General features: G+C 42.5%; 1 protein-coding gene across 3 annotated transcripts; it reads left to right on the forward strand.

Moving 5' to 3' along the window:
* The first annotated feature begins 5,989 nt into the window (after nucleotides 1-5,989).
* On the forward strand, nucleotides 5,990-40,392 carry MDM1 (Mdm1 nuclear protein). Of its 3 annotated transcripts, XM_062203274.1 has the most exons (15): nucleotides 5,990-6,121; nucleotides 6,984-7,098; nucleotides 12,975-13,339; nucleotides 14,371-14,505; nucleotides 16,684-16,851; nucleotides 18,010-18,113; nucleotides 18,201-18,300; nucleotides 22,522-22,551; nucleotides 22,884-23,059; nucleotides 24,075-24,410; nucleotides 25,587-25,702; nucleotides 25,791-25,897; nucleotides 33,667-33,919; nucleotides 36,946-37,005; nucleotides 38,228-40,386. In XM_062203274.1, the coding sequence occupies exons 1-15, from the start codon at nucleotides 6,104-6,106 to the stop codon at nucleotides 38,338-38,340; spliced, it is 2,196 nt and encodes a 731-aa protein (XP_062059258.1). In that variant the 5' UTR covers nucleotides 5,990-6,103; the 3' UTR covers nucleotides 38,341-40,386. The 3 variants fall into 3 exon arrangements, with proteins under 3 accessions (XP_062059258.1, XP_062059259.1, XP_062059260.1); XM_062203275.1 differs by lacking the exon at nucleotides 22,522-22,551 and having other exon boundaries at nucleotides 38,228-40,387; XM_062203276.1 differs by lacking the exons at nucleotides 5,990-6,121; nucleotides 6,984-7,098; nucleotides 12,975-13,339; nucleotides 14,371-14,505 and having other exon boundaries at nucleotides 16,769-16,851; nucleotides 18,041-18,113; nucleotides 38,228-40,392.
* The last annotated feature ends 31,536 nt before the right edge of the window (nucleotides 40,393-71,928 follow it).

Consider the following 71,928-nt stretch of genomic DNA (forward strand, 5'->3'; position numbering starts at 1 on the left):
CGCGGCGCCGGCCTCCCCTTATTAATTCTTGATATAACATATTACTAACAGAAAAAACAGTGATTTCAGAAGGAATCATAATGACAATTGGTATCGACCTGTAGTTATCAAAGCACATGTACATGAACTAGAAAAGAATAAAACACAGATTTCAAAATGTATTTTGTTGTAAGTCTAGAGATTTACAAGGTTCTCAAGAATCCCTTGGATAGCATCTTCTGATTTGGTCTTAGACACAGTGTCTGATGTTACATGGTCAGAGAATTAAGGCTTCCAAATCTGTAGTTAGCAATTCTGGACAAATGTGCAACCCTGTGGGTGCTTTGCAAAAAGATGGTAATTGAAGACAATGAGCAATCAGTGGAGGAAAGGGAAGGCAATTCTTAGAATCACCGACAGCCAAAGCCTTTAAATGAAAGGAATCTTGTGGCCCCCAGTTTTGGTCTCTGTGTCTTGTTCAGCCAGGGTGTAACATTGTTATTATGGTATGTGAGGCTTGCAGTGGTTTATGCCTTCTTGAGAATTACTTTACTCAGCTGTGGCCTTGTATGGCAAGGAGTCCCTCAGACTCACCACCAAAAAAAAAAAAAAAAAAAAAAAAAAAAAAAAAAAAAAAAAGGTCCTTGTTGTCAGGAGAACCTGGAGTCTCTCCAAAAAGGTGCCCCACTGATTCAAAAGCCAGACACTCCCTTGTCAGCAGAGGCATCCCCTGGCTTAGAGTCTGGAGGACAGATTGCACTTGGCTCCTTGGAAAGCATTAATCCTAGACCTGTTTATTTGATTCTTACTGACATTCATCAGCAATTTTGCTTCTGCGACTGAATCCATTGACTTAATTTTGTCTTTTTTTTTTCTAGTTGTGCAATCAGAGATTCATTCATATGAGGAACAATCCGTTAATACCTTTTGAAAGAGGGATACGAAAGCGGTCATCAGACTGACTGCTTTTTGGCAAAGTTGAGCTCAAGATTCAGCAATGAAAGCCCACAGGGTTAAGAGCGTCGCTCAGCCTGGACCAGTGGAATTTTAGTTCCCTTGCAAGGTATTTCAGAGAAAATGACATATTTGCAAACACCAGGCTGTTGTATCACTGTGTTGATAAAACAGCAGCCTCTGTTTTACTTCGATTTTTGAAACAAGATGAGAGAGAGAGAGAGAGACAGACAGACAGACAGACACAACAGATAGCAAGTGATTTACCATTTAAGGGATCTGATCTGGAGAAGATGTTAGATCTTCCCAAGGAATGGCTGGCCAGAATTCAGCTACCAAGGGCATAACAGAGGAGAGTGAACCAGATCAGGTGTTTCTCAGGATGGAATGTAAAGGCAGCTCCTCCCTCCTGCCTGCTCTCTAGTCCCCATCTTGGCACTAGATTTAAAAGCATCTTTGGAGTGTGCAGGTGTTCACATTTAGCCCCTGCCTTGCTTCCTTTGTTCCTTTCCTTTCCTGTGTTCTTCGTGTCCATGTCAGTCCTCCTATTAGATTGTTACTGTCTTCGAAAGCAGGGGCCATGTCTTCCTCATCTTTCTGTCTTCCTTCTTCAACCCTTGTCTGATTATGTTTTGCACACATAGAATACTTTTTTGTTAAATGACATTAAATATTGTTAGAGACTAATGAAAATTCTCAATGCTTTCAACAGCTACCAAGAAAATGCAGCCTATTAGTTTCTGTAGTGAACAAATTCCTTATTTTAAAAAATATTTATTTATTTATTTGTTTGAAGAGCAGAGAGAACCCAACAGAGAGATCTCTTGTATACTGGTTCATACCCCAAATGCCAGCAAACAGCCGGGGCTGGGCCAGATTGAAGCAGGGAGCTGGGAACTCAATCCAGGTTTTGCAGGTGTGTGGTAGTGATCACTGTTGCCTTGGGTACACATTAGCAGGAAGCTAGAATCAGAATTAGAACAAGAACTTGAACTCAAACACTGATATGGGATATGGGTCCCTGTCTTAACCACTACACCAAATGCCCGCTTTCATCAGCTTCTTACTTTCTGTAGAATGAATAGTATGTGAGTATATTTATATTTATATATTTCAAGTGCACTTATTATTTCAAATCAATAAGAGTTGACTTAAAGGATATGTTTTTGCCTTTAAAAAACCTTATTGTGATGCATGTAAGTCAGGATGAATCTAGAAAGGGCTACTGGAAGGGGTTATTTTGTGTGAGGAGCATAACTACCAATATAATTGCATTTCCGTTTATTTATAAGTAAGCTGAATACAGTGTTCTTTGTCCTTACAGTTGTCGCTGATGGAGTTAGACTCATGACTGAAGGGGAAGGCACCTGTGAATGACACCTCTATACTCATTTGCTATCGCATGACATTTGTTTTGGTTCATTTTTCCTTCTTCCGTCTCACTGGGTGGGATAGGAGTACTCTATGCACACTCTAGTTCTTGCCTTGTTCTTTGAGACTCTTCCATGTTAACTCACAAGGGATTCTCTTTCTTTTTAAGATTTATTTATTTTTTTATTTTTTCATTCATTCATTCATAAGGAAGAGTGACAGAGAAAGAGGGAGAAATAGAGGGAGGGAGAGAGAGATAAATCTTCCAAAAGCTGGCTCACACCCCAAATAGTTACAATGACTGGGGCTGGACCAGGCCAAAGCCAGAAGCCTAGAACTGCATCCTGGTCTTCCGTATGGGTAGCAGGGGCCCAAGTACTTGGGCCATCTTGCACTGCCTTCTCGGGTGCAGCAGTAGGAAGCTGGGAGGGAAGTGCAGTGGCTGGCATTTGTGCTCCCATGTGGGACGTTGGCATTCCCAGTGGCAGCTTCACCCGCTGTGCCGCATCGCTGGCCCTTATGCCTGCTCCTTCTAAGGGTTGTGTGCATGTGTGCAGGTGAATGAGCTGCTCCTATCAGTTCCAGTCTTGCCCTTCAGACTCTGCATACCACATGGCAGCTCCTGTCAGGTGTGCTAAGCGAGGACACTAGAGGGTCGGCAATGTCCTCTCTCGCTCACTGTTCCTGTCAGCAACACCTCAATGGTGATCCTTTGTCCCACAAAGCTGGTAGCTGATTGCAGTCTCCTGGTTTCCTGGCATTCCCAGAGGCCTCCTCACTCTGTCTCCCAGAGGCACCCACGCTGGCTGGGCGTGAGCCTTTCTGAGCAATCTCCCTTCAGGCCCCTCCTGCAGACCTCTTCACTCTAGTGACCTCAGGGTCTGCATCCTCTCGTTCTCAGGATCTGAGCTCCTTGCTGGAGTGAATATCCTCTCTTCTAAACATGCTCCGCTAACTTAAGTTCTTTTGGTTGAACTGCCCATTGCAGTTTCTGTTTCCTGGCTGGATCCTAACAGATGCAGTACTTGATACCTATAGGGGCATGACTCACCTGGGACCGCTGGGGGAGAAGGTTCAAAGGGACAGAACAGTCTCCCTGCCCTCCGCGCACCTGCCAGGGTAACCTTCTCTTGCTCTGAGCCTCAGGGGAACCACAATGTATTGAAACAGTTCCTTTCTACAGGGGTGGAATGGTCCAGCCCGTGGGCCATGTAAGGCCTATGGAATCATTGGGTCTGGCCCTGCCAAGGCAACTGCAGGCAGGACTCGAAATTCAGTAACTCTATAGCAGGCCAATTTGTAAGTCAATAAATGTGTATGGCCTACAAGTGTTGCAATAAATATCCAAATGGCCCTTGGCAGGAAAAAACTTTCCCACCCTGCAAGGATAATCGGTTTGTTCATCAGAGAACCTTAAGTGAATATGTTTTCACATACATGTGGATGATGGATTTCACATATCTATGTAAGATGGATTTATAGGCGAGAAATTCCTGGGTCCAAAGGAATGACAAATTGCCTTTCAAAGGAGTTGTACTCCTTTAGTCTCTCACAGGCAACAGAGAAATCTACTAAGGCAAGTGGGGCCTTCACTAGTGGGAGACAGAAGCATTGCATGAGAGCTGTCAGGGGAGGCACTGCTGGCCCAGACTCCATGCATTTCTCTTCGAGCCCTTTGGAGATAAGGAAGACTGCTGTGCCCAGCGGAGACTCTGTACCAAGCTACCCAGGTGGCTGTCAGCAAGAGTGACACCTGGGGCACATGACTATTGGAACACAGGACAGTGCTGCTGGGCACAGGGGAGGTGGCAGCTGTAAGAACATGTGAGACACCGCCTAGGGGCTTTCAGAACACTTGGGTGGGACTTTGTAGGGTCTTGGGTCTATTTCCTGCAGTAGCTGAGAAGCAAGGAGCTGGCAAACCACAGGCTGCAAAACTCAGCTACTGAGGTATCGGTTTCTTCATTTCTACATCTTGCCTGGTAAATGAGGGTGGGCTTTTGTTTAACCATAACAAAGTAGGTTGTCCTTCCTCGAGTCCTCATAATACATATGTAGTAAATGTGACCAAGTTTACCATCGGTTGTTTGGTTTTCCTGGTATGAATTTCCCTGCTCTTCAGAGCTCTTCCACAGTTATCATTGCCTTTGTTTAGCCGACACATTCTGCACGCTTGCTTTTGCTGATTTCACCCTAGCGTTACGTGGCAACAAAGCTTTGTCGAGAAGCAGAGTTGTGTCTTTCCTACGCTTTAAGACCTGGCTGCCTTCCTAGAGAGGACTTTTGTTGTCTGTTCCCCTGTCTTGTTTGTGCCTTTCTTAATTGACACCACAGAGATGCTGTCATCACCAATTAACACGAATCAAGGGCCCCTGGCTGCACGGCTGCACGGGGACTAATTCAATATTCCCTTTGTTTCAGATATCGAGTGGCTCCTTCAAATGCATTTTTAAGTATCTCGGTGAGGATGACGAAGAACAGCAACATCAGTTAGGATCGGGAAGACAAGCCTTCGCAGAACACGCTGAAAGCAGAGCAACCAGGATTGATGTTGATATTTGAAAGTGTGAAAAAGGTGGCTTTTACACCATCCATGAATCACAAAATAAAAAGCACTGTGTTCGTTGTTCCTGGAAAGAGCCTGGCAGCATCCTCTTCAGCTGCCTGCCCTTTGATCATCCCAGCCTCCTCTCTGCTTACTGCAGACTTCAAGGCCCAGCCCGCGTGTTTCCTCCTGAGCCTTTGTCTAGTCATCTCTGCCCTCGGCAGTGACTCCCACACCTCTCATCTGGACAGTGTGCACCTGTTGCTTTTTACTGCTCCTGAATAAACAGATGCACTTCCTTTCCAAGTGCATCCACCGACTGTCTGGAAAATTTATTTCCTTCCCAGTGCTCAGAGTCAGCACAGTGTTCTGTCAAGAAATATTTACTGACGATGCTAGTCATGGTCTATTAAAATCAGATGGAATTTTGTTTTTCAAAAAAGGGCGAGCGGAGGAACAAGGCTGAAGGTTTGGAAGTTGAGATGCACAAGGATGATTAATCAATATTTTCTAAAATAAGTGCTCTGTGTACACCTTTTTGGGGGTGGGTGGGGGGAAGATGGAGGTTGAAGGAGGAAGAACAATTTGTCTTTCGAGTTTCAATAAAATGTTTTTCAATTTACCTAAGCTGTATTTGTTTTCTGGCCTACCCCTTTCGATGCGACCATCAATAGCACAAAGTGGCGGGCTGCCGGTTCCAGGAACAGGTTTTCCGCGGGACAGACCTGCACACTTTGCAGAAAAATAAGCATTCTGTTCTGTCACATGTTCTTGCTTTATGATGTCAAGATCCGGGGCTTAGCGAGGCCGGTAGCGTTCGAATCCCACCAGCACACAAACCCATTGTTGCACCAGCAGCCGGCGGCCCAGGACCCATCAATCCCTCCTAGGATGAAGCTCCCGCGGAGCCCCGCCCATCCCAGTTCCGGGAGCCTCATTGGCTAGACTTCCGCCCGCCATCTCTATGAGCACTCTGGATTGGGCACTGGAGGTGGGCGGTCCCCGACCGAGCATTGATTGGTCGAGTTATAATGACGGCAAGGGGCTCTGCGAGACTGTATTGGTTCTTACGCTTCAAGGTGGGCGGGGAAAAGCCGAGCGACAGGGCTCAAGGCGAGAAGTGGGGAGTGCGCCGGCGCGTAGTCGGGGACGCCAGGCTGAGGCTTTTCCTAGGGAACTGTGTTGTCGCCCCGCCCCCCCGGGCTTTTCGTCCCGTTAACTGTCGGAGTGGCGGGGGCTCCAGCGCCGGGCGACATGCCGGTGCGCTTCAAGGTGAGGCCGGGATCGCCGGGCCGGAAGGCAGCCGGGGGGAGCCGCGGCGGGGCGGGGACGGGGCAGGGACCGCGCTGGCTCTGTGCGCTGCGCGCCTCAACCCGCAGGGGCTGTTGGCCCCGGCCTGCGTGTGGCGGCCCTGCCGGGAGCCGCGAGGCCCCGCGTTCCTGGCTCCCTTCCCGCTCACACACCTCCGAGTGGCGGGTCGCGGCGAGCCAGGTGGTGTGGAGGGACTCAGCAGCGGAGAAGGGAGGAGGGCGCTGTATCCTACGGGAGGAACTGACCCCTCTCACAGGGTAGCGTCTGGCCCTCCTTCCCTTTGATACTTTAAAGTGTGTGTTTTAAAGACTAGTTACGGGTCCTCAGTAAAGAGGGAATACGAGCAATACACATTTTTCCCGGTGGTGTAGTTTCAAGGTTCGTTAAAGTTCTGAGTCTCTGGGAGCTGGCCGCGACAGGCGCCCCTCAAAGAACAGGTGACCATGAGTCCTGGCCCCTACTCTTTCATCTTAAGGGCTCTTATCCAGAAAGGGAAGGGAGTTTTTCTTTGACTTTACCAAACCCCCCCAAGGAACGCGGCATAATACGGAGTGTGTCCTGGGTGGGGGAGCTTGTGAGCCTTGGAGCCCTGCTGGCACCTGCCTCAAGTCGCTGTGGGGATTAAAGGGTATAATACACGTGAACTGCTTAGCACGGAGCTGGGTAAATATTAGCCATCATTAAGGAGCCCATCTGTGTTGAATTAGCAAGCTGGAAGCTTCCAACTGTCTTGGGCGGTTCAGAACTTATTTATTTTTTTCTGATGTCTGCCTTAAAGAAATGTTCATACTACACCGTGCTCACATTGTTCATTGCGTTACAGGGGCTGAGTGAATACCAGAGGAACTTTCTGTGGAAAAAGTCCTACTTGTCAGAGTCCTGTAATTCCTCAGGTGGGCAGAGGCACCCATGGGCTGGACTTAGGTCAGATCAATTAGGTAAGTCGGGCAAACTGAGAGCCATTATCACTTGAGTCCACCTTGGGCTAAGCTTATAAAATGATTTATTCAAAATTCAGCTGGCCTGATTGACTGATTCATTTGTTTAATGGGTACTTGTTGAGGGTTTACTGTTGTCCAGGGGTATTTCCAGCTGCTAGGGATGTAGCCCTGACCAGAGTCTCAGACCTGTGGTGAGACAGTTGACACCTAACTCAGTAAGTAAGTGAAGGGATTTCGAGTTGTGTACAAAATCACAGGGAAGTGTGATAGAGGCAGAGTTGCATTGGATGGAATACACTTTAGATTTTTTTTAAAGATTTATTTATTTGAAAGTCAGAGTTACATAGAAAGAGAAGAGGCAGAGAGAGAAGCAGCAGAGACAGAGGTCTTCCATCTGCTGGTTCACTCCCCATATGGCCACAACAGCCAGAGCTGGGCTGATCCAAAGCCAGGAGCCAGGAGCTTCTTCCTGGTATCCCACGCAGGTACAGGGCCATCTTCTACTGCTTTCCCAGGCCATAGCAGAGAGCTGGATCGGAAGTGGAGCAGCCGGGTCCTGAACCAGCGCCCATATGGGATGCCAGCACTGCATGTTGCGGCTTTTCCTGCTATGCCATAGTGCTGGTCCCTACACTTTAGATTTGATAGTCAGGAAAGGCCTACACTTTAGATTTGATAGTCAGGAAAGGTTTTTCTAGGGAGGTGGCATCTGCGCTGGACCCTAAAGCTGTCAAGGGGCAGAGGTGGGGAAGAATACCCCATGATCTTGAGGAATGTAAGCACAGATGGATTGAACAACTTGCCCCAGGGTCGAAGCCAGTGAGTGGCAGAACCATGATTTGAAATCAAGTCTGCTTTAAGTCCATGAGTTCACAGGTCACATTTTTATCATTACACGTTTCCTCCTTGTATCCCAGAGAAGTCAACCATGAGCCAAGGTTTCCCAGAGTGGGACTGACTTTATGTACCTACTTATTTAATTTCTCCTTTGCTAGGATATAAGATAGCTGAGAACAGGGCTCTGTCTTATGCATTACCTTGTACCCTCCAGTAACTAACATAGAGCCTTAGGCCACTTTGCTGCTTTATAAAATGAATTTTTGAATGAATAACACTGAGTTTGAATCAACACTGGCTGTGTGACACTGGACAAATTGAACCTCGTAGGGAGCTCACTGCGTAGGATTGCTGAGAAATGACGTGTTGCCTGATAAGTCCTGGCGCGTATGCAGTGCTTGGTGCCCACAGGTGATGTGTGTGAGTGTGCCGACATGATGCTAGCTGTTTGAAACCTGGGTCGGGGGCTGGTGCCACGGCTCACTAGGCTAATCCTCCGCCTTGTGGCGCCAGCACACTGGGTTCTAGTCCCGGTCGGGGCGCCGGATTCTGTCCCGGTTGCCCCTCTTCCAGGCCAGCTCTCTGCTGTGGCCAAGGAGTGCAGTGGAGGATGGCCCAAGTCCTTGGGCCCTGCACCCCATGGGAGACCAGGAGAAGCACCTGGCTCCTGGCTTCGGATCAGCGTGGTGCGCCGGCCCCAGCGGCCATTGGAGGGTGAACCAATGGCAAAGGAAGACCTTTCTCTCTGTCTCTCTCTCTCTCACTATCCACTCTGCCTGTCAAAAAAAAAATTAAAATTGAAACCTGGGTCGGGTGCCAGGCCTGGGAAGTTAGTAAAGCATGGCGAGCATCTTGAGAATTAGGTGGGGACAGCAAAAGGAGAGTGGGCTAGAACTGGCTGCTTCTTTAGGTGCCTCCTGTGGCATCAGGATCCTTGGTCCTGAGCCTGACTTAAGAGCTTGGGTCTCCCTGTGCTCCCAGCGCCCCTGCTCAAGCCACCAGAAACTCTAGGCTGTTGAGACTCCAACAGGTAAGAACCCAAAATCAAGGGACTGATGTGGTGCAGTGGATTAAGCTACCACTTGCCACACCAGCATCCTATGTCGGAACACTGTTTTGAATCTCAGCTGCCCTGTGTCCCATCCAGCTTCCTGCTAATGTACTAGGAAGGCAACAGATCATGGCTCAAGTACTTGCCTCCTGCCACCCACGTGGGAGACCTGGATGGAGTTCTGGGCCCCTGGCTTCGGGCTGGCCCAGCCTCCACTATTGTGGCTATTAGGGGAGTGAGCCAGCAGATGGAAGATATCTCTCTCTCTCTTTGTCTCTCTGCCTTTCAAGTAAATAAATACATTATTCTTTAAAAAAAAAAAAAAGAATTGAAAATAAGTCTTTAAGTATAGATATCCCCCGTGGCCTGATGTGGCTATGACAACACTGCATGTTTAGTTAACTAGATAGTTGCCTCTATAACATTTTAGCTGCAATCACCTGCATTGGATGGGAGGAGACTGTGGGAGCAAAGCCACTTTGCGGCATGACACATTTTGAAAGATGGAATGGTCTCCGGGAGGGAGGTCAATGGGGGCTTTAGGTAAGGGGCGGAGTGTCAACTCCAGGCTGCTCAGCGAGGGAGGGAGAAGGGTGGCAAGGAATATGGTGGTTTTGCCGAGGACTGGCCATTCTTTTAGCATAGTATGGCTTTTTCTCTAGAGGTTTGCTGATGCCGGGAGACGAGGCCAGACCACTTGAGAATCTTCCCTTTTCATTTTCCACTGCAGCCTTGGCCAATGTTAAAGCAGAGAGAAGGCTAAGACTGTAGTCTTTATTTAATTTTATTTTTTAAATATTTTATTTATTTATTTGAGAGGTAGAGTTACAGACAGTGAGAGGAAGAGACAGAGAGAAAGGTCTTCTTCCATTGGTTCACTCCCCAAATGGCCTGAACGGCTGGAGCTGCGCCGATCCGAAGCCAGGAGCCAGGAGCTTCTTCCAAGTCTCCCACGTGGGTGCAGGGGCCCAAGCACTTGGGCCATCTTCCACTGCTTTCCCAGGCCATAGCAGGGAGCTGGATTGGAAGAGGAGCAGCCGGGACTAGAACCGGCGCCCATAAGGGATGCCAGCACCGCAGGTGGAGGATTAACCTACTGCGCCATGGTGCCGGCCCCTTTATTTAATTTTTTTAAAAAACATTTTTTATTTTATTTGAAAGGCAGAGTGACAGAAAGAGAGGGTATCTTCCATCTACTGATTCATTCCTTAAAAATGCCCATAGCAGCTGGGGCTGGGCCAGCCCAAAGCCAGGAGCTCAGAATTCCATCTGGGTCTCCCACATGGGTGGCAGGGACCTAAGTACTTGGGTCATCATCCCACTCTCTTTCCAGGAGCTGGGCTGGAAGTCAAGGAGAGGGACTTAAACTGGCACTCTGATTTGGGAGCGGGTGTCCCAGGTGGTAGCTTAACCCATCATACCACATTGCCCGCCCTAAGCCTGTAGTCTAAAAGAATTTAGAAACTCTTTGTTCTGCTTCACATATTTTTAAATTGACATTTAATTTTTTAAAATCAACTTATCATTTAGTTTGATTTCTATAAACTTTTTGTTTTTCAAAGATTTTATTATTTGAGAGAATCGGGGGGGGGGGAGGGAGGGGGAGAGAAAGAGAGAAAGAGGTCTTCCATCCATTGGATCACTCCCCAAATAGCCGCAATGGCCGGAGCTGTGCCAATATGAAGCTAGGAGCCAGGAGCTTCTTCCGTGTCTCCCGTGTGTGTGCAGGAGTCCAAGCATGGGCCATCTTCCACTGTTTTCCCAGGCCATAAACAGCTGGATGGGAAGTGGAGCAGCCGGGACTCGAACCGGCACCCAAATGGGATGCCAGCCCGCAAGCAGAGATTTAATCTACACCACCACGCCAGGCACATTTCTATAAACTTTTAAAAAAATTTTAGATTTTTATTTATTTGAAAGGCGAGTGGGGGAAGAGAGAGGGAAAAAAGAGAGATGTTTCTTCTACTGGTTCATTCCTCAAAAGCCTGTGGCAGCAGGGACTGGGACAGGAACTCTATCTGAGTCTCCCACAGGGGTGGCAGGGACTCTGAACCATCATCTGCTGCCTCCCAGGCACCATAGCAAAAAACTGGTTTGGAGGCAACAGTGGAGGGGGAACTTGATCCCAGGCACTCCAATTTGGGGTACAAATGTTCCAAGAAACAGTTTAATTCTCTGCACCACAACACCTGCCCAGATATTTAATTTTTTGAATCAAAAGTTTTACAAATAGTTGTGAAAGATATACCTTCTGGCATATTGGATATTGTGGATCTATTTTACATATATTTTGTGAAAACTGGAGCTGCCAATGTAGCTCACTCAGTATATGGAAAATGTTCATTATATAATTGGCAGATTCAGTCCTTCTTGGCAAAGTAAGCAACCAAATTTGCCTGATTTCAGTACAAAGTTAGTGTAGTATCTATGCCTTTTGTGTGACAGCCCTGTCCCATCTCAATTTTAATCCTAAAATAGGTGATGGAAAAGGTGTGGAGCTGTATGAAATAAAGTGCTATTCTTTGTGACTTCTAACCTCTGCCTTTGCCTGTCTGTCTTGTGCTCTCCCTCAGGAATTATGCTTTCTAGATCGTCCCTTTGTTTGTCCCCCACCCCTGAGGTTGTATTACACCTTGGGGTTGGGTGCCAGAGTAGGTTTCTTGCGGTGCAGAGGCTGGTCTTTCGTAAAGCAGTGCTGATGAAAGGGGCAGAGGCAAATAGAACTGCTGGTGGCAGGTGCAGAGCCCTCAGGCACACAGAGCTGTGTCAGGCCAGAGCGCATATGGGGGTGAGGATCTGGGAAATGATCCCCCTCAGGTGCCCGTCTCTGTTTACCCCCCTGGAATGTCTTTGTGTGCCCCTTGGTCATCAGTGCACCCACTTTGAAGACCCCTGGTCTAGGGAAGGCCTGTAGGGTGGGGACCCTGGGTTCAGTGGCCAAAGCATCCATGAGAGGGCTGAGGAGCTCTGGGCTTACCTCGTGCCTGGTTTTCTGTCCACCTTCCCTTCCTTCTGTCCTGGTCTTAGTCTTGTTTCCCATCCTGTAGCAGTCTCCTTTATATTTAAAGAATGGCCCCTAACTAGGGCGGTGCCTCAGTGGCTGTCATTCCACCGAGCTCCTTTTACCTTGGCAGAAGGTTGAGTTTTCGGACATTTGCTTGCCAGACAGAAATACAGAGAAATCACACCTTAGCTTTTGTGAAAAGGGCTCATTCTTTTTCATTCTCAGGAAATCAAGACAAACATAAAACCAAGACCCAGCATAATGACATCTGATCCCTGCTCATCTTGGTCTGCTCCACATAAGGGCAGCTTTGTGAAAAGTTCCAAATTTTGACAGTACTGGGGCCCATTGTTCCATTAAGTAGCACAGGAAAGTAATTAGAAACGGAGGCAGCATGTACTGCCTGGCTTGCCAGGTTCATTGCCATTCCAGTGACCCTGAGGATAACTTCAACATGGTGACCTCGATTGTGTGTGTGTGTGTCTGTGTGTGTGAGATGGTCAAGTATTGAAAAGTACTTTGTGTGTGTGTATGTGTGTGTGATGGTCAAGTATTGAAAAGTACTTATGTGTGTGTGTGAGATGGTCAAGTATTGAAAAGTACTTAATGTGTGTGTATGTGTGTGTGATGGTCAAGTATTGAAAAGTACTTATGTGTGTGTGTGTGTGATGGTCAAATATTGAAAAGTACTTATGTGTGTGTGTGTGATGGTCAAGTATTGAAAAGTACTTATTGTGTGTGTGTGTGTGATGGTCAAGTATTGAAAAGTACTTAATGTGTGTGTGTGTGTGTGATGGTCAAGTATTGAAAAGTACTTATTTTTTATTCCATAACCTGAAGGATCGTGTGTGTTTATGTGTATATATTCCAACTATATCTTAAAGTCTGTGTCTCCTTTCCTCCTCTCAAAGGTATTATTGAAAGTTGTCTTTATAACTTGGTGCTTTGATGGCTGCTATTTTTGTATACCATATTTTGTAGGGATCACAAAAGAGCCAAGTTTTATTTCAAAGAGAAGAGTCCCTTACCATGACCCACAGATTTCAAAATCTCTTGAGTGGAATGGAGCCATCACAGAGAACAAAGTGGTGGCATCACCAGAACCTGAAGCCCTAGAAACACCCAAACCACAAGAAGTGGAAGGTGTTAGCCAAGAAGGAGTCCTGCCACTGGAAGCCCCCAGGGTTCCTAAGAGAACCAGATCTCACTCAGCAGACTCCAGAGCTGAAGGCAGTTCAGATGTTGTGGACGATAATGAAAGTGTGAAAAGGGACCATAAACTGGATACTGAACATGAGGAACTGGAACTTTCTACCAAGCTTCCTTCAGAAAATGTAGATAATCGGGTAAGCATATTCAATATATTTCTTTTCAGAAGCATAAACTTCTTTATTGTGTTCATCATCATTTCAGTACTCCTATGTTTTGTGTTTAAAATTTTCCATTGTTATTTTCTCATCAGGTATCTATAGTGTGGTTGGTGAGAGGCTGCTGATTTTGGTCATTGTATGTAGTTCTAGATACTCGATATTCTGTGCTGGTTCTACTAAGATACTCAGCCGTTCGCTGGGTGTTCAGCCTGCCCCTGGATTTCTCTCATCAGATCTCAGCTCTTGTCCTCAGGGAGGGATCAAGTTGAGACAGAGAGGAGGAGTAGGCCGTTGCTTCTGGCAGGGATGCTGAGCCGACTTTTTACTTATCCCCTTTCACTTTGTCACTGGGTACTAGCAAGCAAACAAACAGAACCTCGGTTGACAATGCGAGAGGAAGAAGGGTTCTGGCTGGCTGTCAAAGGTCTTGCAGTGTTGCGCTCCTGTGTCACAGCTGGCCTGTGGCGGGTGCCTGCGAGCTCATAAGCAGAGGCTACCAGCACCCAGGCGGGGATCTCACTGCCTCCCCGTTTCTTCCTCGGTCATGTCCACTATTGACTGGAATCCCAGAGTGGCAACTGGGGGTGGTGGAGAAGATTCCATGGCTTGTTGAGACAGGAGAGGGTACAGGGGATCAAGGAGGGTGATGTGTGAATCCGGTGGGCAAAGAAGCACGAAGTGGATCAGGCAAGGTGTTTTGTGCTCTTTATGAATAGATTTAATTATGTATGATGCATAGGAAGGGACTGAGAGATGTGATCTTTTTCTGGGGTGCATAATCATCCCTTGACAGTAGTCACAAAGAACTTTAGTTTTGACAGTTCAAAAATAGATTTTTTTATGAGTTGCAAAAAGTTTGTTGCACAACGGTGTGGATACAGTTAATAATACTGTAAGGTACAGTTATAAATTTGCTAAGGAGGGTAAGTCTCATGTTATGTGTTTTACGAAAAAGTTTGCATAGAAATTTTTAATGGCATTTTTAGTGGTTGTTTTTCCCCTAACAGTTGGATAGACTTCTGCGTAAGAAAGCTGGATTGACTGTTGTTCCTGCACATAATGCCCTGAGAAATTCTGAATATCAAAGGCAGTTTGTTTGGAAGACCTCTAAAGACACTGCTCCAGTTTTTCCAGCTCATCAGGTACTTAATGGATGTAGTACCCTTCTGAGTATTGTCATCTGATCTAGTGATGTAGACTTACAGAGAACCAAGAGCTGAAAGAAATTTGGTGCTTAAGTAGGCTTGGAGGTAGGTTCTAGAAAACTGAAAATGAAGGTTTTGCTATCACTGAAGATTTAGGGTAGTTAAATTATACTGTCCAAGGCTACTGATTTGTTACTGTTACCACGTCTATCACATATACTAAATATGAGATAGGGTAATGAAAACTTGGGAAGCTGGTAAGTTTTACATTCTATAAGATTTTTGTTTATTAAAAAGTTAGTAAAATGATTTTATTCTAAAATGTTACATTTAGTTGACCAATAATAATATTGTGTGTTTTCTGTCTTAATAAAAGTATAACTGGCTTGATATTTATTTTCATAAATATAAAAAAAGTAACACAGGATATATAATTTTGCCTTTGTGTCAGATAAATAGTAGTAGTGGTTATCAATTTATATTTATAAAATTCAAAAACTGTGGGAATAACAAAATGTAATATTGAATTTCATTATATTCTTGCAGTTTGAGTATTGTGCTACCATAACAAATAAATACTATGTTGTTTTCTGCTGTCATCATCTGGACAGTTCTCAGGCTCTTAATTTTCATTTCTGTTCTGAACCAGACTTCAGGCCCAGGTAGGAAGTACTTGCTCTTAAAGAATCCCCAGAGACTTAGGACAGCTCACTCTTTTCTTTCTCTGGGTCTTTGTGTTTTTCTTTGTAAACACAGACACACCTTGATATTCATCTTGTCCTGTACTTCAGCATTCATTTGTGTACTTTATATACCCAGGAGGACTGAGAGGGTATCAATCATCCTACAGTACTAAGACAATGAAACCAGTGATCCTATAAATTGTGGCAGCTTTAGGCTTACTTGTTAAGTTTTTAAAATACCTTTGAAACTTATGTAACATTTTCAGAACATATAAAGTAACATAAAATGATAGGTACCGCTTAATAACCTAGTAAATAGAATCTATGCTTCTTTTGCTTGCTCTCAAATGTTCTTGCATAGTTAAGTGTACCTAAAAAAATTACTTATGACCTGGAAATTGTGATTGTTCAGTTTTCCTTAGAGTATTTGACCTTAAAGCTAGAGCTGATTAAAATCAAAGCCCCATTGATAAATTTTACATGTCAATGAAAGCACTGTGTAGAAATGTTATTTTTCTAGGATCAGAAGCACAATATAAAATAAATCACTAGCAGTACCTTCCCTGGCAATTTTATTGCTTTCATTAGTGAGGGTTTCAAAGAATTTCTTTTGAAAGCAAATGCTCTTTGTTAGTTCAAAGCATATCAGTTTCAGGGTCTGTGGATTGGAGAGCTGTGTGACAGACTTTGAATGCTTGTTGATGGCGATCTGCTAAAGGAGCTGTTCAGCTCTGTTTCATCAGACACCTGTTTTCTGAAAGGATTCCTTATATTATCATGTAAAGGAGTCAGAACAGTTTTTGGCTGTGAAGTCCTTGAAGTTGTCTTGTACTAAGAAAGAGACTATTGGGATTTGATGTGTGTGGAGATGCATTGTCCCGTGTTCTAAATCAGCAAGACTCAGTATCTTATTTGAACTCCCTAACTTTCCCACTTGGCATCAGTGGTAATGTGCTATAACATGGAAGCCATCTTGTGAAGTAGTAAGGATAAAGGAAACATTTTAAAATAGACATTACCTGAATATTTTCTTTGCCTTAATGAAAAACTTAAATGCAAGAAAGCAAAAGTTGGGGTGTGCTGGGGTAGGGGGAACCAAACAAATTGAATGTATCAGAATTCAGAATGTTAAGGTTTTTAGGTTGTTGCAGGATGGAAGACAGTTCATGTTAAGGAGGAAAAAAACCTGTAGAGCTGACAACAGAGTTGCAAAGAAGCAATAATAAAGCAAATGTCTGTTCATATTATTAAAATATGCTTATTTTACTTATGATTTACTTTGGTTTATTTTGATTGCATTAATTATTCAAAATATAGCGACGGATACAGAAAGTTTACTTTTGGATATTCAGTAGATATGTCAAATGAAATTATGAAAGAGCATATATACGATTGCTTCTTTGTGTAATGTGAAAATTTTAAATCAGTTGAAGATTTAAGTTCCATATATTTAACCAACAAAAAAATAACTTGAATTAATTTTTGTTTCAAGGTTTTCCACAGTAAAAGCAAATTTGTTCCACAAATCAAAGGTAATTCAATCATCCATGAAACTGAATACAAAAGAAATTTCAAGGGTTTATCTCCAGTGAAAGAACCCAAATTAAGAACTGATTTGAAAGAAAACGGAATTTGTGAAACACTATCTCCTGAAAAGAAGGTACATAACCTCTTACCTTTAAACAAAAAAAAAAAATTCCCCTTGATTTCAGATTCTACACATTTTCTTTCACTAATAAGTAATGTATAGGTATTATATTTAATAGTTCATTCATTCATTTGTTAAACTAATGTCAGGTGTATATGGAGTGCCTGCTAGGAGCCAGGCACTGGGTAGAACTGAGAATGCAAGGATAAGAAACACTAGCTCTTGGGCTGGTGGGGAGACATAAACAAATTGTTAAAGATAATATGGTATGATGAATACTTATAAGTACAGCAGGAAAATCTATGTGTGATATCTGGTGGTTGGTCTTACAGGAGTGCAAGCTTCAGGGTTCATAATTATAACAGAAATACTTGTTTTAAGTAATGAAATTAAATATAAAAACACATGTATTTTTAGCCTAGCATGTCAAGTTATAGCCAGTGTAACGCATAATATTTACCTCAGGATATACAAACAACTGCTTCTGTGTATGAAATTATAGCTATTTAAGTTGCAGCACCAGGCAAAAAATAATTGTGAATTATAGGTAATTGGAATATAAATACTATTTTCAAATCTCCTGAAATGATGATACCTGATACTTTATGGCTTCTAAAAATAGAAAGTATATGACTTAACTATGACTAAATGGGGATATATGTGTATATGTATATACATGTGTACACACACACACACACACGACCTATGCTGAGTTACTGGTCAGCAAAAAAGAGTTGTTAAGTTACTCAGTAAGCATACTCACTAGGATGTTATGTTTAACTACTGTAACAATTAAATGTTAGTTTATAATATTAAGGACAAATGTTAAGAATTTGAACAATGGTTCAATATGTAGTAACAAAGTTTTATTTTGACATGTATTTATTTGTTAATTTTCAAATTTTCTTCCCTAACCAAACATCTGTAGTCTTTATTGTTAGAAAATGAAGTAATACCCTGAGGTATACTTAAAAAAAAAACCACTTATACTAGTTTCCGAAATTTGCTTGTTAATTTTTTTGTGATTTCTGTAACCTTTCACAGTTGAAGCCTACTTCTAGAAACAGAAATATAATACAATATCCGAGTCCAACTTTTATAACATCTATGTTTTCACTGTAATGTATAACATATTTTAAGTGTGAAAAGCTTAAATTATTTCCATTTTAGTGTAATAAAACAGACACTCCTTTAAAATTAGAAGCAGAGATGGCATCAAAAGACTCAAACCAGCCTAAAAAGAAACTTACTCCTTGGAGACATCAAAGGCTTGGGTATGTATTAGTTTTTTTTTTTTTTTAATCAGGGTATTTAGATGATCAACCTGGGTGAAATATTTACTTTCTTTTCACTTCTATTAGGAAGGTGAATTCTGAATATAGAGCAAAATTTCTGAGCCCAGCTCAGTATTTCTATAAAGCTGGCGTGTGGACACGAGTGAAGGAAAGTGTGCCAAACCAGGTGAGTGCACATAGACTCAGTAAGCTTTCATCTTTGGGTCTGTATAACAACTTAACTTCACAGTGTATTTCATTTAGTAATAAAGATGGTAACTTAAAGAGATAACAATAGTAGCACTAAAAGTGTCAGGAACTTAAAGTTGTATGAATAAGCATGTATCAGTGTATTTACTTTTTTTATACTAACAAGCACTTGAGAGATTAATAATTACTGTTAAAGTCTTTAAAGTTAAAAAACACTTTTTTTTTTTTACAATCAAACATTTAATTGTCTATAAACTCAGATGATAGTATTACGAATTTGATTATTTTATAACATCCAGTCCTCTAATGTCTCAACTGAAGATTAATTTTCAAGATTAAATAATTTTTCTGATAGTGGCCCCCATCTTTCTGTGATACAGAAGAGGATTGTTGGTGTTATTGTTGATTTAAGATCTGTTTTTTGGGCTGGCACCGTGGCTCACTAGACTAATCCTCCGCCTGCGGCACCAGTACTCCAGGTTCTAGTCCCGCTTAGGGCGCTGGTTCTGCCCCAGTTGCTCCTCTTCCAGTCCAGCTCTCTGCTGTGGCTTGGGAAGGCAGTGGAGGATGGCCCAAGTGCTTGGGCCCTGCACCCGCATGGGAGACCGGGTGGAAGCACCTGGCTCCTGGCTTCAGATCCGCGCAGCGCACCGGCTGTAGCAGCCATTTGCGGGGTGAACCAATGGAAGGCAGACCTTTCTCTCTGTCTGTCTCTCCCTGTCTAACTGCCTGTCCAAAAAAAAAAAGATCTGTTTTTTTAAGGTTTCCCCTTATGATATTTTGGCACATAATTTTTTGTTTTATTAATCATAGTTGGTGGCTATACATATTTAAATTAGTAGCATCATTGCCTTAACCTCTTTGGGCAAAATACTTAAATAAGTTGGAGTTAGGAAAAGAATAATAATTTTTAGCTAAGAAGTCAATGATTAGTGATGGTAATACGATTTTAGTTGAACAGGTTATAGACACTTAATATTGGCTGTGTTTTACTCAAGTCTTAGACTGTTTTACCCCTCTGAAATACGTTTCCTATCTGTGGCTGCTTATGAGATACCTAAATATAAGAAACTGTTATTTTCCTACTCCTAACATTTGATGAAGGAATATACAAGAGTACTTCAAAAAGTTCATGGGAAGATGGAATTAAAAGATGTTTATTTGGCTGGCGTTGGGGCTCAACAGGCTAATCCTCCGCCTGTGGTGCTGGCACACTGGGTTCTAGTCCCGGTCAGGGCACTGGATTCTGTCCCGGTTGCTCCTCTTCCAGTCTAGCTCTCTGCTGTGGCCCGGGAAGGCAGGGGAGGATGGCCCGAGTGCTTGGGCCCTGCACCCGCATGAGAGACCAGGAGAAGCACCTGGCTCCTGGCTTCGGATTGGCGTGGTGCGCTGGCCACAGCGGCCACTGGGGAGTGAACCAACGGCAAAGGAAGACCTTTCTCTCTGTCTCTCTCTCTCACTGTCTACTCTGCCTGTTTAAAAAAAAAAAAAAAGATGTTGGTGTAAAATATTTTCAAATTCATGCATATGAGGGTCTCAGAAAGTTCATGACAACTCTGTACTCTGAAGCAACCATGGATTTCAAACAACGTTTTGCTCCAAAGTGAAGCTATCTTTTAATTCTATTTTTCTTGAACTTTTTGAAATGCCCTTGTGTGAATCCACAAATGCACTTTGAACATCACTGATGTTATCATTAGGATATTAAGTCATTTTTTGTCATTTCTTTTTATATTTTTTGAATATTATAGTTTTTGAATCTTTTTATAGTTTAATCTCAGGCTACTTTATCCTAAGTTCCAGGTATTTATTCATAGAACACACAGTTGATATTTTTTGGCTGGTGGTTGTGTTTTTGTCATCTCCTTAATATACCCTCTTGCACTGTTGCTTTCTAAAGTTCTCGCTTAAAGGATTGCTTTTATTTTTAAATTTTTATTTAAAAAAGTAGAGAGCATCTTCTATCCACTGGTTCGCTCCCACAAATGCTGCCAACAGCCAGGGCTGGGCGACGCCAAAGCCAGGAGCCTAGAACATTATTTAGGTCTCCTATATGGGTGGAAGGAACCCGAGTACTTGAGTCGTCACTGCTGCCTCACTGACATGGTAGCAGGAAGTTGAATTGGAAGCAGAGGCAGGATCATTCTCAGATACTCTGATACAGGATGCAGTTGTCCCACCCAGAGACCCATTGTCCCGCTACATGCCCATCCCAGGACTGTTTTTATATAATAATAAGCAGCACTTGTAATTGTAAGATCCCCAGCCTCAGAACAACTACTGAATTGATATCGAAGCCATTTTCCTCTCAACAGTCCTGTACTCTTGTAATCATCCAGACTACTTTGGCTGAGGCAATTTTATTCTTTGTGCTCCACAAATAGGACTTTGTTTCAAGATAAAGTCCCACATTTGAGAGACATCCTGGAATTTGACAGACATTGTTAAGGACTAGATGTCATTTTGGGAGGCGTGATTGTTGGCAGAAAATTTTATTTTCCCTCTTTTCCCCCAGTTTTCTGAGTTTGAATTTTCTGCATATAAATTTGAACAATTTAGTTAAATTATTAATTTGGGAAAGTCAATTCAGAAGTGAAAGAATTCTACTGACAATGTGTGTATTATATAATTGGATGGCATGACTTGACATGGGAAGCTGTGTGTGTATGGTTTCAGTTTACTCAAGAATGTTTTTCTCCCATCTTTTTTTTTTTTAACATTTTTTTTAAAGATTTTATTTATTTATTTGAGAGGTAGGGTTACAGACATCGAGAGGGAGAGACAGAGAGAGAGGTCTTCCGTCCGCTGGTTCACTTCCCAAATGGCCACATTGGCTGGAGCTGGGCTGATCCAAAGCCAGAAGCCAGGAGCTTCATGTGGGTGCAGGAGCCCAAGGACTTGGGCCATCTTCCACTGTTTTTCCAGGCCACAGCAGAGAGCTGGATAAGAGGAGCAGCTGGGACTAGAACCGGTGCCCATATAGGATGCCGGTGCTGCAGGCAGAGGATTAACCTACTGTGTCACAGTGCTGGCCCCTCTCCCATCCTTTCTGATAGCTCTGGTTGTTGGCTGTAGTGGCTATTCCTTTTTATTTTTCATAATTAACATTTTAAACTCACATATAAAAATTTTACATATTTAGAGCATACCATATGATGCTTATGTCATGGTTATTCTTAATATTGAGTTCACATTGTTGAGTTTATTCTCTTTCTAGTAGAACAATTTACTTTGGGATATGTCAACCTCTTAGTCTTTCATCTTAGGTTAGGATTGTAGAAGTTTAAAATGATATATTTGGAAAACATAAATTAGTGCTACAATTAATAATGATTACTTATAAAGTGAATTTAAAGCATGGAATTTTAAATGTCAGTAATAGAGCTGAATAAAGTTTTACAGAATTTCTGTAAAGTCTGTCTTCTCCCTCCTCCCTAAACAAAATTGATATGAAAACTGGATCTCTGTACATAAAGGGGATATTCATGTGGCCCCTCAGCCATCAAGCAGTGAGATTCTTCAGTGGATGGAGTGCCTCAATTGAATTTCTTTTGTATTGTGGAATTGTATTAAGAGAAGCCAGCAGGTGGCAGTATAATGTATTAAATGAAAGGATTTAGAATGGGTATATAGGTTTCCTTTTCATATGAAAATATGTCACTTGCATATTAGGGAATTCAAAGGATCTTATTGTTCATGAGAGCATTTTATGTCTTGTCACTTTGTTGAACATGTTGCAATGATTAATTTGCGGTTATTCTTGTATATGTTTAGTACATTTCTAGAAAGTTGAGGTTTTAGTGCTTCCAAGAGGATGTTGAGGAATGTATAGAAAAAGCCCCATAACTTTGCCACTGGGGGAGAGGGGCTTCTCCGGTAGTAGCAGCTGTGAAGTCAGCAATTAGAGCTGGCCTAGGGGTTTCTTGCCTGTAAGTACTGTACAAGAGGTAGGCGAGTAGGACAGTATTTAGGTTACCTGTTGTCAGCAGCACCTGATGTGGCCATCAGGGTGTGGCTGATTGTCAAGGTAGGTAATATTAACATATCCTGGTTATTGAATTAAACATTACTGAAAATACTAAGAAATACTGCGAAGTTTGATATATATTTAGAAGAAAGATTGATTCCATTGATTCCCATTGGTATTCGATTATGACCTTAACTTGTCATTAAGTGTGTTTCTGTATTCCTCCCCTAGGGTTCTCTAAATGCCATGTGGTATGCAGAGGTTGGTTGCTTTTGAGTTTTTAAAAGCTATAATAATGCATAGAGTACTTGTGTAATTTCAGTTGGAATAAAAAGTAGGTGTCAATATTTTTCTTAGCTACAAATTCCTCCCTGCCTGCTGGTCTGACAGTAACTGCATCATGCTTAAGCTTGATTGTTTTAATTTCTGCTTTTTATGCACATAGTCTGATGACCATATGTGGTGGCTGTTTTCTCCTTTTTTTTTCTCTTTGGTCTCTGGCTATATTTGTGCAATGTCTTTGATGTGCTACTTGGTAATATTTGTAAAGGGGCATTTACAATTAAAAACGATGTCCAAACTCTCTTGTCCAGGTTAAAGAACTCCGAGAGAAGGCTGAGTTTTACAGGAAGAGAGTCCAGGGAACACATTTTTCTCGGGACCATCTGAATCAGATCGTATCTGATAACAACCGCTGTTGGGATGTCTCCTCCACCACGAGCTCAGAAGGAACCATTAGTAGCAACATCAGAGCATTAGATCTGGCCGGGTGAGGTGCTTTCTGGAAGCCTGTGTGAATCATGGAATGCTATAGGAAAGTGGCCTGACTGCCCAGAACTTGCCTCCTAGTCCACTGGATGTAGACTGGCTATTTCTATTGAATTATTTTTAGTTTAGTCTCTGTTGTGAAAAATAAAGCTAACTATACTTGCTTTAATTATTTGTATATAAATAGCATGTAATGTAAATATGGGAGACTGCACATTATATATTATTAATAATTAATAGCAAAGTAGGGATGGTTATATGATATATATAAAATGACTTTAAAAAGTACAAGAAAAACCTAGAGACTATAAGCTAATAGTACATATCCATATCATTCACTAATGGACTTTGAGGCTAATATGGATCTGGGTCCCTAATTTCATGGAAGAATTCTCTGTTGTTCTGAGTTTTGAAGTGAACAAACTTTAACTCTTTGTAAGAGAAGTAACACACTGATGAATTGCAAATAAAATGGTTTTTGGTTGTTACAGTATATTAACACAATCACAGGAACTAAATTAATCTATAAATTCTAAATATGTGACACCTGATTTAAAAAACTTAAAATCTATTCTTTAATGTATTGGAAAGATGAGTCTAAATTATAAAATTGGAATCAGTTTATTTGATCACAAGTACACAAGGTCTGCACAGACCTCAATTCAGTAACCAAGCAAGTTATACCATGTGAGGTCCTAGTTTATGCATGTAAATGTCATTGTAGGGGCTAAGTATGACTTTTGTCATGAGAGATACAGACATCTGTGTGTGAAGGTAGGAGTAAGAGAAGAGAAATATATTTTGGGTTATTTTAATAAAAACTCTAGATGGCAAGTTTAATTATATTATAAAAGGAACTCATAATTAGATTTCTTTCTTCACTCCCTGGGCAAGACAATCTCTGCAGGAAACATGTAGGTGTGAACAGTGGAAGAAAATGATAGATGCACTAGATTAGTATAAGCTGGAAAACTCAAACTAATCAAACTTAAAATAAAACTTGCTTTGTTATGCAGAGATCCTACAGGTCCTAAGACTTTGCAGAAATGTCCTTCTACAAAACTGGAAGAAAAAGGGCAGATCTTGGAAGAGCAACCCCAGACAAATACCACGGAGCAATTGGGCATGTCAGGTGCTCCCACCATACCTGTTAGAAGGCGGCTGGCCTGGGATGCAGAGGACACTGGCGAAGACAAACAGAAACAGCCCAGAGGGGAGAAGGAGGAAGAGGAGGAGGAGAAGGAGGAGGAGAAGGAGAAGGAGAAGGGGGGAAGGGACAAGCAGGTTTGTTCAGGACATCTGGAGAAGTTGGATGCACAGGAGAAATCTAAGGCAGACAAGATGAAAGAAGGGTGAGAGTCTTCAATCATTCAGCATGTAGAGGCATTACGCATGGTTGCTATATATTTTGGTTTTTGTCTCTACAGTGATTCACACTTTTGGTTTTCTGACTAATGAAGATCAGATTTTTACTTTAATATCACAAAGTAGGTGTTGTTCTATAACTTATAACTTGATTCTTCCAGGTATTTGAGTCACCACTAATTATTTGGTAATTAAACCCTTGAACACTGGGCTACCTGGAAAGGAACTACTCAGGGTGTTTCATTTATGTCCTATAACTATGATTTGCCAGATTTACAAATGGCTTTGGATGAATGTGTCCATGTATAATGAGAAAAAAAGTAGTATATTTTAATATGAGATGGTCTTACAAAAAGAAAAAAAAAGAACAGATGATGTTTTGTAATATTTAGAAATCATTCTGAAAATAATGAATTCTTGTTTGATGGACAAATTGGTTTGGGGAGTGGTTTTCTACCCTTTACAATGGTGCTTTTTGTCCGTAGTCTAAATCTCTTATTCATTTGTGAATGTTGCAGCTCACCTGGAACTTGGGCCCTGATTTTTTTTTAAAGATTTGTTTTTATTTATTTATTTGACAGGTAGAGTTACAGACAGTGAGAGAGAAAGAGAGAGAGAGAGAGAGAGAGGGAGAGAGAGAGAGAGAGAGAGAGAGAAAGGTCTTCCTTCTGTTGGTTCAACCCCCAAATAGCTGGTGTGGCTGGCGCGCTGCGCCAATCCGAAGCCAGAAGCCAGGTGCTTCCTTCTGGTCTCCCATGCTTGTGCAGGGGCCCAAGCACTTGGGCCATCATCCTCCACTGCACTCCTGGGCTACAGCAGAGAGCTGGACTGGAAGAGGAGCAACCGGGACTAGAACCCGGTGCCTATATGAGATGCCGGCGCCGCAGGCAGAGGATTAGCCAAGTGAACCACGGCGCCAGGCCCATGGGCCCTGATTTAATGGAAGATTTCTCTTCTGGGTTATTGCTGACTAGTGATCTTTCCCCTTTTTTGTGTGTGTCTGCTCCCTCTTGATTGCATGTGGATTTGATGGTTATTGTTTTCACAAGCAAAATGGCCTTTTCTTACAAGTTTTATACCTTGATATTGTACAATGATGGTCAAGTGTTTTTGGTTGTATTTTCTTGAGGAAATGCTTCCTAATAGATTATTTCAATTTGTAGGTCAGATTCTTCTTCTGAATCCTCCTCAGGAACGGGAGGCAGGCTTCCTACTCCGAAGCTGAGAGAACTGGGTGGGATCCAGAGGACTCATCACGATCTTACTACTCCAGCTGTTGGTAATAGGCAGACAGCTCTCGTGTAGACTGCTTTTTCTATGTGATCAATGCAATGGTTTGAAACCTGCCATTCTCTGCATTTTGCCAGGTGGTGCTGTTTTAGTGTCCCCATCTAAAGTGAAGCCTGCAGCACCAGAGCAGAGGAGAGTGTCCCCTCAGGATGGTCTGGAAACCCCAAAGAACGATTTTGCTAAGGTAAATCATTTGTAGTTTGGAAACTGTATCTGTTTTGGAATTATTTCAGTCATATTTAACAAATGAATGATAAGTTCAAAAATGATTGATGCAGATTTTAGAAAATCATCTAATGTATATGAAGATGATTCAACTACGTTTTGTAAAACAAGGACATTGATTTTATTTTATTTTATTTTTGAGCAATGGCATTGCATTGATGCTAATATATTTTCACTCTTGTCAATACTGACCCAACAGGAGGAGAGACAAGAAAAATAGTACTCTTTATTGAGCCTCAACTATGTATAGCTTATATGCCAGCTATTCTAGGCACTGTTTTAACACTAGAGCTATAGCAGTGAACAAAATAGACAGAAATCCCGGCCCTCATTGCACTTAGCTTCGGGTGGAGGAGGGACACAGTAAATGAGAGCTGTGTAAAGTACATAGTATTTTAGATAGTAATAAACCCTAAGGAGAAAAATAAAGCAAGGGAAGTGAGTAGGAAGTGGCGAGGGAAGTCCTCACTGCAAGGGTGGCCTTTGAGCAGAATCTGAAGAAGGTGAGGGATCAGCTTATGTGCCTGTCTGCAAAGGGATTCCAGTCAAAGAGAACAACAAGTGTGAGGTCCCTCAGGTCACAGTGTACCTGCCTGATGGCTCAAGGACCAGCCAGGAGGTCAGTGTGGCTGGAACAGTGAGCAAGAGACAGAGAGGAGTAGGGGCGATGAGATCAGAACACAGTCGTGTGTTGAATTGTGTAGGGCTGACTTGTTGTAGGTCATGGGCAAGGCTTTGAATCTTCTGAATGAGGTGCGAAGCCACTGGAAGGGCAGAAGAGTGACATGATTTGACTTGGGATTTTTCCAAGTCACTCTAGCCACTCTGTTGCTAATAGACAGTGGGAAAGCCAGAGCAGGGACATGAAACCAGCAAGGATCAGTTACAATATCTAGGCAAGCAATGATACTCATTTGGATCATTGGGTAGCAGTGAAGGTCATATGATAAAGTCTGGTTCTGGATATAAACTGAAGGTATAGCTGACAAGATTTGCTGATACAAAAGATAAGGGGTAAAAGAGGAAGAAGAATTAAGGGTGATTCAGGATTTTTGGCTAAAGAAATACGGATGGAGTTGCCATTTGAGATGAAGAAAACAAGATAAGGACAATATCTGTCAGGAAAGATCAAGAGATGTATTTGGATCAGGTTAAATTTGAGAAGCTTAGTAGATAGACAAGTAGACACGTGGGGTAGGGAGTTGACTAGGAATTTGCATGTAAAGGAAAAGTTGGGCTGCAGATAGATTTGAGGCTTTTAACATATGGATGGCACAAATATTTAAGATCTTAGACTGGAGGAGACCATTAAAGGAATGGATATAGACAGAGAGGAGACAGGAGAGGAAGAGCCAGTGAGTGCTGAGAATCAGGAGACTCTGGCATCCCAGGGATGTCAAGGAGGAGGGAGTGCTCCTGCTGAGTCAGGTATGAGAGTGAATGGTTGGTTTTAAAAACATGGGGTATTGGTAACCTTGGTAGGGGGTCATTTTGGTGGCAGCAAGGGACAGAAATCTAAATATAAGTGCAGTCAAGAGGAAAGAGAGGAGAGGAATTGGAGACAGCTGTCACAGGCAACTCTTCAGAAGTTTTTCCTGGAAGGGAAGCAGGTTAATGGAAAGGTAGTTGGGAAGAAGTGAGATCAAGATGGAAGAGATAACAGCATGTTTGTATGTGGACAGGAGAAATTTTGAGGAGAGTGGATAATGCAGAAGTGAGGGGAAGCTTGTTAGATACTGAGTGGGAGAAAGGCTTAAGATCTGGTGGAGACCTGGAAGGGCTAGCTTTAGGCACTCTGACAGTTCTTCATTGTTTCAAGAGGGGATGCAGAATTCACAGGCACTGATGAATATAGGAAAATAGGGTGGAAGCTTTTGGATAGCCTCTTCTGATGGCTTTTTGGTAATGCATGAAGAAGATTCTTGCTGAGAATGGATGGGAAAGGAAATGTGTGGAAGTCTGAGGAGAGAGGAGAAGGTGCCAAATAGCTTTGTCAGAGAGCCAGAGAGTGAGTGAGGCAGGCAAGTGTGGGATATTTCAGGGAACGTTAAGGGGCTGCTTTAAGTTAGCAGCCATAAATGTGATGTAAGAGAAATGGAATAGGTTGTGTGTTTTTCTCTAGGAAGTGCAGGGTAGGTAGTTGAATTTAACCAGGGTTTTTTACATATTTTGCCTAGAGAAGGAGAGAAAATGGAAAAGAGGGGTAAGGGTATTAAGGGATATGTAAAGGTGATTATAAAGATTGGCCATGGAAGTTTTTTTTTTTTTTTAATTAGGGAGGGGCAGTAGGAATTGAGAAGATGAAGACAGGTGACAGATAAGAAAGGTGACAGAAGCAATGTATGGGAGGTCATGGTAGCCTTAAAGACTTTTTAAAACTGGGGAACCTGTGGTCCTGTGGTCAAAATTAAGTATTGGTGGTTAAAAATTGAGATTACAGAAAGATTGCAGTTAGCAGTAATGACAAGGCTTAACATAATTCTGGGTGAAAGTTGAAAGTGGTTGAAGTAGAATAAAGAACATTGAGAAAACTGGTTACTAATCTCTAAGGGATATTTTCTGATGGTTTTTTAGGAGTTCAAGAGTGTGTGCACAGTGAGAGTTTTCAGTGGTTGGGGAGAGGGCTTAGAACAGAACCAGCTTAGAGCAAGTAATTGTTAAATGTGTGTTGGACGCGTATTATTGGAGTGACAGGATGTTGAAACCATTTCCTGTGGCATGTAGGTACACTGACTGATTGAAGAACATGTGGCATTAGGAATACGGTCAGAGGATTGATCAGAAACAGATGTGGGGAATCTGTTGCCTCTGTGGATGGTCCTGCCCCTCCTCAGTGGGCAGGCTGCCACCTAGAAGGGGGGTGCTTCTAGGCAGCTGTGTACGGAGCTGACTTGGTCCGAGTGGGGTTTGCAGAAAGCTTCAGAAAATGTGTATGTTAAAAAAAAATTCATGGATTTTAAGAATTTTGGGCACCAAAACAAAAATTTTATAATTTGATTTTCAGTGAACTTTTTGAATTACTTTCATTTGCAGCTGGATTTATATGGATTTTCATCCATTATGGAATTAATTTATTGAATAATCTAAACACAATAAAATAGGCTTATAACTTTTTAATGCCAATCTCCATCTCATCAGGCACACAACATACCTGTAGAATTTTAATTAAGCACTCCTATGAAATGAGAAAATTTCTGGTGAACAGCATAATTAGAAATCTCTCCATGTGAATTTTCTGCCTCTGGCACTACAAGGGGCTGTCCAGGAAGTGGATTTGATTATTTCTCATTGTCTAGGCCTCGCTTGCCAGCAGTAGTCACTAAGCTTGAAATACATTATCAGTTTTTCTCCTTTATTTTTGTATAAGGGCTATTATTACATATAAAATTAAACCCATAAATCTTTCAGTTTCCAATAAATTATTCCTGTTGTTCAGTTACCCTTGATTAGTATCATCTTACGTGTTTTTAACCTAGGAATTTGGAAGAATATATTATCTAGAAATGTTCTCACTATTAACTTTTAATCACATACTTTGAATTGTGGAAATAAATGGCCCAGCAGCCATTTGGGTAACTTACCCTTTATACGTATTACCTTGTTAAGTTTACAAACATCTCTGGGAGATAAGTGTTGTTATTTCTGTCATTCAGATGGTGAAAATGAGGTCTCATGGCTGCCATATTGTAAAGTAGAATTTGATTTCAGAGGGTCTGTCCCCAGAGCCTGTTTTTTTTTTTTTTTTTTTTTAATTAATTTATTTATTTGAAAGACCAAGTTACAGAGAGACAGAGAGAGAGGTCTTCCATCTGCTGGTTCACTCCCCAAATGACCACAATGTCCAAAGCTGGGCTGATCCAAAGCCAGGAGCCAGGAGCTTCTTCTGGGTCTCCCATGTTGGGGCAGGGGCTTAAGAACGTGGGCCATCTTCTACTGCTTTCCCAGGCCATAGCAGAGAGCTGGATTAGAAGTGGAGCAGCCAGGACTCGAACTGGCGCCCTTATGGGATGCTGGCACAGCAGGTGATGGTGGCTTTAGCCACTACACCACGGCGCCAGCCCCGAGCCTGTGTTTTTAACACCTTAATAACACTATCTCACACAGCTTAGCAGTAGAATTCCATGGTATTGTTGATCATAAAGGAGCATTTCTAGATCTTATAAAGGACATTAAAAGTTCGAGTGTTCATTAGCTCACTTTATTTAGCGGATATTTCTTACTCCATGATAGGTGCTGTGGCTATGATATGAATGACAACAGCTGTGGTTGGTGACTTCCTTATGTGACCTGTAGTTCAGTGGGGGAGGTACACATTCATTAACCACACACACACACACACAAAGTAAAGTTAATGAAGGTTTCATAGTGAAAGTGTGTAGTGTTATATTGGAAGGAATCAGCCTACTCATGGAGGAAAGATGCTGCCAGGACATGAAGGATGCTCCTTGGAAGTCATTATTGAGCTGAGATAAAGATAAAGAGGAGGCATGAACCAGGCAAAAAACAGTAGAGGGGAGGAGCGTAGCATGTGCCAAGATCCTGTGGAGAATAAGAACGTAGGGTTTTAGGAATCAGACCTGTACAGTGTGCGGCATGGGACATCATACAATGTGATGCTTGACAGGATAGCAATATTGAGAATTTCTATGATTACCTCAAAAGCATTGGGAATATATGAAATGTTTTAAATATGGAAGCATTTAAAAATTTTAAGTATTTGAAATCTCATTTGGAAAGCAAGAATAGACTGTTATTACCCTTAAAAGGCAATTGCAATATTCTAGGTAGGCGTTGTGGACAGCTTGGGCTAGGGAGAGAGGACACAGACCGAAGCAGACACAGCTAATGACTTGTATAAGGAGAACAACATCAAGCTTGGTGCTGGATTGCATAATGGAGGATGAGAGACCATGGATGCCTTCTGGGTTTCTGGCCTGACAGGATTAATGAGGGTGCTATGCACTGAGTAAGAGAATTCTTGATGAGGACCTCTTTTGGAGAGAGCATAGCAGGAGTATCATTTTCCTTCAGTCATGCAATATGACTATTTAATGGACTCTTATTTTTTAAAAAAAATTTTTTCACTTTATTTGAGACACACAAAAAGAGAAACAGATGGAGAGCTCTTCTATCCATTGGTTCATTCCCACAAATCACTGTAACAGTTGGGGCTGGGCCAGGACAAAACCATGTAACTAGAATTCCATCTGGGTCTCCTATGTAGGTGGTAGGGACCAAAGTACTTGGACCATCATCTGCTGCCTCCCATGGTGCTCATTAACAGGAAGTTGATTAGGAGGCAGAGTAGAGCCGGGAGTGATGTCTTAACAGCTGAGCCAAATGCCCACCCTTTAATAGGTTCTTGCTATGTGCCAGACATTGTTTTCAAATCAAGGTATTCATTGATAATCAAGAAGATAGAGCATTCTGTCTTAATGGAGCTTACATTTTCATTGAGAGAAATTGACAAATAACTTTAAAAAGCTGAATTTCAAGTTATAGGAAGTGCTGTGAATTAACTGCAACTGCAAGATGACCTCCAGGGGTGGGTGAGGCTGCTGTTGTGTGGTCAGGCACCTCTGCAAAGACCTAATGAGGGAGGTGCCCATGTAAAGATCTGGGACAGAGACTGTTTTCCAGGTGGAAAGAAAAGCAAGTGCAGGAGTTCTTTTCTGGGGCTGAGTTTTGAAAAGAGTGAAAAGGCCAAAGTGTGGTGCACAGAGGGAAGTGGAAGTGATGTTAGAAAGAGAGGAGAGGTAAGGAGTATGATGTTGTAGTGGCACTGGGAGCCCTTGGCATGTTGGTAGCAGCAAAGCTACTCAGTGGAGAGCTGCTGTACACAGGGCAGGGTAGGAGCAGGGAGACCATAAAGGGGCTTTAAATAAAGCAAGAGATCATGAAATCAGTTACATTAAATCTGGGAGCCCCATGCGTTAAAAATATTTACAGATTTTATTTAAGTATCTTTTTAAAAAGAGTTATTTATTTATCTAAAAAGCAGAGCAACAAGAGAGGGAGTGAAAGAGTGAATTACGGCTGCAACAGCTGGGGCTGGGCCAGATTGAAGCCAGGTCTTCCACATGGGTGACAGGGTCTCAAGTACTTGGGCCACCTTCTGCTGTCTTCCCAGGCATATTAGCAGGAAGCTGGATGGGAAGCAGAGCTTCGGGACTCAAACTGGCACTCTGATATGGAATGCTTGCATCATAAGCAGCAACTTAACCCACTGTGTTACAACAGCAGCCCTTCATACAAGTCTTTTTAATAATAGTAAAACCAATTTAACAGAGATCCCAGATTCTGATATATGCAGAAAAAGAAAAAAAATCAAAAGGACAATTTCCCTCTGGAATTGTATGTATTATACTAATGGATACTTGAGATTTAAAAAGAAAGCAAGTGGAAGGTTTTTGATTATACTCTAGATCTGATTTAAAATATGTATATACTTGGTGGAGACCACAGGCTGTCTTTACTTTGAAGCAGTAAATGCTCTAATTGCAGAAAATAATACCTAAGTTTAGGAGGCAGATATTTGAATGTTGCATTAATAGACTGAAAGATAATAAGTGAAGGGAGTTATTGAAAGAATAATCAGGAAAGTCTGAAACTTATTTAATTTTACTATTTGTATTTTGAGAAGTTAAATTATGAGGAACTTATAAGATAATCGTACATTGTTATTGTGGAAACAGAAAATCCTGGCCAAACTGGGAAAAAAAAAAAAAAAAGAGTGGCTTATACCTACTGTCCAGGGACATCCACTGTTAACTATTTGAGATATTTAAGCATATATGTGTGTTAATGTATTTGTTTATTGTATTATATAAAAGGCTTTATAATCTGCTTTTTTCTTACTTAGCCCAATATTGCAAATATATATCCACATCATTAAATACTATTTGTATTCTTATTGTTAATGACATTATATGCAATCTGTGATTATATGATAGGTTTTTTAAATAAGATGTTATTATTGAAATCTAATTTTTTAAAGCTTTATTTATTTGAAAAGCAGGGGAAGAGGGATGAGGGGGAAGGGGGGAGAGAGAGAGAGGGGTGAGGGGAGAGGGAGACAGGGAGAGATCTTCTATCTGCTGGTTCACTCCCTAAATGCCCACACACAGTCCTGAGACAGGCCAGGTTGAAGCCAGGAGCCGAGAAGACTGCTTTTGTGTTTCCCAGTTGAATGCCATGGGCTCAAGTGCTTGGGCCATCATGTGCTGCCTCCCAGGATGTGCATTAGCAGGAAGCTGGATCAGAAGAGAAGTATCTGGGACTTGAGCTAAGCATTAGGATATGGAGTGTGGGCGTCCCAAGTGATAACTTACTTAATTGCTGTGCCAAATGCCCACCCCTCCATGAATTTTTTTTTAAGATTTAATTTTGAAAGGGAGAGTTATATATAGAGAGAGGAAAAGACAGAGATAGGGAGACCTTTTATTTGCTGGTTCACTCCCCAAATGGCCACAGCAACCAGGGCTGGGCCAGGCTGAAGCCAGGAGTCAGCACCTCCATTTAGGTCTCCCACATGAGTGACAAGGGCCAAAGCACTCGGGCCATCTTCCGCTGCTTTCCCAAGTAGGTTAGTAGGGATTTGGATTGGAAGTAGAGCAGCCGGGACTCACACCTTGCTCATATGGGCGCTGTGCCACAAAGCCAGCCCTCATGAAATTTTTGAAGTCCCCTCACATATGTACATCTTTTGTTGTTGTTGTTTTCATTTAGAAAGAAAGTCGTGCTGTATCTATACTGACTTCTCCAGCTGCTGGTATAAAAACAGTTGATCCCCTGCCTTTGCGGGAAGATTCTGAAATCAATATCCCTAAATGTGATGAAGCAACTCTTCCAGTTTCAAAAATTCCAGCATATCCAATGAACACCCCTGGACAGTCACCTTCTCCACCATATGCTTTGTCCTACTGGCATCCCTCTCGTCGAATTCAGGGCTCTCTGAGACACCCAGAATTTCAGCATAATGGTAACTATTTTAGTTTCAGTTTTTTGTCTGTTGAAATGACTGATAAGTAAAATATATGGTACACAGGTAAGCCTATACTAAATATTAATACACAATTTAGTTTTTTAGTTAACACAGTAGATTTCTTTGAGACATTCAATTATACTACAACTAAGTTTGCATTTTGCTCTTATGTAAGTATGAGCTCTTTCCCAAGTTCTTATTCACATTCATACATGTGTAAGTAACCCATTGGGTACCCATAGCACCTCTCTGGGTGTGACAGCCCCAAATGAAATCAGAAATTGCCTGATGTTGCTTGGGTATAGAAACTCAAGGTCAGAAATCATTTTCCCTTAGTTTTATTAGGTATCATCACTCTGCTCTTTTTTATCTTCTACTTTTGCTACTGAGACATCTGATAATCTGGAGCTATTTCTGTCCTGTTACTACTTTATTTTGTATATAGCATTTTCTTTTGGGAAGCTTATAGGGTTTTCTCATCACACCTAAAGTGAGAGCAGGTTTCTTTTTCATCTGTTTTGTTGGTACTCTGTAGATCTTTCCAATCTAGAAAATTCTCACCTCTGGGAACTTTTCTTGAATTATTCAGTCAGTAATTAACTCTGCTCCATCTTCTGTTGCCTCTTTTTTTTTTTTTTTCAAGATTTTTAATAATTTTTTAATTTATTTATCTGAGATGTAGGGTTACAGACAGTGAAAGGGAGAGACAAAGAGAAAGGTCTTCCATCTGCTGGTTCACTCCCCAAATGGCTGGCTGCAATGGTTGGAGCTGAGCCAGTCTGAAGCTAGGAGCCAGCAGCGTCTTATGGGTTCCCATGTGGGTGCACTGGGGCCATCTTCTACTGCTTTCTCAGTCCATAGCAGAGAGCTGGATCAGAAGAGGAGAAGCTGGGACTTGAACCAGCGCCCATAAGGGATGCCAGCGCCTCAGGTGGATGATTAACCTTCCATGCCACAGCACTGGCTCCTGTTGCCTTTTTTTAGTGCTCCTGTTACTTAGCTGTTGGATGTGATTCCATTTTGTTTACCTTCCTGCTCCTATTTTCCATCTCTGTCTTTCTATTTAATTTGAAAGGGATGCTAATTTGTATCTTCTACCTTTTTTGTTGTTTCTTTAAAATAATTTTTGCTATAATATTTTTGATTTCTAAAAATTAAAAAAATTACTACCTACTTCTTTTATATAACATTCCATTTTTATTTCATGTATTGAATGTTTTATCTCTGAGGAAATAAATGATACATCTATCACCCACCCTGTTTCAAATATGGTACCTTGCCCTCGGTTGAACCTGAGTGTCCTTCAGTCATGGTAGCCCTAATAAACCTTTAGAGACTAAATTGCCATTCCTCCTTTGGGTGAGTGGCAGTCACCCAGCTGTGTAAATTTAAAGAAGGCTTTTGTGGTCTGTTTTGTAGAAAGACTTTCACTCAGTTTCCTGTCTAATCTTAGGTCCACTCACTTCTCTTCTCAGGGGTACTCAGTTCCCAAAGCCTGTCCCATTTAGGGGACACACTGATTGCTTCTTAGTTTCGCTCCTTTACTGGCTTAAGAATGCACCTTGCTCAGATATCATTACACACTCACCGCCCTTCAGTTCCCAAAGTTTTGTCACTGTTTTCTTGTCTCCCATTTTCTTTGTTTTATGTCATTTTGTAAATGTGTATATTTAACCTGTCATCTCTAAACACAAACCTATGTTTCTTTAAAGTTAGATCAATATAATTATTAAAAGGAATTCTAGGAGATTATCTGTAGTTTGCTTACATATTTGCTAAGTACACTAAACATTAATGAATGGCCCTTTGATAGCAATTTCTAACAAGATAAGGAATTTTTTTAAGATTTATTTATTTACTTGAGAGGCAGAGTTAGAGAGTCAGAGAAAGAATGAGAGAGGGGTCTTCCATCTGCTGGTTCACTCCCCAAATAGCTGCAATGGCCGGATCTGGGCTCATCCGAAGCCAGGAGCCAGGAATTTCTTCCAGATCTCCCATGCGGATACAAGGGCCCAAGCACTTGGGCCATTTTCAATTGATTGCCCAGACCATCAACAGGGAGCTGGATTGGAAGTGGAGCAGCTGGAACATGATCCGGTGCCTATATGGGATGCTGGCGCCTCAGGCAGATGCTTAACCCACTACTACACAGCCCTGACCCTTCAAAATGCGGAATTCATAAAATTAATTAAATAATTAATCAAAAAATTTAATTTAATTTAAAAGATTAATTAAAAAAATAGCCTGCTTTCACTAAAGATTTACGATCGAAGTTTTAATCCGTTTTGTGCTCCTATACCAGCATGCCTGAGACTGGCATTCACAATGAATAGAAACTTACTGGCTCACAGTTGTGGAGGCTGAGCAGTGCAGATCGAGGCCCTCTCACCAGAGAGCAACACGGGGTGGCTGAAGCTGCTCCTATGATAATGAACCCACTCTTTTTTTAATTTTAAAAATTTTTTATTTTTTTAAGTTTTTATTTAATGAATGCATTTTTTCATAGATACAACTTTAGGAATACAGTGGTTCTTTCCCCCATACCCACCCTCCCCCACTCAACTCCCATCTCACCTCCTTCTCCCTCTCCCATCTCCTTCATTATGGTTCATTTTTAGTTTGACTTTATCTACAGAGGACCAACTGCATGCTAAGCGTAGACTTCAACAATTTGCACACACACACAACATATAGAGTACAGTTTGAGAACAAAATTTGCAGTCGATTCTCATAGTGCAACTCATTAGGGATGGAGGTCCTACATGGGGAGTAAGTGCACAGTGACTTCTGTTGTTCTTTTAACAAGTAACACTCTTATTTATGACGTCAGTGATCACCTGAGGTATGAACCCACTCTTGAGATTACTGCATGAAACAGCTCTTACCCATCCCGCCTCCCAGTGCCATCACAATGAAATGTCATTTCAACATGAGCTCTGGAGGGGACAGACGTTGAAACCAAAGCACTAAGACATGCTATGTGGTGACTTTAATGGATAATTTCTTCTACTTTTTTTTTAAAGTGGGAAAAACAAGGACGCACAATTTCCAGTTACCTCAACATGGAGCCTTTAATGATGAAGGTATTTCAGTGTCGTGACTTAGAAGTCTGTGATAGTGTGTGAGAGCATAATGACCTTCCATTTATTGGCACTTTATTGTTTTTAAGTACTTCCACAGGTATTGTTTCCTTAGATCCTTTGTGGGGGGGGGGGGGGAGTTATCCCATCTGTAGGTGAGTCAGCTGGCACCGCAGTGGTGAGGCCCTTCACCGGGGCGGTGGGATCATTAGAGCCTGTGCCTGGTGTCCCAGCCAAGGGCAGTTTCTCTTTCTGTTTGTCCACCCTGTCTGGCTTGTGGCTCAGGGATTTTTCCTAGTGATACTCCCATCATGTTTGTTTTCAAATATCTATGTTTTTCTCAGTTTTCAGTTCTCAAAATATGATATGAGTAGGGAAAATGGAGTTTTTTTTCCCTCCTGTGTGGTTTTCATTCTGACATTCATTTGCTTCTAATAGTGGCAGGAAGAATTTTGTGTTCTCAATGTGAACAGTTGAAATTATCATCTTGATTCATCCTAATAAGTATGGAATTACTGAATTTGTGAAGTTTGAATTGAAAAACAAATTTTAATTTCATACTTTCACATACATTAAGGATTTTCTTTGCACTTGGGAGATTTATGATTTTTGTTTCTTTAGAATTCAGTGAGCTAGAAGTCAGTTTGTTAGATTTTGAAATGCAGATATCTGGCAACTTTGAATCCAGTTCTGTTTTATTTTTAAATGGAAGAGCAGTTTTTATAAATAGATTGCATACTCATTGAGGAATTTCAGTAATAAGGAAAAGTAGCATATTAAAATCAAACATTATGTTTATATTTAGTGAGATTATTTTAGAAAGGTGATGTAAGTCCATGGTCAGGTCTGGCATTTTGTTTAAAAAGTTTAGCAATGATTTTTTTTGTTTGGAGCAGCTGTGTTTTTGAAAAGTCAGACAGGATGATATTACGATTAATTGTGTCCAAGTAGTACTGAAATTGTAGGCTGTATGTTTAGTTTATGATGTTGCGGGATTTGGGGAAGAGAAGCATGTTTGATTTCTATGTATGTTAAACTGGGAAGATTACTGTAAGTTACCATGAAGGTGTTTCTTACATGTTAATGAATTATGTTTTTCTGATTGGTGCAACATTAATATTACAAAGTTTGATGCTTTTAATTTTCTGTTACTCTTGTATACAATATAATGTTGTTTAATGGGTGTTCTTGCTCTGAACGTGACCTTGGGGTTCTGTCATTGCAGATGAGGACAGACTGTCTGAGATTTCCGCACGCTCTGCAGCCTCTAGTCTCCGGGCTTTCCAGACTCTGGCACGGGCCCAGAAGAGGAAGGAGAATTTCTGGGGCAAAACATAAATGGAGTTGCAACACCTTCATCTAGGGAACTATTGCCCTATTTTTTCTGTATTATTTACTGTGTTAAGATTTTTTGAGTGTTTGAATTTTTTTTCTGACATTTCTTACTTAAAAAAAAAAAGTGATTTTTCAATAGTCAATTCAGTTTACTTGGAAATTTTTAACACAGGCTTATACGAACTTAACTTTTAAGATGTAGATTATATAGTTCTTCACATGTCCTATTTTTTTTTAATTAGTTGTCAGGGATAGCTGGCAGAATTGTGAATTTCACCCAGCCAGAGGATATTCTAAAAAGATAAAGTTAATAGCCAAGTGGGGAGTGTGTATTCTTCTAAGATTGACTGTGTCTTTATAATGGCAGAAGTCATAAAATGAGTTAATGTTCCTTTAACTTTTGCTGTACTATTTATTTTAGTACCATCTACATGTTGTTGCAATGTTATTTAAGAAAACTGTACTTTGAAAATACTAGCTGTATATATTTTTCTTATTTATGTAACAAAATTTGCTGAGAGAATGTGTATATTTTTATCTTGGTGTGTATTCTATTTGTATAATGACTTCAGCTTACATTTGAATAATGTCTGGATTTTGAAAAATTATTTGTATAATGAGAAATTAAAACTTTGTAGATATTTTGAAATAAAAATTGATCAAGTGTGTTTGGCTTCTCCTGGAAGTTATTACATGGCAGCATAAGCTATACTTCTTTTGCTGCTGTTAGAATGCAGTGAAGAGGCCGGCGCTGTGGCGTAGTGAGTAAAGCCGCCACCTGCAGTGCTGGCATCCCATATGGTCGCCGGTTCAAGTCCCAGCTGCTCTACTTGCAATCCAGTTCTTTGCTATGGCTTGGGAAAGCAGTGGAAGATGGCCCAAGTTCTTGAGCACCTTCACCCACATGGGAGACCCGGAAGAGCTCCTGGCTTTGGATCAGCGCAGCTCCGGCTATTGGGGCCATTTGGAGAGTGAACCAGTGGATAGAAGACCTCTCTCTCTCTCTCTCTCTCTCTCTCCCCCTCTGCCTCTCTGCCTCTCTACCTCTCTACCTCTCTGTAACTCTGCCTTTCAAATAAAATAAATAAATCTTAAAAAAAATGGAGGGGCCAGTGCCATGGCACAGTAGGTTAATCCTTCGCCTGTGGCGCCGGCATCCCATATGGGCACCGGTTCTAGTGCCAGCTGCTCCTCTTCCAACCCAGCTCTCTGCTGTGGCCTAGGAAAGCAGTACAAGATGGCCCAAGTGCTTGGGCCCCTGCACCTGTGTGGGAGACATGGAAGAAGCTCCTGACTCCTGGCACAGCTCTGGCTGTTGCAGCCATTTGGGGAGTGAACCATCGAATGGAAGACCTCTCTCTATGTCTCTCTCTCACTGTCTATAACTCTACCTCTCAAATAATAAATAAATAAATAAAATCTTTGAAAAAAAATGCAGTGAAGTTGAGTCTACAATATTTCTGCACAAATATAGTACAAATAACAGAATCTAAAATGCAGAGCCATTTAAAAATTTTTGCACAAACTTTTTAAAGTTTTATTTATTTATTTGAAAGAGTTACAGAGAGAGGGAGAGGCAGAGAGAATCTTCTACCCACTGGTTCATTCCCCAATGGTCTCAACGGTGAGGGTTGGGTCAAACTGAATTCAGGAGCCAGGAGCTTCCTGCAAGTCTCCCACATGGGTGGCAGTGGCCATCCTCTGCTGCTCTCCAGGTGCGTTATCAGGAGCTGGATCAGCCTCGGAACAGCCAGGACACAAACCACTGCCCATATAGGACACTAGCATCACAGGTGGCAGCTTTACCCATTAAGTCACAGTGCCAGCCCCTAGCACGAACTTTTGAATCACTTTACTCAAGGATATATTCTGTTGCTTTACTATCTTGCAAATTATGTTGCATTTAAGTTTCTGAAAAACAGATTTTATAAGATATATTACACAAAATCTTGACCATAAGACAGAAATGAACATATATAGACATAGAATACAGTATTTTTTTTTCACTTTGTGTTGCTATATGGGGGCAAACTGTTGAAATCGTTACCTAATATATACTAAACTGATCTTCTGTATATAAAGAGAATTGAAAATGAATCATGATGTGATCGGAAGGGGAGAGGGAGCGGGGGGGGGAGGGTTGTGGGTGAGAGGGAAGTTTTGGGAGGGGGAAGCCATTGTAACCCATGGGCTGTGCTTTGGAAAATTATATTCATTAAATAAAAGTTTAATAAAAAAAAAAGTTATGGTTCTTGTGGGGCCAAGGCATGATTCCAGTCTGTATGACAGTTACCTTTTCAGTATGCTATTGAGTGCCCCTCTATTAACCTACTCAGTGGCTCAGGGGAGAGAATTGCTGAGCAATCAATACCATCTCATTATTTGTACTGGAAGAGGAATTCAAAAGACATGTATTTGAGTTGGTGGGTGTGTCTTAATTACACAAGAACTATCCCATGAGATTTGCTAGTGAGATTTCTAATTCAATTTATATCAATTTTATTAAGGCATACTCTTTATTTTTTAAAGATTTATTTATTTGAAAGGCATATTTACAGAGAGGCAGAGACAGAGAGAAATCTTCTGTCTGCTGGTTCACTCCCCAAATGGCCACAGCTGCTGGAGCTGGGCCCATCCGAAGCCAGAAGCCAGGAGCTTCTTCCAGGTCTCCCTCGAGGGTGCAGAGGACCAAACACTTGGTCCATCTTCCACTGCTTTCCCAGGTAAGGCATACTTTTATGTACAATAAACTGTGGTTGTTAAAAGAGTATAACAATGAATTTGGACAGAATCTGTCAAACCAGTAGCATAATCAAAGTATATTTCTGTCACCCTAAACGTTTCCTCATTTCCCTTTGCAGTCGATCTGGCCTCCCACCCCTGGTCCCCAACGCAGCTGCTTATCTTCCTGTCAGTATGAACTAGTTTGGAAGAATTCTACGTAAGTGGAATCTCTTTGCCTTTCAGTCAGTAGAGTATTTTGAGAGTCATTCATGTTTTGTTGTACATGTTTCCTTTGAATTTACTCACCCACAGGTGGGACTTTTGGGTTGTTTGGAGTTTGGGACTATAATGGATAAAGCTGTGCTATTGGTATTTGTATGCAATTCTATGTGTAGATGTATGCTTTAATTTCTCTTTGGAAGATATGTAGATAATCCAGTTTTTATTCACCTTAAATATAATTTCTATATATGTGTGTGTATATGCATATATATATGTGCAGCATATATGTTGAAAAATGTGTATATGTATATACACATACAGTATATGTGTATTGAATATGTATTGTATACCCAGATCAATATTAAAAAGCTCGTTGTTTGCTCTTTGGTCTAAGTTGGCATCTCACCACCCAGATGGAGAAGCAAATGTCAGCATCACGATAGATGATTTTTCCAACATGCGCACACCTCACCCTTCTGTCCACCTCTTGTCCCTGCTGTGATCTTTAGCCCAGATGCAGAGATTGTCAGTGAGTCCCTGCTTGGTTGAGAATCCAGATGAAAATGCACAAATACACACACATGGGAGGTTTTGCATGTTAATTTTATGTTTCCTCTACAGACCCCAGAGTTTTAAGCTAAAAACCCTTAGAGAAGATGATTTATAAGCATTCTGTATGCTTACAAGCTTGGTCCATAGTGAGACATGTCACCATGTCATTTAAGCATAAATATCCTCATCTTATTGATGGAAAAAGAGATTTGTCTAAGATCTCAGCTGGTGAATTCAATTTAGGTTTTCTTTCTTGAAATCCACCCAAACTACCTCCTCTGGAGTGTAATTCCTACTGAAATTCAGTTCTCTGATGATACATTTGGGAGTTAATTTTCCATTTTACCTTTTTGGAAGATAAGTGCCTTTCTTTTATAGTCAGGAAAAGAGTGTGGGGTAATTGAAATATTGTACAAATGGATTTGACCAGAATGTAAATGAGTTAGCATTCAAAATAGAGCTCAGCATTGAGGTTGGCTACTCAAGAAGCTAAGGAGGTAATGTACATTTGTGGTGGTACATATGTTTCATAGATATCCAAAAATAATTATCCTGACTTCTGGAACTTTACCATCTAAAATGGTAGGTGGTGCTAGAATCATTTGTATTTCACTTTGGAATGTGTTTTTGTACTTTCCCATGTGGTGGCTGTGGTCACATTACCATGCTCAGGGCCCAGAATTTGTCACACAGCAGCAATGACTCAGTTTCCCAAGATGATTGTGTACACCGAGTACTCCAGGTAAAAGGGCTCTCTCTGCCTTTGGACCACCTGAGGTTGTTCTTCATTGGGCTGGGTCATGTGGGGGCTCTGAGAACTTACAACCCCTGCAGTGTAACTCATGGATTAAAAGTAGCCAATGACCATGAATCATCAGCTCTGTGTCCATGACTTTTTGTGCTAATGTTGACCCTGTATTCTAATCTAACCAGATGTCTCTTCTGTGGTGAGTGGAGGCACAGAGACCTGCCACTTTGCTCTCAGGCTCAGAGTTAAGCTTCCTTCAATCCCATTTATGTTTCATTCCCACTCTGGTGCTCCGAAGCAGGGGGTGGCGCCCCCATCCTATACTTGCCACTTGGCAGGTAGCAACAAAGAAGCAGTCATCCCATAGAAAGCACTTAATTCTTTTTTTTTAAAGATTTATTTATTTATTTATTTGAAAGTCAGAATTATACAGAGATAGGAGAGGCAGAGAGAGAGAGAGAGATAGAGAGGTCTTCCATCCACTGGTTCACTCCCCAATTGGCCGCAACGGCAGGAGCTGTGCTGATCCGAAGCCAGGAGCCAGGAGCTTCTTCCGGGTCTCCCACATGGGTGCAGGGGCCCAAGGACTTGGACCATCTTTTACTGCTTTCCCAGGCCATAGCACAGAGCTGGATAGGAAGAGGAGCATCCGGGACTTGAACCAGCGCCCATATGGGATGCCTGTGCTTCAGGCCAGGGCGTTAACCCTCTGTGCCACAGCGCTGGCCCCAGCACTTAATTCTTGCTCACCCTGTCTCCGTGACTAGACTCATCCATGGCTTCGTGATGCCTGGGACCATGGAGAACCAAGGCATTGTCAGAGCATCCCCTTGGAAACAGGAAGAAATGAGGACTTAGGGGTCACCAAGCAGCCTTTACAAGTCAGAGCATGAGGCCAACAGGTAGAGTGGTGTCTGAGGGGTTCACAGCAATTCAGACCAGATAATGGAGGATTTAGATAATGCTGAGAAATTATTCAGTTTCTCCCTTACGTTTTCTATATCCTGTCATATGGTGGAGCTGGTTCGTGAGCCAGTTGTTCGGTGTTCAGGAATTTTGTGAGCAGGCGATTAAGTCATCAGCAGTTTGAAACTGGCCATGGTGGGAGTATTTACACCACTGAAATCAGTGAACCCTCTCAGTCAGCACTTCTCCTCTCTCCCCGCCAGAGGGAGTTTGCAAGCTCACCCCTGTGACTACTACATCAACCGCTCTTTTTTACCTAACAAGACTGGTGGAGAAAACAGTATAATTCAGAAAGGAGCTAAGAGGCAGCTTGATATAGGACTTATTTTACTGGAGCGGACATTGTGGTGCAGTGGGTCAAGCCACTGCCTGTAATACCAGCATCCCATTTCAGAGTGCCAGTTTGAGACGTGGCTACTTTACTTTCAGTCCAGCTTTCTACTAGTGCTCCTGAGAAGGCAGTGGAGATGGTTCAAATGTTTGAATCCCTGCAACCCATGGGAGACATGGCTGAAGTTCCAGGTTCCTGTCTTTGAACTGGCCCAGACCTGGCTGTTACAACCATTAGTGGATGGAAGATTCTCTCTCTTTCTCTCTTTCTCTTACTCTACCTTTCAAATAAAATAAATAAAGATTGTACCATTCACATACTCCTTGGCTTATAAAAATAAAACAACTTGGTTTAATTTTCTATCTCTGCTGGATTCCACCAAGAAAATAAAAAAATAAGGCACAAAAAGCAGACAAGTGATTTATAGAGAGTGACCACCCCTGGTTCACCTGTGGAACTGTCCAGAGAAGGGGCCTAGGAATCTGTATGTATCATCTTCCCAGTGATTCTGAGTTTCAGGTAGACTGGAAAGCACTGGTGCTGGGGTTCTAATAATCAATGATCTAAGCCCAGTTCCACATTGGGCAAACTGGTTAAGCTTCTTTGAGCCTGTAGTCCTTACCTCACAATTGAGGATAATAGTTAACCAGTTCTTTAAAAAAAAAAAAAATTATTATTGGGGCTGGTGCCATGGCGCAGTAGGTTAATCCTCAGCCTGCAGCACCAGCATCCCAGATGGGTGCCAGTTCTAGTCCCAGCTGCTCTACTTCCCATCCAGCTCTCTGCTATGACCTGGGAAAGCAGCGGAAGATGGCCCAAGTCCTTGGGCCCCTGCACTCACGTGAGAGACCCGGAAGAAGCTCCTGGCTCCTGGCTTCAGATCAGTGCAGCTCCAGCCGTTGTGGACATTGGGGAGTGACCCAACGGAAGGAAGACCTTTCTCTCTAACTCTACCTCTCAAATAAATAAATAAAAATCTTTTAAAAATTATTACTTATTTTGAAAGGCAAAGTTGGGGGGAGGGGAGGAAGACAAAGAGAGAGAGAGAGAGAGAGAGGTCTTCCATCTGCTGGTTCACTCCCCAGATGGCTGCAGCAGTTGGGGCTGGGCCAGGCCAAAGCCATCAGCCAGGAGCTTTACCTGTGTCTCCCCCAGGCACTTGGGCCATCCTCCGCTGCTTTCCCAGACACATTAGCAGGGAGCTGGGTCAGAAGTAGAGCAGCATGAACTCTAACTGGTGCCCATATTGGATGCCAATACGGCAGGTGGTATCTTAATGCGCTATATGCCACAGCACCAGCCCTAACCAGTTCAGTTTTAAGATGAAATGGCATAAGGTCTGCAAAGGTGTTTCATATGCGTGATTCAAATGTTAATCGCCTTCAAATATTATGTGGGCCAATTTTCATAAAAGCAATAGGAGAGGTTAAGGTGGAGTTGAGCAAGACAAGATATCCTGAAATTGTGGCATCTCTCAGCACAGACCTAGCTTGTCTGACCTACATTCAGCTCCCACGGAGGCAGTTTTGAGTAGAGGTGCTGAAATGATTTGTCTGTTTCCGTTATGTGGTCAAGCAGAAAGGATTGCTTCTGCAGCGCTGTGACTCAGCGATTCTAGAAGGTGGAATCAGTTACCTGGTATATGCAAACTACATGAGCGTCGCCATGAATTGCTGATGTTATCAGATATGAGTCAGGAAATACAGCCATCAAGGACCCACTATCATTACCAACGAAAGCAGAGTGAGGCAAGGTTGGTCCCTGAATGAATGCGCACGCAATATCAATGATTTCTTATGTCTGCTGCAAGGAACCTGTTTAAAAGTGGAATTGAGTACAACTCAGTCTTGTAGTTTCAAGAAGAAAATATAAACTCACGTAACAGCCACTCTTTATGGGAAAAAGTGGATGCTTTACCCTCAGAATTCAGTGAGAGTCAGGGTTTGGGAAACTTGCCCACAATGAACCTCTTAGCATTTACTGTTCCCGTTAAAAAAATTATTCAGGTCAAAATGGTTAAGGTTCTGGGGAAACTAAGAGAAAGTTGAAAATAGGTTGTGTGACTCTACTCACCCTTTGGTTCCATAAGGAAGAACAGTTATAACGTTCAATTTGTAATTTTGTGAAGATGGAATGTCCAAGTGCTTTTTATTATTTGTCATTAACAGATACCCTTGTATAATCACTTAAATTCATTACTGTGAATTGTAGCTACCAAGAAGTTAAGTGATCTAAGAACATGTCAGTTATGTTTTTCATCAGTCAGAGAGGTGGGAGTCAAGAAAAAAATTTTTGCAAATTTATTTTTATGTTTTGAAGAAATATAAAAACATAGAATAGCAGAGATTGATGTATCAGCATGTATGGTCATGACTTATTTAAATAGTGTAATAACAAACTTACCTGATTTTTTAATTTTAACAATTTAAAAAATTTATGTTCAAAGGCACAGAGAACTTGCCTTTAGGAATGTTAGTAAAATGGCACAGTCATATCTATGGCATGATCTATACCCCGGACACCATCCTAGGCTCTAGCCCCTGCCGCCATGGCTGGAAGTCAGATGACCCCATGGCCAACCACAGCTGGAAGCCAGATGACCCCATGGCCAACCACCATTGTCAGCTCCACCTCCATCCTAATGGGAATCGCTGCTCCTGCTTCCCTGCCTGCCCCCGGGCAAAGTTCAGAGGACCTGGTCCTGAGCACCTGGCTCTCTTGATCTCTTTCTCTCTGTGTCTCTTGATCTCTCTCTCTCTCTTGATCTCTCTCTTGTGCTCTCCTCCCTCTTTTCCTTCTTTGCCCCTTCCCTTTAGTCTGTCTGGTTTCCCCCAATAAACTTTTTCCTTAAAAAAAAAAAAAAAAAGGCACAGAGAGAATATAGAGAAAGAGGGAGGCAGTGTGGGAGGGAGGGAGAAAGAGAGATCCACTGGTTTACTACTCAGATGCTTGCAATGGCATGGGCCTGAAGCTGGGAGCTGGAGACTCAATGCAGGTCTGCTATGAGGATGGCAGGAACCCAAATATTGGAGCCCTCGCCTCTGCCTCCCAGGTGCTCATTAGCAAGAAGCTGGAGTTGGGAGTGGAACCAGGAATGGAATCCAGGCACTATGATGTGGGCCTCCTAACTGGTGTCCTAATCAGTAGCCAAATGCCAGCCTCAGAAAACAGTGAATTTTTTTTATTGGAGATGCTCTTAAAAAAACCACTGATGATCCTCCTCGGGATACAGATGTGATTATTTTCATTCATTCATTCATTCATTTTAACTGCAGGCAAAAATTTCACAGCTATCTTCCAATACGTAAAAATCCGTAAATCTCGCTGTGTCTGTAGGTAGTTAACTCACATAATTGTAAATAAGTCCCTGTTGCGATTTACAAAATAATTTTTTAGATATCTTGCTTATTTTCGGTTAATTCCATATAAGAAAGCTCATTTCCCACTCGTGCCTCATGCGTTTTCAGATTTTCCGTGACAAGCAATTTCCATTTCCTTCTGTCTCTGTGGGACAGCAGAGCCCGAGGGTGTTGCTTTTTCCCATGTCAGGGTCCCCTCGCTGAACTCTGTCCCAGTTACTAACACAGTCCACCTAAGCTGCAGTAACAGAGGACATGCGTGCTTTGCGTGTGCATGAGTCCATGTTTGCATGTGTGTTAATGATAACGCCAACACACTGTCATTGTGTCATTGACTGCAGTTCCTGTGCGTGCTCTTAGAGGAAGATAAAAATAAAACAACTCTTGTATGCTCCCTGCCTTGCCAAACTGGTGCATTTTAAAGCACATTTGCCCTGTCTTTGCCCCTCTGGTTTTCCATGTGAAGCGTGGAGCACGCTCCCTCTGGTGCAAACATCCCGGCTATGCTGGATCTCTACAGCTCTCCTTTGCCTTGGTCCCAGCAGGGCGTCCCAGAACCAGACAAGGCAATGACATGAATTTGAATGTGTTTAGAATACAGGAATGCCTTAAAATGCTTGTTTAAAAAATGGAATCAAAAGATAAGTGTTTTCTGGTGCAAAAATTTTTGAAACTCATGCATAGTTTTTCACAATATGCAGTTTCCAGGAACTTTTGGAAGTTCCCTTGCCTGCTGATGTTCACACACCGTATTTTTCTCTGGGTGAATGATTCGACCTCTTTAAGTCTTCCTACAATAGATTTCCTTCGAATCTTAACAAGGTCCCAAAGGAGCTGGGGAAAAGAGATAGCCACAAATTGCAGTTTTCAAAAAAGCTGTTTGAGAAGAGAGAGGGAGAGAGAGAGAGAAAGGGAGGGAGGGAGAGAGGGATCCCTCATCTGCTGGTTCATTCTCCAAATGCCTATATGAGCTGGGGCTGGACCACAGCTGAAACGAGGAACTTAATACAATTGGGTCTTTCATGTGGTGGCAGGGACCCAACTACTTGAGCTATTCCTGCTGTTTCCCAGGGTCCGCATTAATAGGAAGCCGGAGCCAGGAGCCAGAGCCACGTATCAAGCCCAGGTACTCAGATGTGGGGATGTGGGAAACTTAACTGTTAGGCTAAATGCCTGGACAACACAAATGTGAATTCCAAACAAGACTTGGACTCTTGGGTCAGAGGAGAAGATTTTGTTTTGTTAGCTGTGTGGTCCTGGATGAGTTTTCTAACTTCTGTGAGCTCCAGTTGCTGAGTGAGTTAAATAGATGATGTGAGTTAAATAGTGGATGTGGATATGGAGGAGGAGAAAACGCCAGTGGATTCCAAGGAGTGGATGGATGTTCCTGAAACTCTCTTAAGTGGAGGCCTGGCTGGGTTGGGTGTGGACTGGAGACGTTTCAGTTAGATTGGGGCAATAATGTGCTGGGCCAGCTTAGTCCTGAGAGCCATGCAGCATCGTGGCATCTCTTCCCAGGGCCACATCTAATGCTCTCACACTGGTAGCTCGACCACTACAAATCAGGGCTTTCCGTTTGCAGAACTGCAAGCACTTGCCAGCATGCCACTGCTTTGGGAGCCATGGAGAAGGGACCTCTTCCTCATTGCTCCAGTGGAGCACAGGAAGATGACAGACCTTTGGATACCTACCAGCTGCTTGTCCCCTATCTGGTGCAAAGCAGGAATGGGTGTGTGGCCTTTGGCTAATCTCAGTAGAAGGACAGGGAGACGGCACCATGGAATTTCCCAGGGCTGCAGAGGGCCAGACACAGCTCTCATGTTTGTCCTGCACTTTTGAGAGGGGCTTAGAAGTCACTGAAATGGACCCGTGCCTGTGGGCATTGAGGATCAAAGCCCAGCCAGGAAGATGCACATCCCAGCAGATAGGAGAGAAGATAAGAGACAACACCTCCCATGAAGGTGACCATAGGCTTGACAAAGAAATGAGACTCAATTGATATTATTACTTGGACTTGACTCCATTCTACCACCCCCATGAATGGGCCTCCTAACAGAAATATGATGGAGGAAGATGAATGAAACTGTGGTTCTTCTACATCTGACCTAGGAGTCTGAACTCTGTACTCACCACTTAGATTTAAGTTGTAATACCATCTGAGGTGGCTCTGCAGGAACTGGTTGAAAATCACTTCTGCAAGCCCTTTGGTTGTAACGGGTCAAAACATAGCAATGAAGTATTGACTGTTATTTCAAGAGGGCATCTCCTTGGCTGGCACAGTGATTAGATGCATAGGCTGTGGTCTTAGGTGGATTGGAATGAGACTTCTGCTTGGACATGTACTGTGTTGTGTTAGGAAAGTTACCCAGCTTCCCCACACACATGCTGAGTTCCTCTCAAAGGACTAAATGAGCAGGTCCAGAGAGGAATCTTACACATCTGTCCGCTGCAAACACTCAGTAACTCAGTAGATGTTGGTTATCACTGGAAGCAAGGTCACAGTAATCAATATGTACCGGGTGTCTTGCCTGTTGCCTATGTTTTGTTTTCAGTTTTAAAATTTTCATTTATTTATTATTTATTTGAATGGGTGGGGGAGAGAAAGAGAGAGAGAGAGAGAAACAGATGTACAGTGAGTCTTCCATTCACTGATTCATTCCCTAATGCCCACAGCAACTTGAACTGGGTCAGGCTGAAACCAGGATCCTGGAACTCCAGGTTTCCCGTGTGGGTGGCAGGGACCCAAGTACGTGAGCCATTTCCTGGTGCCTCCTGGGATAAACATTAGCAGAAAGCTAGAAAAGCCGAATGAGGAATTGAACCCAGGTCCTCTGATACAGGTGGCAGGCCTGCCAATCAGAGTCTTAACCATGATGCCGAACATCGGCCCCTTCTTACATTTTAAGTCCAGGTTTTGAAATGACCTTATAAATACTGACTCCCTTCTGCCAGTAAGAAACCCAAAGCTAAATTTGAAAATGGAATTAAAAGATAAGTTTTCCATGAAAGTTTTGAAGTACCCTCATGTTTCTAGAGCACTATGTGATATTTTGATATATGTTTATCTTTTGTAATTTCAAATTTGGGTGAGGATATCTATTTCTGCATTTTTCATTTCTTCTGGGGAAAATATTCAAAATTCTTCTTAGTGTTTCTGAAATATACAGCCATATTGTTACCTACAGGCAGAACTTATTCCTCCTGTGTATCTATAACTTATTACCCCTTGACCAATCTTTCCCCCTCTTTATTCTCTTATAACCACCATTGTACTCGGTGTGAGACCAGCTTTTATAGGCTACAAGTGAGACCATGTGGTATTTGTCTTTTGTGACTGCCTTATTTCAGGTAATAGGATGACCTCCAGTCCATCCAGGCTGTCACAAATGACAGTATTTCACCCTTTCATGGCTGCATAGCAGTCATCTGTGTGTGTAGACAGCATTTTCACTGTCCAGTCATCTACTGTTGGGCGGCTGGGTTGTTTTCATTTCTTGGCTAGGTCACCACTGTTGATGTTATTTAGCTGCCACCAGGTGGATAGTAGAGCCTCAGCCTCAGGTTCCAGGCCACAATCAGCAAGGCTTTCCTTATGCAACTTCATCCAATAGCTAGTGTCATTTTGAAATTGAAATTGAAAATTTTATTTATTATCTGAAAAGCAGAGCAACAAAGGGAGAGGTAGAGATAGAGACAGATAGATGATACATAGAGAGAAGAAAGATGAATTATAGGTAGGTAGGTAGGTAGATCGATAGATCAATATTCATGCTGATTCACTTCCCAAGTGCTATAGCAGCCAGGGCTGGGCCAGGTGGACACCAAGAGCCCAGAGTCCATCTGGGTCTCCCACATAGGTGGCAGGGACTCAAGTACTTGGGCCATTACCTGCGACCTCCCATGGTGCTAATTAGCCAGGAAGCTGGATTGAAAGTGGAGTGGGAAGTCAAACCCAGGCACTCTGATATGGAATGCAGATATCCCAAATATCCCTGAACTGCTGTGCCAGATGCCCGCCCTTAGTATTATTATTAATTTTTTTACCAATTAATTGTTTAATAAAAACACAGTGGTATGTGATTTAATGAAACATCAATTTTTACAATTTTATTTTTAAATTTTAAAATTTGCTTATTTATATAAGAGAGAGAGAGAGAGAGAGAAAGAGAGAGAAAGCATTCACTGGTCCACTCCCCAAATACCCACAGCAGCCAGCATGGCCTGGGCTGAAGCCAAGACTGGGAGCAGGGAACTTGATCCAGGTTGCCCATTTGGGTGCAAGGACCCAATTACTTGAACTGTCACTACTGCCTCCCAGGGCCTGCATTAGAAGAAGCTGGAGTCAGGAGCTAGAACCCAGGTATGCCAATACGGAACGCAGGCATTTTAACTGTTAGGCTAAATGTCAGCATCTACTTAAAAGAAAAATAAACACATAGGTCCATTAGAACACTATTCTTGGCCGGCGCCGCGGCTCACTAGGGTAATCATGCGCCTGCGGCGCCGGCACCCTGGGTTCTAGTCCCGGTTGGGGCGCCAGATTCTGTCCCGGTTGCTCTTCTTCCAGTCCAGCTCTCTGCTGTGGCCCGGGAAGGCAGTGTAGGATGGCCCAAGTGCTTGGGTCCTGTACCCGCATGGGAGACCAGGAGGAAGTACCTGACTCATGGCTTCGGATTGGCGCAGTGCACTGGCCGTAGCAGCCATTTGGGGGGTGGACTAATGGCAAAGGAAGACCTTTCTCTCTGTCTCTCTCTCTCTCACTGTCTAACTCTGCCTGTCAAGAAAAAAAAAAAAAAAAAAAAAGAGCACTATTCTTACACTGAAATAGTTGAATGGCTTTACCTGGCACCCGGTCCTGTATGTCTGTGGCCATGGTTCTCTACTTCTCTAACTATGCTCCCAGATCTAGCTTCAGGTCCAGTCTGGTCTAACTCAGTGCAAACAATAACCAAAAGAAGTAAGAACTACTATTATTTGACAGATTTCTTTATCTATGACAGCTTTATTAAATAATAAAAATATCTGTGCCTTTGAGTGCTTGCTATTTGTTGAGCATAGTACTAACTGCTCTATGCAAATGATCTCATTGCCATGGAGATGAATGCTGCTGTTTTTCTCACTCTTCAGAGGAAGACCCTGAAGTCAGAGAGGTTCAGAAATTCTCTGAGGTTCATTCAACTGGTGAGGCGCAGAGAAGGAATTGGAAATGAGTGTGGTGTGATTTTGGGCCTCAGAGGGTCACTACGAAGCCTCTCCCTTTCACTCCCCTGCCTGTTTGCATCTTCCCTTCTTGAATCAAAGCCGTGTTGCTCGCCTTCCCTGATAACTTACCCAGTGCTCTTAGGCATCTTTGCATGTACCTTCATTGCAAATGCTGTTGACTTTCGATAGCGCAGCATTGCCCCAGTGCTTGTGAATGAAGGCCAGTTTAGTGCATTCTTTCCAATATAATTTTTATTAAATTTGGGTCCCCCTTGTAAATTTGTGAAATGGCCTTCGAAATATACTAGGCTTAAGTGTGCTCTATATTCCTGGTAAGCGCCAGCCCCCTCGAGCCTCTGAGGGCCTCAGGAGATAACAGATAACAGATAACTACCTGTGTGCTAAGGTGGCAGTGAAATGACTTCTTTGGATAGTGATCAAGTCTGAGTCACCAAGTACAGTATTGACTGAGTCCTTCGCACGGTACAGATATTACTATGTCGTTCACGATTACTCTGTTATCATGAGCAATAGGAAGAGAAAACTGAAAAAATCAAGGTTGTTATAAAACAACTGAAGGCAAATTGGCTATTTGGCAATTTGAAGATATTCTGAAGCCAGACGATTTAATTTGTTTGCAAAGATTGGCTGAGTTCAGTCGAAGACACTCATCTTCATTCAGCTTTTCTCTTCTGCATGGTTACCAGTTTATCTAACTGGTCTCCATTCGTAGACATTTAGGTTGCTTGCAATCTTGTAATTACATGAGTGGCATTTTTTCCTTATGCCACTGTATCTGTAGGGTAAACTGCCAGAAGTGGGATTATGAGGCCAAAAGATAAATTCCCTTTTGATAGTTACTGAGATAAGAGAGCCTCTCTCTCCATGGTCCTCCCAGGGAGAATTGTCGCATTCTTGGGTTTTTGCCAGTCTACTCGGTGAGAAATGGTTTCCTGGGACACTCTGCTTTCCAGTTGTTTTTTAGGACAGGTCGAGAGACTTTGCAGAAGTTTAAGAGCATTCGTATTCTTTTTCTGTGAAACATACGCACAGGGGAGATGACACTGAGACATGTGTTCAGATACTTTTGCCAGCTTGGCACTTGTCTTTGAACTCCACTCTGTGTATTATTGTTAATAGTTACTATTGTTTTGCTACCCAGAAAGCTTTTTGTTGCTGTAGTTGAATACAGCATTATTTTCTAATGACCCTGGGTTTAGAGCCTTAGTTAGAAAGACTCCTGGAGCCTGTGTCGTGGTACAGCAGGTTAAGCCACCACCTGTGACCCTCGAAGTCTATATGACCTCTGACCTTGAGTCCTGGTTGTTCCACTTCTGATCCAGTTCCCTGCTAATGCACCTGGGAAAGCAGTGGAGGATGGCCCAAGTGCTTGGGTCGTTGTCACCCATATAGGAGACCTGGATGACGTTCCTGGCTCCTGGCTTCGGCCTGGCCCAGCCCCTGCTGTTGCAATCATTTGGAGAGTGAGCAAGTGTATGGAGGATCTTTCTCTCTTTCTGTCTCTCCCTCTAACTCTGACTTTCAAATTAATGAATAAAATCTTTTTTTTTTAAAGAATCCTTACTTTGATGTTATGAAAGGTTTACCTGTGATTTATCATATTTTTACACCCCTCCCATGTTTCTGTCTGATTTATTTGGAGTTCATTCTGATGAAGGTTATGTTAGTTATGGAGCCCATGTTGCCTTTTTGCAACTGACTACCTAGTTGTCCACCTTGTTGTCCCAGCATTGTTCTAATAAAAACTTCATCCTTTATTTATTTTTTAAAGGTTTATTTATTTATTTGAGAGGTAGAATTACAGACAGAGAGAGACACACACAAAAAGAAAGGTCCTTCATATACTGGTTCACTCCCCAAATGGCTGCAACAGCTGGAGGTGGGTCCATCTGAAGCCAGGAGCCAAGAGCTTCTTCTGGGCCTCCCACATGGGTGCAAGGGCCCAAACACTTCGGTCATCTTCCACTGCTTCCCTATGCTGTCAGCAGGGAGCTGGATCAGACGTGGAGCAGCCAGGACCTGAACTGATGCCCATATAGGATGACAGCACCACAGACAGCAGCTTTACCAGCTATGACACAGTGCTGGCCCCTCACATAGAGCTTCCAAGTTGCTCCTGTCTGTTATCTTGGGCACAAAAGTCTCACCTTTTTTGCTTGGTACCAGCGTGACTGTGTCACGAGTCACCTTGAAAGGGAAGAACAGGGGCACCCAGGAGCCTGCCGCTGGGTAAGGGATGTGCTCTTTTTCACCTTCTAATCTGCTGACCAGCCTTCAGAGGCCATGGGATGGGCAGTGAGAGGGGAGGTGGTTTCCTGTTTTACTTGGATATTTTAAAATTTTATCTTGGATTCCTCAAATGCCTGCAACAGCCAGTACTGGGCCAGGTCAAAGCCAAGAGCTGGAATTCCATCCAGGTCTTACACATGGGTGGCAGGGGCCCAAGTACTCGAGCCCTGCTGCCTACCTTCTACCTCTGGGTGCACATTAGCAGGAAACTGGATGGGAAGTGGAGGATCCCAGGCACTCCTATGTGGGATGCTGTACCATAACACCAGCCCCACTACAGTGTCTGTCCCTTATTCGGGCAGTTGAAACAATCCCAGTAAAGGAATTTTATTGGAGGATCTCTGAGAAAGCAATACCAGGAATATCTGATTATCAATGGCATCTAAATTGAAAACCATATACTGAGTGCTCGTTCTAAACTTTTTGCTCACTGAAGGTCCTGTTAATTTATTGCCTGAAAAAGAAAAAGGAGAGACTCTCTGAGCCCCCTAAACCATCTCTTGTCCAGCACATTCTCAAAAAAATAGCACTGCTGTGCAGTAGATCCCTCAGGCAGGACACATGTGCACACGTGTTCGCACGATTTCCATGTTCACACCGGGCGACTGAACGATGCTTAATTAAGAGAAAAGGTACATGTAGCATGAACTACATCTTTGAGTTTCCTTGGGGTTCCATGCATGAAGTCTGAGGTAGCCTTTTCATCACGTGCATAACACTGACTTCTGTGAATGTGCTGCTGTGTGCGACTTCTTTGCCTTCCTCGCGCATCGGCTCCTCAGGCAGCCCTGGTGAGATCAGCTCCAAGGGGGACAGTAATTTGCAATCCGTACCTGTGACAAGAGTGTGGCAGAGCAGCTTGTGCGTGTTTGTGTGAAGACTTGGGCAAGGCAGTGGGAGGAGGAGTGGGCAAGAAACCCTCTATTCTTGATACTATAAACCTCTGAGTCATTTTCTTTCTTGGTAGGTGCCTGTATTATAAATCCTGGATTGGCAGGTGCCACGGCTCACTAGGCTAATCCTCCGCCTGCAGTGCTGGCACCCCGGGTTCTACTCCCGGTTGGAGCGCCTGATTCTGTCCCGGTTGCCCCTCTTCCAGTCCAGCTCTCTGCTATGGTCCAGGAGTGCAGTGGAGGATGGCCCAAGTGCTTGGGCCCTGCACCTGCATGGGAGACCAGGAGAAGCACCTGGCTCCTGGCTTCGGATCAGCGCGGTGCGCCAGCCACAGCAGCCATTGGGGGGTGAACCAATGGAAAAGGAAGACCTTTTTCTCTGTCTCTCTCTCACTGTCCACTCTGCCTGTCAAAAATAAATTAATTAATTAATAAATAAATCCTGGATTATCTGCGGTTTGTTTTTCGCATACCGTGGCCTTCCACAGTGGGAATGCCTTCCTGTTTTTTCCTACCACCTTCTCTTTTTTCACTTTGCAGTAGTAACACCATCTCCTTCCATTCTCCTTCTGGGTTCCTCTGGGGTTTGAAGAAAGCTTCAGTGGCTTTGCCAGAGTGTGGCAGGTGTTCTCACTCATTCCATGTGTTGGCCAAAGATCCACTAATCTTCTACTTTGTGGATACTGCAATACACAATTCTGACAGTGATGGACTTTTCATCAGCAGCATAAAAAATGATTATTTTAAAAATTTATTGGCCGGTGCCATGGGTCACTAGGCTAATCCTCTGCCTGTGGTGCTGGCACCCCGGGTTCTACTCCCGGTTGGAGCGCCTGATTCTGTCCCGGTTGCTCCTCTTCCAGTCTAGCTCTCTGCTATGGCCCAGGAGTGCAGTGGAGGATGGCCCAGGTGCTTGGGCCCTGCACCCCATGGGAGACCAGGAGGAAGCACCTGGCTCTTGGCTTCAGATCAGCACAGCGTGCAGGCCGTAGCGACCATTTGGGGGGGTGAACCAACGGAAGGAAGACCTTTCTCTCTGTCTCTCTCTCTCAGTGTCCACTCTGCCTGTCAAAAAAAAATATTATTTATTTGAGAGAAAGAGAGAGAATCTTCTATCTGCTGGGTCATTCCCACAAATGCCTGCGATAGTTGGGGCTGGGCCAGGATAGAGCCAGAAACCTGGAACTCAGTCCAGGTCCCTCAGGAGGGTAGCAGGAACTCAAGTACCTGAGCCATCACCTACTGCCTCCTAGGGTACACATTAGCAAGAGGTTGGAGTTGGAAATGGAGCTAGGGTTCTAATCCGGGCACTCTCATAGGGGATGTGGACATCCCAAACAGTATGCTAACTGCTGTACTAGATGCTTACTCCCAAAATGTTTCTTTTATTTATCTTCCTCTTAACAAAAGCCATATATAGTAAATAAAATTGAAGCACTGCAGAAATATGTACACGTCGAAATATGTTAAAGAGGAGTTCCATTGTAACGCCACCCTGCAGAGAAGACCTCCTGACCGGGCTCACCAAGTTTTTTGCACATGTGTTATAGAGCTGCTGGCTCCAAATCCAATGATCGTAAATCCACGGTATAGATTTAATCAGTTATCTCTGAAGATCAGCACCCATAAAACAAGGTTTTCATTGATAAATTGATGAAAATATTAGGACAAGAGGCTCGTGGAAACATAACTCTATATGTCCCTTAGTGAAATGGCTCAGTGTTTGCTAATTCAGCACTCATGGTAACTTTGGAGAACACAGCTGCATGAATACTGAGAACCAACTGTATTTTTTTTAGTCTCTTCTTTCTCTGCCACTCCTTGAGTGTTCACAGTTCTGACCTCTGTTCTGGTCCAATACTCTTCTCGTTCTGTGAAGTCACCAAGACAACCCCTCCTCTGCTAGAAGAGACCCAGATTTTTCTCCTGAGCTCCATCCCTTTATATCCAACTATTTCACTGTATTCTATAATCTTCCCCAATTCCAAATCTCAACCTGCGCTCACTACCTCACTAATATATTCTAAGAGTGTCCCCCAATGTAACAGATGGTGGCACCCAAGCATGTAGGCCAAATGTTGGAGATTCCATCTTGACACCACTGTTTCCCAATTCTCCCTGCCTCCAACTCCCTGGTGGTTGATTTTACCTCCTCAATGTGTTCAGCTTGCTCGCTTCCTCTCTGCTCCATTGTTTCCCCTCAGATCTGGCCCTACTATTTATTGTCTCACCTCAATTGTTCCAGTGGTTTCACAGGTCCTCTGCATGTGGTCTGTATTACACCCCTATTTCTACACTTTCAACCTGTCTTCCACCTTGAGGCCGCAGTGAGATTTCTGGCAATGTAATAGCTAATGTTTATTTTACATCTGCTTTCTAGGCATTTTGCTAAAGATTTGACACATATTATCTGTAATCTCAAAGTATACATTGTTATATCCATTTTCCATTAAATGAAACTTAGGTTGAGAAGTGATGGACTCTTAACTCCTAAGCACTAGAACACATGAACTTTAATGACTTAATTTCTGACTATCCTGTTACCTTCATGTCCTGATATTTTTTCTTACCTTTTTGTCTATTCTATCTTCCTACAATTCTAAACTATTTGTGCTTTCCCAAACATTTTGTGCTTCTCCACATTTCCATGCCATTCTTCAGTTATGCCTTCTGTTTGCCATGATCCTTCCTTATGTGATGAGAATCCATTCTGCTTAAAACACTCAATTTAAACATTAGTTTCTTTTGTAAAACTTTCAGAACATTCCAAGTAGAGCTGCCCACACCTTCTTTTCTGTTTCCACTATTCTCCGTAGAAACTGCCCTAACAGCACCACTTTACCATGTTGACTGTTTAGATGTCTTTGCTTCTTTTTGTAAACTTCTCTTTGCATGCAACATTCTTTCTCTGCATGAGATCATCCTGGCCATCCTTTCTCTGAATGAGTCATCCTCACTTATGATCTCTGTGACTGTCACTAAGATGATGAGTACATAATCCATATTGCAGCTCTGTTGTCTCTGCTCAGCTCCACAGCTCCACAGCTTCCTGGACCTCTGTCTTAGAATGACCCCAACCAAATCCATCATTTTCTTTCTTTAATTTGCCCTTTCTCTAGAAGCCCAGTGAATGAAACCTTGTCTGTCAGCTGTTCCAGCCAGAAAGACTGGAGTTGTCTACTCCCCCTGCTCTCCATCTTCGTATCCCTTCTATTAGAATTCTGTATATCCAAGGCCAATTCCATTTTTTCATCCTCTCCCCCCTAGTCAGAAGCTCAGATCAATAGCTTCCCATTATTGAACCAACTGATTGATGTGTTCATCTGCTTCTGATCTTACTAAAATTGTTTTCCTACTCTAATGAGAAAACTGTTATCTTTTTAAAAAGTCCATTTGCATTTTATTACACACATACACACACACACACAGAGAGAGAGAAAGACAGAAAGAGAGAGAGAGAGAGATCTTCCATCTGCTGGTTCATTCCCCAAATATTTGCAATAGTCAGAGTTGGGTCAAGCTGAAAACAGGAGCCCAGAACTCAATCTGCATCTCCCAAGTTGGTGGCAGGGACCCAAACACCTAGGCCATCACTTGCTGCCTCTTAGAATGTGCATTATCAGGAAGCTTGATTCAGAAGTGGAACTGGAACCTGAACCCAAGCACTCCAATGTGGGATGCAGGTGTCCCAGATGACAACCACTGTGCCAAACTGTTACTGAGTTTTTATTGTATTATTTATTTGTTTTTAAAGATTTATTTGAAAGGCAGAAAGGGGCAGGGAGGAGTTGAGGGGTGAAAGAGAGAGAGAGAGAGAGAGAGAGAGGTTGATTCACCTGTTGCTTCACTCCCTAAATGGCTGCCACAGCTGGGTCTAGGCCAGACCAAAGCCAGAAACCTTGAACTCCATCAGGCTCTCCCTTTGGGTGGTGGGAGCCCAAGTTGGGCCACATTCCAATGTTTTTCCAGGCACATTACCTGGGGGCTAAGTTGGAAGATGAGCTTCTGGGATGTGGTGTTGTGTTGGCTTAATCTGTGCCATAATGCTGACCCAGATTACCAAATTTTTAGAAAGGTGCTGTGTACCATCTAGCTCAGTCTAGCATGTATTTTTTTTTGAAATATTTGCTGATATGCTATTATCTAATAATTTGATTATATTGTCAAAGTCTTAGATCTTTATCATTCAGTGAATGAGGTTTTCCCCCCAAGCTAAAGTTGGTCTGTTATTTACAAGAAGTAATTTCCAAGTTGTGAGGCTACTTAAACAATAGTTGAAACTCTGGGGGTGTCAATGAGGGGCATCTTCAGTGGTGAAACTAATGTGGGCCTTTGCCATTTGTATTTGGGCTACAATCTGAGTCACAAAAGACCACAGAGGAAAGAAACTCAAATATCTCAAGTGATGCAAGAATCCCTCTGCAACATTCATGAATTCTGGACACCTGTCTAAAGTTTTTTATAGCTTCCTATATTCACAGGGCAAAGTCCAAACTCCTTGATATGCCCCAGTAATCCTTCCAAAGTCTGGCCTTTGCTGAGATCTCCAATTTTGTTTTATTTACTCATCAATTCATTCACTCTTTTAACAACCCATGCATCAAATAGGAGGGTACTTCAAAACATTTTGTGTAAAATGGAATTAAATTGATTTTGGTGTCAAAAGTTTTTGAGTGCACACATAGTCTTTACATAAGATGCATTTTCATGAACTTTGTGAAGACCACTCATATTTCCCGAGTGCTTACTCCATTTAAGGCAGTATTTTGAGAATTGAAGAAATATAACAATAAATATAAAAGACATAATTTCCTTGGAGTTTATATTCCAGAGGTCAAAACCAAGCAATAAATGGCTAAGTAAAATAGGTTGTGTCAGGTAATAATGGACGCCATGGAGGACAATAAAGAAGAGTCTGTGATTTTAAATATGTTCTCAGATTCTTTGATTGTCCTCTTTAAGAAGTTATACCAATTCCCACTTGCTTAAGTGTGGCTCAGTTCAAACGAACAGATTAAAAGCAGTAATGGTGTGTGGCTTTGGAGCCCAGGGCATGAAAGACATTGTGACTTCCTCCTCTCTTTTAGATCACACACTTTGGATGATGTTGCTGTTATGTTGTGAAGGCCTTTTAGAGAATCCTGCTTAGTTAGGAATGAGGTCTCCAACAGCAGCTACTTGGAAGCAGATCTCCAGCACCTGTACAACCTCCAGATAACCCACACAACCTCACAGCCAACGTCTTGGTCACAGCATCATGAGTGAGCCTGAGTCAGAACCCTTAGAAATTATATGAGGTGATGAATATTTGCTCTTTTAAGCTGCTAAGTTTTGGGGCAATTAGTTACACAGCAATTGCTAATTCATACAAAAAGAAAGAGATCAATAAAGAGTCTACAGCAAGTTCACCAAAAATGCATATTAGGAAAAAACTATGCATGGATTTAAAAAAATTTTGCATCAAACAAACTTATCTTTTGATTCCATTTTCCCACAAACTTTGTAAAGTGCCCTTGTATAGGTTGGGTGGTGTTCACAGGTATCAAGATGCTTAGGGGAAGCCTCACAGAGAAGGAGCTGTGGGACACACCCCGGAGCTGGTGAGTGAGTGAGGCATGGGTACACCTGGGGAAGATTTCCAACTATTCTCCCTGTTGCTTAGTCGTCATGTAGAACTTGCCTCTTTTGTTGGAATGCACCACTTTAATTCTCAACTCCAGGCTTTCCCTCAGGTCATTTTCGGTATCTATAAATTACCGCTTCCCATACCTCCCTGCCACCTCACCCCACTCCCAATACTGGTAGCCTCATTAAACTTTTCACTTATCTTTTTTTTTTTTTTTTGACAGGCAGAGTGGACAGTGAGAGAGAGAGACAGAGAGAAAGGTCTTCCCTTGCTGTTGGTACACCCTCCAATGACCGCCATGGCTGGCGCACTGCGGCTGGCGCACCTCACTGATCTGAAGGCAGGAGCCAGGTGCTTCTCCTGGTCTCCCATGGGGTGCAGGGCCCAAGCACTTGGGCCATCCTCCACTGCACTCCCGGGCCACAGCAGAGAGCTGGCCTGGAAGAGGGGCAACTGGGACAGAATCCGGCTCCCTGACCGGGACTAGAACCTGGTGTGCTGGCGCCGCTAGGTGGAGGATTAGCCTGTCAAGCCACGGCGCTGGCCTAAACTTCTCAATTATCTATCAACTCTTACCTTGGATGTCACTTTTTTTTTTTAAGACAGCCAGTTGTAGTTGCCTAGATGGGTAACTGAACCTTCTATGTGCTTCTGTGTGACCCCTTTCACAACATTGGACACAATGGATGATGGTGGCTTCTTCTTGGTGTCCATCACATGGATTGTACTCTGAAAAGACAGGGCTATATCTGTCATAGTTGTTATTCCTATACCCAGCAGAGCAGTTGACATCTCATGGAAACAGGACTATCTACCAAGTCCACGAAGATGATCTGCCTTTTTTTGAGCAAATCCTACCACCAAATGGCTTTCTGAAACCATCCAAGCCACCATCTCTTCTCTAACCTAGGGAGATGCTAAGAATCACCAATGGGTTAAGTAAATCACCTTGCAGAGTAAGAGCCATGGAAGCAATGACCAAATTCTAGTGAGGGGAGTTTGTCCCCTTGTAAGACAGTCCATTCCATTCCATGATCGAGCAGTTCTAGTTAGAAGAAAACTCTTGTCTCAAACTTGGCAAAGTTGAGGGTAAATACTTTTTTTGAGGAAGGGCTTATTTTGATTTTTTTCTTTCATGATTTGATGGATATCTTAGGACACAAAAGAAAAATCCTACTCCTACTTAAATCCTACCTTTCTTTGTTGGGTTGATTGAGGTATAATTAATGTAAATTATTAGCAGTAAAATTAGTAGTAAAATTCTCCCCTTTCTTGCATGTAGTTCTATGAATTTTGACAAATGCATGCGATCTTGTTACTGTTACCAGTCAGAGAGATTTAACTTCTGTTGATTTTCTCTTGTTGACAACTCAAAGTGGTATACAGTTCTACTCTGCTAAAATGGGAATCTCCAATTTCAAATAGTTTGGTCTCATTCTCTCAGTGTTTGAAGTCTGGACATCTCGGGGCTGCCTGTATTGTTCATTGAGACCTGCAACACTGGAGACCATTATTTCCAAAACTTCGCCAAACATTCACCAAAATGTATTACATTCAATCTGATTCTTCTTACTATGTCTCAGAGCAGAAATTGTGAATGGGCAGTGCTAACTCCTTAGCTTCCCTTAAGGCCCTGAAGGACACATTTCTTTCTCTTCTCTAATAAAAATAGAAAAGTAAGAGGGCAAGAATTCCAAACAAAGAGGAATTTTTAACATGAAATTTGCACACATATGCATTTCCCAATCTGATCTGAATCTCTTACTTGATGTCAACACGATCATTTTAATGGTCCCTAATTGTTTCTTCTCTGTGTTTGTTTCTACTCATTCAGTTATAAAATGAAGAATTTTCCTAATATTCCTTGCATCCTACATAAAGAGGACTAACACAGGCCTAGGACACATTAGCTGTTCAATAAATAAAAGCTCTTTGGAGAGACTGAGTTGTGGAGAGAAGTGGCTTTTGGTTCATTTATGGGACGATCCTTGCAGACAGATCAGGATTTCTAGGCAGGACTTCCATTCAGAATACCAGGAATTTTAATTTATTATGAATATTGAAGCTCTTGTCACTTTGGGTGTCATTTCACTTATTCACGACACAAACCACCTTACCACACAGGGTAAGAAATGTTGACATCCAGGAAGTTGGATTATCTCAAAAGATCAAGGTAGAGTTTTGTTTCTGTCTGTGGGTACAAAGAAATGAAAGAAGGAAGCTTTTGTGGCTCTTGAGGTAAAGCAATGCTAGTTTCCAGTTCTTTCCCCCAGTCCTCCTCAGTTTTGAAGTCATTGTCGAGAATGCTAAACCACCAGGGCGAGACAGGGGAATCCCATAGGTGAGCACGCCACTAGCATGTGTTCTCAAAGGGCTCTGTGGAAGAGATTTCCTGGACATCTTGGAAGTAAGTATGCAGCGAGGTCCATGAAATCAGCCTGGTGCACAGTAACACCACCATGCCCCCTGGAACTCTGTGCAAAGAATGTCAGAGTACCCTCTGCTCTTCTCAAGGCAGTGAAGCAAATAACCACAAATATTTCCAAAGAGGTCACAAACATTTTAATATTATGAGAAAGCCAGAGGGTCAGTGGTAGTGCTTAGTTTAACACACATGTGTAAGCCAGTCCCCCAAAAGACAAATACAATATGTTTTCCCTGATCTGTGATAACTAACACAGTACCAAAAATGTCATGTATAGGAGTGAAATTGACATTTGGAGATTCGATGACTGTTTACTGTTGGAGAACAGTGTTTTTTTCTTCTTAGTATTTGTTTAACTCTTTACCCAGTGTAGGCTTAATCTTGTGAGTATGAAGTAGACTAAAGGTATATCATGGTAAAAATTGAGAGGAAATAAGAGAGGAAGGAGGAGGAAGGGTGGGAGAATGGGTGAGAGGGAGGGTAGGGTGGGGTGTATCACTGTGTTCCTAAATCTATATATGTGAAATACATGAAATTTATATACCTCAATTTAAAAAAAGAGGCACGGGAAGTAGCCAAGAAACATGTATCCAAAAGTTTCATTCTATACACTCATCATTTGTTCATCATTTTCCATGAGTTGTTCTTTTGTGTTAAGATGCTAAAGAACCTTGCAAAATTGCCTGTCTGCATGTAAGCTTTCCTAGCTGTTAATGGCTAGATATGGATTAGTTGACCATTAGAATCCCAGTTACCTGGTGCCACCCTAGGCAACAGCAACATAGGCTAGGTAAATATTTGGTAAGCTTGAGAATGGGATGTTTGGTCCAGAGTGTGGAGTGCTTCAAATGAGGTTGTGTCTGCACTAGGGAAGCATTGGAAACCCTGATCAGCCTAGGCACATAAGGACAGGGCTGGTGGAAAACAGGAGGGGGACAGGTCTAATAAAGAAGAAGTGTGTGGGCTGTCCTTGTGGTTTGCACCTAGAGTACCCTCACAGAGAGAGCAGATGAGGGTGACCCGAGGCATCGCTGTCACTAGGTCACTGTGGGAGCGTCCAGGTCTGCTTGTGGGAGGAACTGGAAAACTCTCTGGAGACACAGAGCTGTCATCCCTCCAGACCCACCTTTTCTTGAATGGGTCCCCAAAGCCTGGCTATCACCCAAAAGATAAGGCAGAGAGAGGTCATCTGGGTCATTTGGGTGCAGACTTTGGCCTTTGTGAAAGGAGGAAGTGGGCAATTTGCTGTTCCTTTTCTCTTGGTCCCACGTGGGACTCTCCTTCCTTCTTGTCATGTTCTCAATTATTCTCTCAATCTCTGCTCTTAAAGTAGAGGAGACATCTCCTTAAACCCCATCACCTCCATTGTTCAGTGTGGATAATCCTGTAGTTTACTGGAAGTTTTGTAGAATAGTTGTATTCTTACTTCCTATTGTTTTCATTTTACTTCAGTCCATCCTCAGGCAAACTATAAAATGGTATGGAACGGGTGTGTGAGTGTGTGAGTGTGTGTATGTGTGTGTGTGTGTGAAGATAATAGTTATTTGGAAATGTAGATAATTGGTCCTGGTGGGCTGCAGCTGGGCTGTGTGTGTGTAAAGAGCTCATTCCTCACCAGTGTGATTGGACCTGGGGGTCATCGTGTTAAGTGAAATAAGCCAGGCACAGAAAGACAAACACCACACTAGCCCACTCATATGTGAAATCTGAAAAAGTCGGGCTCACAGAAGCTAAGAGCAGAATAGTGGTTATCAGAGGCTGGGAAGATTAGGGGCAGGGAGGCATGGGGGAAAGTTGGCTTAATGGCTACCAAGTTATAGACAGGAAAAAGAAGTTCTGGTGTTCTGTTGCCTGGAGCGGAACTATAGATAATAATAATGTACTGTATACTATTTTTGTAGAAGAAAGAATTTTGAACGTTTACACCATAAATAAGTGATAAAAATTTGAGAAGATGGATATGTGTAGCTTGATTTGAACATTGCACATTGTATATATGTGTCAAAACATTACACAGCACTCCGCAAGTGTGTAGTTTTTATGTATGAATTTTGAAAAAAGAAAAGTCCACACCAAAGATCTTCCTCAAGTAGGAACATTCTGGATGCTTCCTTGGTGTGTTTTTTAGATAAAAATTCTACCCTGAGACAGAGCTTTGCATAAATTGGGGTGGACATTTGGCTTAGTGGCTAAGATACTGTGTGGGACGCCTGGGTTCAAGTTCTGACATCACTCCTGTTTCCAGTTTCCTGCTAATACATACCCAGGGAGGCAGTGGCCATGGCTGTAGCATCTGAATTCACATAGGAGACTCAGATTGAATTCTGAGCTCTGCACTTTGACCTGGTTCAACTCCAGCTGTTGTGGGCATTGCAGGGAAGTGACCCTGTGGTGGGAATCCAGCTGCTTGGCTTCCAAATAACAAATAAATAAAATCTTGAGCATAAATCAACTTCCTTTGTGCTTCTCTTTGTTGGCAGCATGCGGAGCTGGTAGCGGGGAGGGGCAGACTGGACATCAAAGCCAAAATCAGTTTTCATAACTCGCTTGCCTCCTTACTGTCTGAATCTCGGTTGAAGAATAGAAGTTTTGGTTTTACTCAGTGCATGGTTTTGCTCAGGCTGGAGAAGTTGTCAAAACAAGTAGCTGAAAGCAAAGAATATCTGCCAGCCAAACTATTATTTTGTTTTCACCAGAGTTCTGTGGCATAGTTGCTAGGCCATCTCAGTGGAGTAAGTAAAATCCATGAGCCACTGACTCCTGGTTGCCTCTTTCCCCAAACACGTGATCTCCCCAGCCTCCCTTTTCCACAGGGGAAATAGAATTTGGCCTTTGCTCTGAATGGTTCCGCCACCCAGCACTTCAGCTGGAAGAGAGAAGGACCAGAAGGGACTGCTGCCTCATTCCTCTAGGGTCCATGGACGATGAAGGGGAGAAAGTGGGTGGCGAGCACTTGGGTCACTATGGATGCAAACAGAGGCAGTAGCAGTTTGGTGATTTTGCCCGAGGTCTTTTGGCCCAAATTTCCCTTTGAGTGATCAGATCTTACTTCATTCGTCTTTTTCTCCTAGGAATAGTGCCTTGCTCATGGAATTTTGAATTTTGAATTTTCCCCCACCCCTCCCTGCCCCTAATCTTCCCAGCCTCTGATAACCACTATTCTACTCTTAGCCTCTGTGAGCCCAACTTTTTCATATTCCACATATAAGTGGGCTAGTGTGGTGTTTGTCTTTCTGTGCCTGGCTTATTTCACTTAACATGATGACCCCCAGATCCAACCACACTGGTGAGGAATTTTGAATTTTGAATGTTTACACCATAAATAAGTGATAAAAATTTGATAAGATGGATATGTATAGCTTTATTTGAACATTGCACCTTATATATATATATATGTCAAAACATTACACAGTACCCCACAAGTGTGTAGTTTTTTGTATGAATTTTTTTTAAAAAGTAGCAACATTTTATTTAAAATGTTATTTATTAAAAAATGTGCCAACATTTAATTATTTTATATCCTTAAAGCCTCAGGTAGTACTAGGCACATGGCAGTCATTCAACTCTTCCTTGAGTACTGAAAATAAAGAAGTAGGAATTTTTTTAGCTGGCGCCGTGGCTCAATAGGCTGATCCTCCACCTGTGGTGCTGGCACACTGGGTTCTAGTCCTGGTCGGGGTGCCGGATTCTGTCCCGGTCGCTCCTCTTCCAGTCCAGCTCTCTACTGTGGGCCAGGAGTGCAGTGGAGGATGGCCCAAGTGCTTGGGCCCTGCACCCGCATGGGAGACCAGGAGGAAGCACCTGGCTCCTGGCTTCGGATCAGCGCAGTACGCCAGCTGCAGTGCGCTGGCTGCAGCGGCCATTGGGGGGTGAACCAACGGAAAAGACCTTTCTCTCTCTCTCTCTCTCTCTCTCTCTCTCTCTCTCTCTCTCTCTCTCTCTTTCTCACTGTCCACTCTGCCTGTAAAAAAAAAAAAGGGATTTTTTTTCAACTTTTATTTAATTTGCCATCTTTGCATTCTGGAGATGCCAGTTATCTTCCAGGTCTTTCTGACTGACCACCAGGACTATATGAAACTACTCAAGAGTCACTAGTTCCTAATACATCGTGTAGTCATTCCCCCAATTTTTTTTCCCTACCAAATTTCCTCAAAGTTTTGAAAAAAATGTGTCACAGTCTCAAACTAAAGTTAAATTTCAATTTTTTAAAGATTTATTTATTTGAAAGGCAGAGTTACAGAGAGAGAAGGAGGGGGGAGGAGAGAGAGAGAGAGAGAGAGATTCAGAGAGAGAGAGACTTCTATCTGCAGATTCATTCCCCAAATGGCTGCAACAGCTGGGGCTGGGCCAGCCTGAAGCCAGGAGCCAGGAGATTTATCCAGGTCTCCATGTGGGTGCAGGGGCCCAAGCACTTGGGCCTCTTCTGCTGCTTTCCCAGCCTCGTTGGCAGGGAATTGGATCAGACGCGGAGCAGGGATTGAAAGTGGTGGATTACATCACTGCATTACAATGCTGGCCCTTGAATCTGAGTCTTATCCACTGATGGCTCAAGCATTTTGGATTGCCGATGTTACTCCTTACTAATAGTACTAATGTCCCCTACTGCTGGGGCCATAGGGCCTGGCAGGTCCCACTGATGCCAGCCTCTGCCTCTCCTAGTTCCAGTTCAGAAGATATTTACACTGTCCCTCTAGGTCATTGTCCTGTATGGGTACCTCCCGTGCTCAGCTGCCCAGGATGACTCTCCATTACCCATTATGCCACGGGCAGACTTCTGGCTGGTGTTCAGAGATGTCAGGAGACTCACCCACCTGCTTTTCTTTGCTGGTTATTGCCAACACATAGATTCCCTCCTGGCCCAAGTAGTAGCTTCTCTTTCTTCTCCTAGGTCCATGTCAAAGCTTCTCCTGCCTTTTCTTCTTCTTTGGAGGTTCTTCTTCCAAATATTAATAACAATTAAAATTTTAGTCAAACTCAATATCCTTCGTGGCTTTTCAATATTAGCTTCTCATTAGACATCTGTATTGTAGTGACCATAACTCCTTTGTAACATGTTTTATTCACGTAGGGTTAATTTTTGGGACAGGCATTTGGCACAATGGCTAAGACACTGTTTGGGGCTCCTGTATCCTTAAATCAGAGTGCTTCAGTTTGAACTCTGCTTCTGATTCAGCTTCTTGCTAATGCACGTTCTGGGAGGCAGCAGGTGGTAGCTCAAGTGATTGGGTTCCTGCCATCCACGAAGTAGACCTGGATCGAGTTCATGCCTCCTGGCTTCAGCCTGATCCAGCCCTAGCTATGGGTGACATTTTGGGAGTGAACCAGCAGATGGGAGTTCTCTGTCTCTCTGCATTTCAAATAAAATAAATTTAAAAATTTAAAAATTAGTTTGGATTTGTGTGATAATACTATACAAAATTGCGTTTTTCTCATTGGATAACTGCCACTTCCTTGAGTCTCGACTGCTTCAAAAGTGAAAACACTTGCCTTATTCCTCTTCACTTCCCTAATGTCCAACCCAGTGCCCGGCACACAGCCATTGGACTGAATTACTGAGCTCCTGGAGGACCGGGTCATGTTTAAGTTATTTTATATCCTTAAAGCCTCAGGTAGTACTAGGCACATGGCAGTCAGTCAGCTCTTCATTGAGTACTGAAAATAAAGAAGTAGGATTTTTTTTTTCAACTTTTATTTAGTACATATAAATTTCCAAAGTACAACTTTTGGGTTATAGCAGCTTTTCCCCCCATAACCTCCCTCCCACCCACAACCATCCCATCTCCCACTCCCTCTCCCATTCCATTCTTCATCAAGATTCATTTTATTTTTAAATTTTTGACAGGCAGAGTGGACAGTGAGAGAGAGAGACAGAGAGAAAGGTCTTCCTTCTGTTGGTTCACCCCCCAATGGCTGCCGCACCCGCTGATCCGAAGCCAGGAGCCAGGTGCTTCTCCTTGTCTCCCATGCGGGTGCAGGGCCCAAGCACTTGGGCCATCCTCCACTGCACTCCCGGGCCATAGCAGAGAGCTGGCCTGGAAGAGGGGCAACCAGGACAGAATCCGGTACCCTGACCAGGACTAGAACCCGGGGTGCTGGTGCCGCGGGTGGAGGATTAGCCTATTGAGCCGCGGCACCGGCCAGAATCATTTTCAATTATCTTTCTATACAGAAGATCAACTTAGTATATACTAAGTAAAGATTTCAAAGAAGTAGGAATTAACATGTTTGATATGATTACAGCAGAGATTACATTTAGGGTGAGAGGAGTCAGTTCTAGTAAGCAAAAGTGCCTGTGGTTTAGTCCTTGACCTAAGAGGAGAATCCGGAACAAGTCATAAAGGCTAGCACTGGCCACTTCCTGGGAGTACCAGACTGACTAACGAAGTCCTGGAAGTTAGAGCCCAGGTGAAAGAAAATGGGAACAAAGGGACATGTGGGAAGGTTGAACGGATTCTAAGGAATAATGACTCCAAAAGCCCTTTTAGTAAACTATAAAATACATGTAGAAAAGTGAACCTGGAAGGCATAGCTCAATAAAATGGACCAAACACACCCATACCACCAGCTGGGTACACAAAACATTCCCAGCCTTCTGGCATCCCCTTTCAGCCCTGCTCCAGAGCCTAATCAATCCCCACAGTTACCGCTCTCTGACTTCTAGTACACTGGACCAGGGTTGCCTGTTTTCAAACTTTACATAAAGGGGGTTACGTGATTCATACTTTCCTGTGTTGAGCCTCTTTTGCTCAGCATTTGTTCATGAGCTTTATCCCTGTAATGATGTGTAGAAACACCATATATATGTGCCTGTATGAATTTATGCAACTTATTATTGTATAGTATTCCAACCTGAAACTATATGCACTTTATCTACCCTAATGTTTTTCCCTGTGGTGCTATCATGAACAATGCAACTATATACATTTTGTGCATTTTTCTTGGAGAACAAACTCATTTCTATTGGGCATGTGGCTAAAACAGAATCATTATATCATAATGCATCTGTTCAGTTGAGTAGACACTGCAAAAGAGTCTTCTAAAGCAGCTGTACCGATTTATACCCCAAAGCAGCTAATGAGAGCTCCATTTGCTGGCGATGCTTGTCAACATTATTGCTGTCTATTTTTCCATTTCAGTCATTCTGGTGGGCGTGTGGTTTTAATTTTGTGTTTCCCTGTGCCTAAAGAAGTGAAACCCCTCTCATATTTATCAGATATTCTCTTTTGAGAAGTGTTTATTCAAGATTTTTCCTACATGTTTTCTTCTATGTGGAATTTTTCTTACTGATTTTCAAGAATGCAAAATTCTGAATTTGAGTACTTTGTCAGACACATTACGAATATCTTTCGGAATTTTCTTTTTTTTTTTTTTTTAAAAAAAAGTTGTAGTTGTTTCAAAAGTAGAGAGTGTTGGTAGATATTGATTGAGAGAAGAAAAGGCTCTAAATCAAGAGATGTTTCAAAAGAAATGAAAGGACTGAGGCCAGTTTTGCCAGAGGATGAAGGAGAAGGAGACTCATGCTAAGACAGGTCAAGAACAGGATTCATTAGTTCATTCAACAGATCAGGCCTGTACGAAATATCTCAAGTTGCAGACTCTGTGTCCTGACGCTTGGTTAGCTCATCACCCTTTCCACACTTTTCTCTCAGTTGTTCCATGTTCTGTCCATGGAAAAGCTGCTTGTTGGTAACAGCTATGGTTCTTGAACATTTACATGTCCCAGGCCCAAACGCCAAGCACTTCATATGGACTGTCAACAACACTATAAGGTGGGAACAATAAATATTCTCTTCTTTCACAACATCTAGGGACCGTAACTAAAGCCGCCCAGTTAATAAGAAGCAGAGACAGTTTTAAATCTACATGTACCTACTAGAAAATCCATGTTCTACATGACTGCCTCCCTGCTGTGTCATTCACCAAACCTCATGTTGACTGTAGAACTTCCTTCTTTAATTCAAAATAAATTCCAGCCTCATCAGATGCATGGCTCTTCAGCAATGACCTTGAAGAAGAAATCCAACTGAGGACTGAAAAGCAAAGAGATAGGAAGTAAAAGCAGTTGTTTTTGAGTTAAACTATCTGATCTATGATTGTCTGGCTTTTGGTAAGTTGCAAATGAATTTCACTATAAAGAGGAGATAAAATAGGGACCGGCACTGTGGCATAGCAGGTTAAGCCTCCACCTGGTGTGCTGGCATCTCATATGGGTGCCAGTTCAAGTCCCAGCTGC

Source organism: Lepus europaeus, chromosome 10 (assembly GCF_033115175.1).
Source record: "Lepus europaeus isolate LE1 chromosome 10, mLepTim1.pri, whole genome shotgun sequence".
NCBI lineage: Eukaryota > Metazoa > Chordata > Mammalia > Lagomorpha > Leporidae > Lepus > Lepus europaeus.

Bases quoted from the DNA above. Each gene is read 5' to 3' on its own strand.
- MDM1 (XM_062203274.1), top strand. The intron at 22,552-22,883 runs GTTGGTTGCTTT...TCTCTTGTCCAG, and splicing joins ATGCCATGTGGTATGCAGAG to GTTAAAGAACTCCGAGAGAA. The intron at 25,703-25,790 runs GTAATAGGCAGA...GCATTTTGCCAG, and splicing joins TCTTACTACTCCAGCTGTTG to GTGGTGCTGTTTTAGTGTCC.